This window comes from Rhinoraja longicauda, chromosome 38 (assembly GCF_053455715.1).
Source record: "Rhinoraja longicauda isolate Sanriku21f chromosome 38, sRhiLon1.1, whole genome shotgun sequence".
NCBI lineage: Eukaryota > Metazoa > Chordata > Chondrichthyes > Rajiformes > Arhynchobatidae > Rhinoraja > Rhinoraja longicauda.
The window spans coordinates 6,205,638-6,257,847 of record NC_135990.1 but is presented as its reverse complement, the minus strand read 5'-3'; the positions used below and the strand labels follow the sequence as shown (position 1 = coordinate 6,257,847).

Sequence of the window (52,210 nt, the reverse complement as noted above, 5' to 3'; positions counted from 1 at the left end):
AAGCTAAAGTTTACCAGAAATTGGAAAGTTCAATGTTCATTTCATTAGTTTGTAGACCACTCCAGGTGGAATATAAGGTGTTTGCATTAGGCCTCACCTTGGCAGTGAAGAAAGCTTAGGATGAACAGGTCATTGTGGGAAAGAGGAGTTGAAATGGCATGCAACCACGAGGTTGGGATGGCCATTACAGACAAAGGGCAGTTGCTCTGCAAATCAGTCTGCTCGTTTTGCCAACGTAGAGAGGCTATATTGGGAGAACCAAGTACCATAGACAGTGTTGGTGGAGGTGCAGATGAATCTTTGCCTTGCTTGGAAAAGGCTGTTCAGGCTCCTAGATGATGGTGATGGAGGAAACAAGTGTTGGGTTGCAGGGAAAAGTGCTAGGGGTCATGAGGGGAGGGATGAGTGCATCAGGGAATACTGGAGGGAGTGGTTTTGCATTTTGATTTTTATTATTATGTGTATTTTTGTGTTTACAAGCCTGTTAAGCTCCAGCAAGGAAGAAAGTCGTTGTACATTTGACAATTAAACTTGACCTGAGAAACTGGGAAAAAAGGATGGCATCTCCATTCCTACCATAGATTATTTTCTCAATGGGCAGAATTTTCTAAATGGGGATATGATTCAGAAATTGGTGGGGCAATGGGACTTGGGAGTGCTGGTGCAAGATCCTCAATAGGTTAATTTGCAGGTGAGTCGGTAGTAAGGAAGGCAAATGTAATGTTAGCATTCATTTTCAGAGAACTAGAATATAAAATCAAGAATATAATGCTGAAGCTTTATAGGATGTTGGTTAGACCACATTTGAAATTGTGTGAGCAGTTTTGGGCCCTCTATCTTGAGGAAGGATGTGCTGGCGTTGGAGAGGGTCCAAAGGAGGTTTATGAGAATGATCCCGGGGATGATTGGGTTAAAATATGAGGAGCTTTTGATGGTTCTGGGCCTGTGCTCTCTGGAGTGTAGAAGGATGATGGGGGATCTCATAGAAAAGATACTTTCCTATACCTTCCTTCCCCTACCACTTCTTTGTATGCATATCTGCTAAAAACCTAACATTTTCCAATTTTGATCAATAATCACAGACTAGAAATATTGTATTTCTAACTACCTTGATGTGCACGTGTTCAGCTTTTTCTGTAACTTTCAGACTTCCAGTGTCTATGGCATCTGGTCTTTTTTTTACTCATGTGCTATTAATCCCCTCAAACCATACTTTCTATGTTCTGGATTCCGAGATCCGCAGTTTCTTTTCTCCATTTTTCTTCATCAGGATTAATTACTTGATCTAATTTCTCTCTTTGATTCAACTTTTCATTTTTATTGTTAGTCTTAAAATGCTTTAGGGACTAGCATATTAAAAACCCAGTATAAATGCAACCTACTGTCACATAATTCTAAAGAAAATGAATGTATGAGAAGAAATCAACAAAGTTCCATTTTGCACAGCACTATCGTGGGAATGCAGACAAGATTATTTAAATCACTGTGTGGCTGTGTGGAATGAGCTGCCAGCGGAAGTATTTGAGGCAGGGACTATCGCAACGTTTAAGAAACAATTAGACAGGTACATGGATAGGACAGATTTAGAGGGATACTAGACCAAGTGGACCTGTTGGGCCCAAACCTCTCCTGCATTGGTGCAGCACCCTCTCCTACCCAACTCCCCCCCTCCCCAGTTCTCCATCCCCCTCAACCCCCCTTGTCCACCTTCCTCCCCAATCCCTCCCCCCCACCTCCCTCTCCCTCCCTCCCTAGGAGATAGATTTAAACTTTAAAATGTGAATAACTTTAAATATATAACACCGATTTCAATAAAACTACTTGCTTTACCATTAAAGCGATGACAGTGAGTAAGGTGGGCCTAAAATTGTCAAGATATCGTGTACCGTTTTGGCTGTAGTTCGATCACAAATAATCAAACAAACAGAGAGTTTTAGTATATAGATGGGCCAAACGCAGACAGGTAGGACAGGTATAGCGGGGACATGTCGGCCGGTCTGGGCAAATTGGGCCGATGGGCCTGTTTCCATGCTGTATGACTATAGGTTTTTAACAAATGTAACATAGACAAATGCTCTCATTCAGCGTGTTTATTACAGACTTGGGACAGTTGTTAAATTAGTGAAAACACAGTCTTTAAGGCCTGTGCTAAAGGTGTCACTGCATATGTGGACAAAACAAACTCATGAGCGGCCGGTTGAACACTGGTCTTTCATTTGTTGGCACTGCTGTTGACACTGCTGCAGCAGCTGCTGACATTGTTGTTGGCATTGCTCCAGTTTATTTCCTTCCTGTTGCCCCTGCTGCTGCTGATCCTCACACAACACAATCGCTTTGAGTGCCGTACCTTTCTTCACCAACTCAAATGCTTCTATTGCTTGTTCCAGAGGCATGCGATGTGTGATCAATGGTTTCACATCTATTTTCTTTGAGGCCAACATGTTAATTGCAGTTGGCCATCTAAAATACAAAATAAAAAGGCAGGTTTCATTTTGCACAGCACTATAGTGGGAATGCAGACAAGAACATTTAAATCTATACCCATTGTACAAGATAGACACAGAATGCTGGAGTAACTCAGCGAGACAGGCAGCACCTCTGGAGAGAAGGAATGGGTGATGTTTCTGGTCGAGACCCTTCTTCAGACTGATCGATATTGGTGAAGCCACATTTAAAGTATTGTATTCAGTTTTGGTCAACCATTTATATGAAATATGTTTCTTGACCCGAAACGTCACCCATTCCTTCTATCCAGAGATACTGCCCATCCCGCTGAGTTACTCCAGTATTTTGTGTCTATCTTCATAGGAAGGATGTTAAGCTCGAAAGGGTGCAGCAAAGATTTACGAGGATGTTGCCAGGATTCAAGGTCCTGAGCAAGAGGGAGAGGTTGAATAAGCTAGGACTTTATTCCATGGATCACAGTAAGATGAGGGGGTAATCTTATAGAGGTGTAAAAGATCATAAGAAGAATAGATGGGGTAAATGCACATACTTTTTTATTCAGTAGGGGAATGAGAAACTAGAGGACATAGGTTTAAGGTGAGGGGGGAAACATTCAATGGGAACCTGAGGGGCAACTTGGTTCACACAAACAAGGTATATGGAACGAGCTGCTGGAGGAGGTAGTTGAGGCACATAGTATCACAACACTTAAACATTTGGACATGCACATGGATAGGATAGGTTTCAAGGGATATGGGCCAAATGCAAGCAGGTGGGGACTAATATCGATGCATGTTGGTCGATGTGAGCAAGTTGGGGCGAAGGGCCTCTTTTCACACTCCATCTCTATGACTCTACACATCATTTAATTAGAATGAATGTTCCCAAGAACACAAGTTCATTTACCAGAACCCCAAAAAAACTACCATGAAAAGTTAAATATTTTATGTTTTCAGTATGTTATTCTTCCTTCTGCACAATTTGCAATGGGCCTGATAGTCACTGCCATTCAGGAATCCTCATCACAATCACAAGGAACCTGGATAAACATTTGGAGCTATAATTTGCAGGGCTATCAGGTAAGAGTTGACATGTCTTTTGCTGGAATGGACATAATGGGATGTAAATATTTTATTCTATGTCATCAGTCACGGAGCAATTTCGAATAAATGGAAAAATATATTTAGTATGAATGCTGACATTCAAGAAATGTACACATTTAAGAATTAAAGCTGAATGGATGGACAAATAGTAATAACTGATCACTTTTGGCTTCCTTTTGCACAGGTGACTGAAATGAAGCAGAACCGATAAACATTTTTCCATTTATTTCCAGGAAGTGGACTTTGCTGATAAGAACAATGTTATTTTCCATTCCTAAATGTCCCAAGAGATGATGGCGAGATGCTAAAAAATCATTGGAGACCATCTCATGAAAATATCGGGAGGGAAAATGGAGATATTGCACCATCAATAATGAAGGTACAGTGATATATTTCCAAGTCAGCATAATGTGCAAATTGAAGAATATTTTATTGTCACTGAGAGTTTGAGACTTTTGTGTGATAGTTTGTGAATTAGTGCAGTGCATTTTGTCGATGGTGTACTCTGCAGCCACCATGCAATGATGCTGATGGGAATTATTTTTTGAGGTGGTGGATGTGGTACAAATCAAATGGGCTGATTACTATCCTGTGGTCTTGAACTTCTTGAATACTGTTTGAGATACATTCATTCAAGCAAATGAAAATTATTCCATCATATACCTGATTTCAGACTTGGGCTATGATGGAATATTTTTCCTTTGCTTGGGTGTGAATCATTTGCCACTGGATACCTTGGGAACTCCTCTTGAACCCATTGTATTTATGTGGCTAGCACTGTTAGGTTTCTGATCTACTGTTGATGATAGGGACTTGGGAATGATAAAGCTGTATAATGTCAGGAATGGATGGGTGACACTTAGTCTAAGACAATTATGTCTGCAGTATTTTACATTCCCTTGCATCCACAATTTCTCTAAGTAGACTGTCACCAATCCCTGTGTTTCCTGAAAGAAAAGATGAGAGGTGTGTGTAAATTATTTTCTAAACACCTAGATATAGCAGACCAGCTGGCAAAGAAAAATATTGTCATGAGTTAGAATCATATGTTCATAATCAAATAGATTCCGATTCCTGATGATATCAATCAAATCAGGCAATTGAATCCTCCAAGCACACTAGAGCAGTGCTGAACTACTATCTACCTCGTTGGTAACCCTCGGACTACCTTTGATCGGACTTTACTGGGTTTACCTTGCACTAAACATTATTCCCTTATCATGTATTTATATACTGTAAATGGCTCGATTGTGATCACATATTGTCTTTCCACTGACTGGTTAACATGCAACGGACGCTTTTCACTGTACCTCGGTACACGTGACAATAAACTAAACTAAAAGCAAAAACAATCTGTTCGTCTTCATTCCGATGTGTCATTCTCTGCTTACTCTTCAGATATTTCCTTCTGCTTGTTGTCCATGTGGCTAGCAGTAATCACAAGAAATATAATGCCGCAATCATGTGGCCATGAATAGTGTGTATTAATGTGCTCATTTGCTTTTAATAGACATTTGATACCAAAACAAATAGTTTTCCTTCAAATGTAAATGTGTGAGGCAGTCCCTCAAAAAGAATATTTGTGCAATTGACTTGTTTGAAAATAAATGGATACATTTTTGTTCAATAAACAACAGTAGTACAAAGTCATCTTGCTCCTGCAGAGATATGGAAATGTCTTCAGTGAACATAATATGCAAGTTAAAATATTACAGTAAAAACTCCCATAATTATTTTGTTAGTCATTATCAACAGGAAGTAAAGAGACTCAAATACATAATTCCATGTGACTGGCATTTAGAAAATCCACATCGTTAACTCCTTTTGTTTTCAAAGGGACGTTTTGCAGTTGTGCCATGGGTTCTTGCTTAATTCCTATTGTTAGTATTGCATGCACTGTAAACCACACGGTCATGTGTAAGCTCCACGATTACAAAACACCAACTTTAATGTAAAGTAACTTCCTGTGTGAAATCTTGAGTTAAACTGGTTGGATCACGGCCCTGTTACATTAATTACAAGAACCCAAGAGGCTGCAGAGAGTAGTGGATTCATCCCAGTCCATCAAGGGTATAGCCGTTCCCCTCGTCAAGAGCATCTACACGGGACGCTGCCTGAAGAAGGCAACAATTATCATCAAGGATGCCCACCATCCTGAACTATGCCTTTTCCTTGCTACTACCGGGCAAGTGGTACAGAAGCCTTAAGACCTGGCACCACCAGTTTCAAGCAAAACTACTTTCCTACAGCCATCAAGTTTTCTTCAATAGACCTTCACAACTCTCATCCTACCTCAAACACTACAGACCACCACCTGCACTACCATGGGCATCCAGTATTTGTGTTTTGCACTGAGGTCTTTTTCTTTTCACTGTCTTGTAGAATTTGTATAATTTATGTAAAAATAAATGTTTTTGGTGTGGTGTGAGTCTTTGTCGATGATGCTGCTGCAATCAAGATTTTCATTGTACCTGAATCTCACCATACCTGTGCATATGGCACTAAGCTCAACTTGACTTGTGAAGTGACCAAAACCAGGAATCATAAACATGATGGTGATTAATTGATCCATTAAAGTATTGAGGAGAAATGTTTTTGCCCAGGAGTGCAGGAAACATGAAGCACCAGGAGAGTCTGAGGCAAATATCGTGGATGTTGTGAAAGGGAGGATGGAATAGAAACAAATGTTAGTAAAGCAAGATTAAATAAATAGAATGGGAGGAAACTTGGGTGATCAAGAGATATATTAGCAAACCAAATAATTCCAAATATTACAGCAAAAGTAATTGGTTGTAGAATTGGTGAAATGCGTAGGAGAGAATACTTGTGTAGGAAGGAACTGCAGATGCTGATTTAAATCTCGTTTCAAGTTGAGATCCTTCTTTACTCTGAAGAAGGGTCTCGACCCGAAAGATCACCCATTCCTTCTCTCCAGAGATGCTGCCTGTCCTGCTGAGTTACTCCAGCTTTTTGTGTCTATCTTTGGAGAGAATACTTGTTGCATATTGCCTGTGTTTACTTTGATACTTACGTGTTGCAGTATCTGAAAACCCCTCGGATGTCCAGCTCTCGGGTTATTGCAGTTAGTAAAGGGGCATTTGTCGAAGTTGAGCCCATGCCAATTAAAACCAGTGTTCCTCCTGGCTTGGTACCCTAAAAAAGAAAGAGGTGAGCCAGATAATAAACATTTCTTCATTCTAAAACAATAAATAAAAATTGGAGTTTACTGCTTCCCACTTGTTTTCCTTTATGAGGCCGATTATAATGCATAACCATAACATGAGTATTTGATCTGAAGCTCATTTCATAGTCAAACATGATATCAAAGTTGCAACTGTAATGTGGACGAGAGACAGAATCAGTGGTTGGCTGGAAATCAAACAAAATGGCTTTAGTCCTTCCCAAAAGAGGGGCAGTTTCTGCGCATCTACTCGAAATATCGAAAAAAGTTTTGACAATTTAGAAGCACTTAGTGAGAAGGTAGTGAGATAGACCTTGGTATCACCAGGGTATGTGATAAAACTGACATTAAGTTTTCAGGTGATATTGCCAAGGTGCCACCATGGAGATAAGATACAGAAGGGTGCCTTGTGTTACATTGTTGGGTAATACCTGATGGGCCTGTGTTGAATGAAAATATGTTGCAGGGTAGTCACCAGCTCACCACATATTCTTTCAAGATTGGGTTAATGACAGCATATTTGTGATATTAATAATAATAATAATAATAATAATAATGCATTACATTTATATAGCGCTTTTCATACTCAAAGACGCTTTACAGGGATTTAAAGAACATAGGGAAGTGAATAAATAGATAAATAAGTAAACGAACAGAGAAAGGAGACAGAAGGTGAGGTGACCTTCAGTGGTTGAAGGCAGTACTGAAGAGGTGAGACTTCAGTGATGTTTTGAATGTGGTGAGTGAGGAGGAGTCTCTGACGGTTTGGGGTAGTGAGTTCCATAGGGTGGGAGCAGCGATGGGAGAAAGCCCTGTCCCCCTAGGATCTGAGTTTGGTCTGGATGGGGGGGGGATAGGAGATTGGCAGCAGCAGAGCGGAGGGTGCAGGTGGGAGTGTGCCTGTGGAGGAGGTCAGTCAGGTAGGATGGGGCCAGGTTATGGAGGGCTTTGTAGGTCATGAGGAGGATTTTGTACTGGATTCTCTGGGGGATGGGGAGCCAGTGGAGTTTGTAAAGGACGGGGTGATATGGTCACGGATCGGGGTGTGGGTGAGTAGACGGGCAGCGGAGTTTTGAATGTATTGAAGTTTACTGATGATTTTTGAGGGTGCGCCATAGAGGAGGCTGTTGCAGTAGTCCAGACGGGAGGTGATGAAGGCGTGGATGAGGGTTTCTGCAGCTGTGGAGGAGAGGGATGGACGGAGACGGGCAATGTTTTTGAGGTGGAAGAAGGCTGTCTTTGTGATGTGTTTGTCGAAGGAGAGGGTTTGATCAAGTTTTATGAAATCATGAAATTAAGTTTTATCTTCAGAGAGTTTTAAATATTCATGCCCTGGAGCAAAGAAGATTGCAAAAAAGTTGTGAACACGGCCCAGTCCTTCACGGGTTCTGACCTCCCCACCATCGAAGAAATTTACCGGAGTTCACTGCCTCAAAAAGGCAGCCAGCATCAGCAGACCCACACCACCCTGGCCACACACTCACTTCACCCCTGCCATCGGGACGAAGCTACAGGAGCCTGAAAACTGTAACGTCCAGGTTCAGGAACAGCCTCTTCCCTACAGCCATTAGGCTATAAAACACTACAACCTCAAATAAGTTGTGAACTACATAGACTATTATTGTTATTATTACACTATTATTGTCTGTTTGTTTATGTGTATTTATGTGTGTGCGTGTGTGTATATACACACACTGAACCTTTTTTTTCTCATTTATTATATTGTTTACCGTGTACTATGTTTTCATAAGTACTATGTTGCTGCAAATAAGAATTTCATTATTTTATCTGGAACATATGACAATAAATCACTCTTGACTTGAATAAAGTTCAGTAAGTACTGTAAATGAAAACATCAGTTCAGATAAACACTGCAAGGCAGTCAATACATAAATGAACAGTGGTCATGGTGATGCAATAGATCGGCAAACCATGAATATCTAGCTCAATTCTCCTTCATCAAGTTATGAAACTAAAATTGTTAACTTGTAAGCTGCCACCAGGTAGAAAAATGACCAGGTAGACTTCAGCAACAAAACAATAATTGATCTATACATCGGGAGAAAGGAACACGCAGACCACAGAAAGACACGTGCTGGGGTATAAAAGGCATAGATAGGTTGGACAGTCAGAACCCTTTTCTCATGGTGGAAATGTCAGAGGGCATCGTTCTAATATGAAGGGAGCAATGTGTGGGGCAGTTTTTTCTTTACACACAGAGAATGATGGGTGCTTGAAATGCTCTGTCGCAGGTGGCAAAGGCATATACAATTGTGGTGGTTAAAAGGCTTTTAGTGAGGCATTTAAATATTCAGGGAATAAGGAGGGATATGAATCAAGTTCAGGCAGCTGAGATTAGTTTATCTTGGCATCGTGTTCAGCAGAGACATTGTGGGCCAAGGGGCTGTTCCTGTTCCTGTACTGTTGAATGTTCTATTTTCCCAGGGTGGAGATTTGTTATTAATTATGCAAAGCTTTGACCATACATCAGTTCTACAACTTTAATACTTACATAGATTCCAGTCTGGACACATTGTTCTGCTCCGGTGCAATCAACAGTTACATCTGGCATGCCACAAAGACTACTCTTCACCTTCTGTGCCAATTCTCGAGGGCAGGTACATTTTTCCACTTTAAAGATGGCAGCAGCACCTATGCATTTTGCCATATCCAGTCGCTCCTGCACCATATCTGGAACAGTTTAATGAGCTGATTAGACCTCAAATGATAAAATTGTGAATGACCAATTTGCCTTTTTCACAATTCCTTTTGCAGAATATCAAATAGTTCCGCTCACGATGAACTCTTTTGCACGCTTCAAAGAAAATACTGACAAGAGCAATAAAAATAAAATGAAACTTTTCTTAAATTATACAAGATGCTGGTAAGATGAACTCTGTATGAGGTTATGTAGTGTAGGAAAATAACTGCAGATGCTGGTGCAAATCGAAGGTATCACAAAATGCTGGAGTAACTCAGCAGGTCAGGCAGCATCTAGGAGAGAGGGAATGGGTGACGAGGTTATGCTCATTTTTTTTTTTAAAAGGCACTCAGACACCTCATTTAATGACCAATTAAAAGAGCCTAATGTAAGGTGCTGCCCGGGGAAGGTGTTGGAGGAAGACGCAATATTGGCATTTAAGTAGCATTTAATCAGGCACATAAACATGCAGGGGATGGAGAGAAATGGATCACGTACAGGCAGAGGCGGCTGCTTTCATTTGACATCATAATTTCCACAAATATGTAGTATTTTGTTCTATGTTCTTTAAGTGGCTTGTATGCGATTCCAAGTCTACGGCAATACTTTTGACTCTTATCTGGCCTTAAAGCAGTATTGTAATCCAATCAGTTCCATGGGCTTGGCTCTTGGGCCAAGCTTGGGCAGCTTACAACCCAGTGGTATGGCTTCTTGATTATTAATATTAATATCTCTAACTTCAAGTAACCTTTGCAACCCTCTCTCTCTCCGTCCATCCCCCACCAGCTTCAAAGTCATCTTGTTGAGTCTCATTTATTCACAAAATGCTGGAGTAACTCAGCGGGTCAGGCAGCATCTCAGGAGAGAAGGAATGGGTGACGTTTCGGGTCGAGACCCTTCAGTCTGAAGAAGGGTCTCGACCCGAAATGTCACCCATTCCTTCTCTCCCGAGATGCTGCCTGACCTGCTGAGTTACTCCAGCATTTTGTGAATAAATACCTTTGATTTGTATCAGCATCTGCAGTTTTCTTATACTACTTGTTGAGTCTCATTATCTGTACTCGGTCTCACCTAGCACACAGCTAGCATTGGCCTGTTTCCTTTATCATCGTTACTTTTTCGCATATATTTCATTCTTTTTTCTGTATTTCTCTACTTCACTGTCTACATCTCTCGTTTCCCTTTCCCCTGACTCTCAGTCTGAAGAAGCGTCTCGACCCGAAACGTCACCTATTCCTTTTCTCCAGGGGTGCTGTCTAACTGAGTACTGAGCTGAGTTACACCAGCTTTTTGTGTCAAAGTTCAATGGGTAATTCTGGACTGGGCAGTGAACTGCAACCCAAGTTCTATGAACAATGTTTTAAAACCTACAAATAACCTTACCGCAAACAGCAATGGGACCTGCCCCACTGCTCTTGGCAACCATCAGAAGCAGAAGTCCAACTGGACCTACATAAAAGACAGAATGCACAAATATTGGCTCCAAGGTACATTTTGTATTCATGTAGTTCATGATAATTTCTGCTTGCATGTGTGTATAGGGGGTGCGGTGGGATGTGTGGGTGAGCATGTTTTTGTTTTTGATATCAATTTGTCTCAAGGTCAAATTTTGTGAGTGCCCTTTTGGTTAATAATATCGGTGGAAAGAGATCCGCATGGGAAACTACATACCTGCTCCCATGATGAGAATCCTGTGACCCATCTGTACCCTACCTCTGCGACAGGCATGAATCGCGACAGACAGCGGCTCAATCAGTGCACCTTCCTCATAACTCACACACTCGGGAAGTCTAAAATTGAGAAATTATAAGCATTAAACTCTCCTTATTGGAAACATCAGCCAAAACATTATGACCACTGACAGGTGAAGTGAAGAACATTGATTATCTTGCTGGAATGGCACCTGTCAAGTGGTGGGATATATTAGGCAGCAAGTGAACAGTCAGTTCTTGAAGTTGATGTGTTGGATGCAGGAGAAATGGGCAGGAGTAAAGACCTGAGCGACCTTGACAAGGGCCAAATTGTTATTGCCAGACGACTGGGTCAAAGCATCTCTGAAACGACAAGGCTTGTGGGGTTGCTCCCGGTCAGCAGTGGTGAGTACCTACCGACAGTGGTCCGAGGAGGGACAAACCACAAACCGGGTGTTGGGCGCCCAAGGCTCATCGATGCACGAGGGCATGAAGGCTATCCCATCTGGTCCGAACCAACAGAAGGTCGACTGTGGCACAAGTCACAGAGAATGTTAATGGTGGTCACGGGAGGAATGTGTCACAATACACAGTGCATCGCACCCTGCTGCGTACGGGGCTGCACACGAGGACCAACGGAGGACGGCATATTAGGCAGGTGGTCATAATGTTTTGGCTCATCAGGTCATAATGTTTTGGCCTATCGGTGTATAATTCAATAGCATGAAGCTTTCCACGTCATTCCTCATGTTTAGCCTTGAGTGATGCACTTAAAAATGGAATATGAACAACATTCAGAAACCTGTCAACTAACCTCATTTGTAGCTATCATTAGCTAGTTGTAGCTGTCATTGTAGCTATGCTTACTATATTGAATTATTGCTATATATATATATACTAAATGCCATATCCATAAATGTTTCCAGACAATATTCATTTATTAAATGGAATATGATTGTGCTATCAAATGATGATAAAAATAGGTTCAAAAAATGCTTTAAATTAATACAATTCCATGGCATGTAACATATAACATATATTATCTATTGGTTTGAAAGTTTATTCAGAAGTCTGTTTAAGGATATTTAAAAACAGAATAAATTAGATCTCCTGAAACTCCATTGACTGATGTTAATAAATAGTTTAAACTGTGCTTTTGTGATTGATGCAGTGAAGTCATACAGTGGCTGTTTATTACCTTCCTGCTACTAATCCGAATGTTTTGCAGCACAGTGCTACTCAGTTGCAATTACTAAAAAATCTTTATTTGGCTACTCGTGCCATGAATTGAAAAAAAAGCACAATTCCATAGCAGCTTCAGGAACAAAGAGTCTTGGGTGTGCATGCACATAGATCTTTGAAGTGGTAGGTCAAAAAAACAATTTTGTAAAAGCATAAGTGATCTTGGACTTTCTGAAATAATGAGTGCAAACCCTGATATTATAAACACTGGATGTTGCTGATTTGATAGTGATCTTTAGACTCATTGAGGTTGAAATCATGGTGACCAAATAGAAAAGGTCACAACGTAGATTTAATGTGATTGGCAAAAGAACCCAGGTGACATTAAATAATCAATGGTATTTATTCACAAAATGCTGGAGTAACTCAGCAAGTCAGGCAGCATCTCGGGAGAGAAGGAATGGGTGACGTTTCGGGTCGAGACCCTTCTTCAGACTGACCCGAAACGTCACCCATTCCTTCTCTCCCGAGATGCTGCCTGACCTACTGAGTTACTCCAGCATTTTGTGAATAAATACCTTCGATTTGTACCAGCATCTGCAGTTATTTTCTTACACTTAAATAATCAATGAATTCATTGCCTGAAAGAGGAAGCAGATTCATTGCTTTTGGGAAGAAAAATTGTGCAGAGAAATATGGTAAGACGTAAGAAATGAAACAGACTGGATTAGAATTACAGGAAAACAGCATGGCCTTGATAAGGCCTCCTTCTATGATGTGACAGTTCTGTACTTTCAACACTAACATTGGAATAGTTCATTTGTATCTGTCTTTTACCCAGAGGACGTAGGTTTAAGATGAAGGGGAAAATATTTACTAGGAATCTGAGGGGTGACTTTTTTACACAAAGGGTGGTGGGGGTATGGAACAAGCTGCCAGAGGAGGTAGTTGAGGCAGGGACTATCCCAACGCTTAAGAAACAGACAGGTACATGGATAGGATAGGTTTGGATTGATATGGGCCAAACACGGGCAGGTGGGACTAGTGTAGCCGGGACATGCTGGCTGGTGTGGGCAAGTTGAGCTGTATCACTCTGACTATATGATCAGCCTTTAATTTCATTCCCAACCTAGTGACCTTGAAATGGCCACGGCCAAACAAGTAAAAAATGATGAGCAACTTACTTGAAACAGTAATTGGCATTGTGGACATAGTATCGACAAAGGGTCCCGTCGTCAGGAGGGGTGGCACAGAAAAAAATTGTCGATGAAAGATTGTAACGTCCAGTTTTGCAAAACTCGTCATTCTCTCTAGGAACACCAGGCTCGATGCTAACTCTGTCACCTGCAGTGGAGGAGATACTTGAGATAAATGCATGCATTTTTCTTTCCAGCAAACAATCACTGTTTCAGAAAACTGCCACCACGGAAGCTATTAGTGGCACAGAATGTAATATTTATATTCCCTAATCTGGGGCAAGGCTTATTAGTCTTTTCCCATTCCAACTATGCTTCTTATTAGTCAATCAAAAGAGAGCCATTAGGACAAGTTAATTTCCAAATTGGACAATTATGTTATTTCTTTACGGTGAAATCATCAGCTTAATATCAGACTGTCACCACAGTGCTGGAGGTTCAGATCTTATAAACTGTGTGAAAATGCTGCCTATTGCTCCTTTTTAAATGTCCCCTCACCTTAAACCTATGCCCACAGTCTCTGCATTTGTACCCAAACCTTCTAGCAATGGAGCATTTGCCACTTACTTTCCTAACTGTTGCTGAATCTCAGTGTCAGCATTCCAAATGCTATTTTGCACCTTGAAGTTTGTTAGGATCATGAAAGGCATTGCAAAAAATATTCTTCCTACTTTATTGTGAACTGACCTACTTTAAGATTTTGTACTCCGGACCCCAGTTTGAACACAGTCCCCGAGGCTTCATGACCCAAAACCATTGGTTTCTTCACAACAAATTCTCCAATTTTTCCATGTTGCCAGTAATGGATATCAGAGCCACAGATCCCAACTGAATGTATCTTCAATAGAACCTCTGAAAGGCAATACAGTGCAACAATTAAAAGAACGTTTCAAACTAGAAAACATCGCATGGCAGAAGTCTTAAAAATGTTGATGTAATTACTTTGAACACATGTTTTTTTTTAATAATGCTGTTATTAAATATTGAATATTCAATTTAATAGAAAGAGTGCATTTGAATTTAACTAGTTTTAGATTTATTTTTGTGCTTAGAGAATTTCAATGGTTTCTGTCGGTCACGTGGCCTGTGAATATCAGTTCAAAAAAAAGGCTTTCCAAACCAATAATATAAATGTGGCTGACTTGCTGGGAAGCCCAGAAAATGGTACACTTCTTCCCTGCTTAATTCCAAGCAACTGCCATGAGCATGTGACAGGAGTAGAGGGTCCGAGCTTTAGGGAGAGGTTGAGTAGGCTGGGACTATTCCTTGGAGCGCAGGAAGATGAGGGCTGATCTTATAGAGGCGTAAAAGATCATGAGAGGAATAGATCAGGTAGATGCAGAGTCTGTTGCCAAGAGTAGGGGAATCGAAGACTCGAGGACATAGGTTTAAGGTGTAAGGGAAAAGATTTAATAGGAATCTGAGGTGTAACTTTTTCACACAAAGGGTGGTGGGTGTATGGAACAAGCTGCCAGAGGAGGTAGTTGATGCAGGGACTCTCCCAACATTTAAGAAAGTTCGAACAGGTACATGGATAGGAAAGGTTTGGAGGGATATGGACCAAATGCAGGCAGGTGGGACTGGTGTAGCTGGGACACGTTGGCTGGTGTGGGCAAGTTGGGCCGAAGGGCCTGTTTCCACGCTGTATCACTCTCTTTCCACGCTGGCTCTAGGTCCCAAATGCCAGGGAGTGGACAATTAAACAAGCATGTCGAAGGAAGAGGTGAAAAAAAGTAATCAGATCCAAGAACGTCGGAGAGCCAGAACTTTACTCAGTCACTATAAATTATAATTTACTCATTTTACTTTACTCATTTTACACAGATTGTTAGTGTGGTGTAGTTGCTGATTGTGAGCTACAGGGTGATGCATGTGTCTGGTGCTCTGGTATAAATCCAGATGCCACTGGTTAACAAATCTTGCAAAAAGGAGGCCGTGTGCGTAAGCCAGTACATAACCACTGCGCCATCAAGACTTGCGGAGCGCCTCCTCGTGGCAACACATAGTAACTGGGACCACCTTTCATCCGGGGTGAAACGGTGGAGGAATATTGGCCCCAGACATGCAACGTGCAGATCCACCGGCGTGTGGACATGCCCTGGAGTCCATCAGCCAGGTCCTAAGCTCTGGATCAAACAGCACTGCACTACCTTTTGGTGGGGCTCAAGAGAGCCAAAGGCATTGGAGCTGGAGCTGATCCCTCTTGCGTTCACCTTCTGGCAACTCCTGCAACCAAGTAGCCTCCAGATGTAGCAGCCACTTCGTTCCTCTGGAATCGATCAGTTAAGTCAAGAGGGGAATGCAGATGCTGGTCAAGTCTGCCCTTCCAAATGGAAGGGTCTCCGAGCAGGACGAAGTCAAAGCCGAGCCATCATCTCTCGTAAATTGACGGATGACAACCAAACACACAGATTGCAGAATTGAAAACACATTTTGAAATGAACGTCACTATTTTTCCTGGGAAAGTTTGAAAACATATTTAGAAAAATGAATGGACAATTAGATTTTTAAAACTCAACGCAAGATGAAACTTGGCACTAATTGTGCTTTGAGCATCCTGATCAAGGTACAAGGAAAATTCACTTTAATATCTTTTTATAGATCTGTTAAAATTAGAAACCAGAATACTGAACTCTGTACTCTGTAGAAATATAGTGTGGCGGTGTCTGGGGATTAGGCCACTCCCTGGGTCGAACCCTTCGGCACTAGATGGACAGGTCCGGGGGGGTGGCCCGAGGCTACGGGGTTTCTTGGAGGGGCAGGGATTGTCCCTTTGTCTGCCTCGTGGCTTGGAGAAGAGCAGGCATTAATAAATAGCTTTCCTGGATCTAGCCTCATTTCGCACCTGACACCGCTACATGAGTGACCCGACATTCCATTGTTGTTTATAATGGATGCCAATGTGGACCTGATCGCTGACCAGGGCGACCTCAACTCTGTTAATAAACAGCTTTCCTGGATCTAACCGGTGTCTAGCCTCATTTCGCACCTGACACTGCTACAGTAGCTTCTATTGCACTCTTAATTTATATATGTACGTATATTTATTAATGTATTTAAGAGAGACTTAGGTATAGCTCTTAGGGCTAACGGAATCAGGGGATAAGGGGAGAAAACATGAACGGGGTACTAATTTTGGATGATCAGCCGTGATCATATTGAATGGCGGTGCAGGCTGGAAGGGCTGAATGGCCTACCACTGCACCTATTTTCCATGTTTCTGTTTTTCTATACATGACTTTCGCATCAAGTATCTTCCATTTTCGAGAAGGGACAATGGTGAAATTTTGAAGAGCTGCAGCCCGAACCTAAAGTTTGCATCCATTTATCACCTTGCAGCCCTGTGCAATATCATGACTTTTTTTGGTGAACATGTATTTCTAAGGCTTGCCATGGTACCAGAGACAAATTAATAAATGATTATGGGAGAACAACAGAGGAAGCCTTTCTTCAGGAAGTTTTTGTAGGACATGCTTACCCCCAGCGCCTGGTTCTGGAATTGGGCGCTTTTCCTAAGGAGAGAAAATAAGCACTTTTTTACATGAGTTAATACAAATAGATCTTGCAATAGAAACACACAAATGTTGGTATTGGATTATTATTGTCACATATACCGAGATAGAGTGGAAAACTTTGTTTGCATGCTATCCAGTCATATCATGCTAGGCACGCATACGATCAAACCATGCACAAGAACGGGAGATGAATACCAGAGTGCAGTATATTTTGTTGCAGCATTGCACTTAGAGAAAGTGCAGATTTTAAAAAAGTGCAAGGGCCACAATGATGTAGGTTGGGAGATTGGATCTACACTCTAAGCTTCTGAGAGGACCATTCAGTAGTCTGATGAATTGAGTTTAGTTTATTGTCACATGTACCGAGGTACAGTGAAAAGCTTTTGTAAAACATCAAAAAACATTGGAAGAGCTGCTCGTCTAATTGTATTACAATTAGATAGAGTGGATGTGGAAAGGATGGTTCCACTGGTGGGAGAGTCTAGGACCAGAGGTCATTGCCTCAGAATTAAAGTGCGCTCTTTTAAGAAAAGAGATGAGGAGGTACTTCTTTAGTCAGAGGGTAGTTAATCTATGGAACTCATTACCACAGAGGCCAAGTCAAGTGGATATTTTTAAGGCAGAGATAACCAAATTCTTGATTAGAGCGGGTGTCAAGGGTTATGGGTGGAAGATGGAGTGGAACCGATGGGCCAAATGGCCTAATTCTACTCCTATAACTTGTGAACTTGTGAACAATTGTAATTCAGTTGTATTCAACCACAATGTACCTCCCTTCAAAAAGTGCAGGTTGGCATTAATAGGTGGTGTCACGGCAATACTGGCTGCCTGTCGGTGTTGTGTTTAGCCAAACCGTGTCACAATTGGAAATCATTATTGCATGAAATATTCATGTGCATGATCTTTGGCTCTCTCTGGTTATACCAGCCTGTGTTTTTCTTTTAAAAAATAGGTAATTAGATTTTATCCTTCAGAGGTGCATATGTAGGATGGTCATGGTAATACAAGATATTCAAGATCACATTGCATACAAATCACAATATACTAAAATGACTACATATCACTTAACAAGGGGCCATTCAGTTCATCATTGCTGCCTTCCTCATTTTCAATTTAAGTATTATCCATTTCTATTATTAGTGACTGGTACTACAGTTTCTCCTTTTTGCCTTATTAGGCAAGACTTTCCAAATTCTAACAACTCATTGTGTACAAAGATCTTCTGTGTGACACATCCCGTTCCTTTGCTATTCATTTTAAATGCCACTATCACATCTTCCTCTACGGCTACCACCCCTGGCAGCACATTCCAGGCACCCACCACTCTGTGTAAAATAATTGCCCCACACACCTGTTTTAAACTGTGCCTGCTCACCCTTACAGCTATCATAAGATCATAAGTGATAGGAGCAGAATTAGGCCATTTGGCCCATCAAGTCTACTCTGCCATTCAATCATGGCTGATCTATCTCTCCCTCCTAACCCCATTCTCCTGCCTTCTCCCCATAACTCCTGACACCGGAACTAATGAAGAATCTATCTATCCCTGCCTTAAATATATCCACTGCCTTAAATATATCTACAGCCTTCTGTGGCAAAGAATTCCATAGATTCCACAGAGAGTGATGCCCTCTAGTCTTTGACATTTCCAAACATGATTAGATCACAATATCAATGACATATAAGACCATAATACCAGTGCTTGATACACAAGATTGCAATGTGAGTAAATGAGTTGCAAGATCACCCATTCCTTCTCTCCAGAGATGCTGCCTGACCCGCTGAGTTACTCAGGCATTTTGTGATACCTGCAAGATCAGACTGCACAAAATAATCACAGTAACCCGGAAGATTCACAATGTGACTGAGTATTCCAGATGTTGAAAACTCGAAATTAAAGCAGGAGATGCTGGAAATGTTCAGATCAGACAACTCTGGAAAGAGAAACAGTTAAATTTTCAGATCGATTGTCAATAGATTACCAATTTTATATCGCCTGGTCCGTGAACGACAAGTGCTAAATTCTCCGACATCTTCGAGTTCTTGTACTCGAAGCGATTCTGGATACGTTCAACGGTGGTTAGAGTAGAGGGCTGGTCTGCGGGCTTCCTTTACTACTTAAACAAAATTATCATTGGTCAACTTTCTCTGCTCAACTGTCTTTCTGTTAACTTTCCTTCGTCCAACCTGTCTGTACAAACACGCACACTGCACCGTTTAGACGGTATAACTTGCCGGGATGTTTTTTTTAACGCAATTTACGTCACAAAAAGTAACGGGGTAACCTTTCAAATATGGGATGTTTGCGACTGTGACATCCACACGTGTCACGGTTTACTAACCTGGGCTTGATTTGCCCACCACCCCCCCCCCCCCCCCCCCCCCCCAAAACTTATCAACCAATAGCCCAAAATATACTCTGTTGACCCGAATAAGGAAAATTAGTCATCTGAACAGAAAAAAAACCCTCGCCAAACTCACTACCCAAATATTCCCCAGAAACGTTTCAGATTCATATCACCAATCTCAACAGTTATACTAGTATCAGCGAGCAAGCTGCGAAATTTAAAGCTGTAGAATCTAAATCTAAAAAAAAAGAAAAAAATAACATGTTAATGATATTAGAAGAGGCTTCGCTCATACAAAACAAGGTGACAGTCTCACACGCTGCAAGTGTTTCACAAGAAATCTATATGAATGAAACGCAAAGTGCTGGAGGGTCTCAGTGGGTCAGGCAACATCAGGGGAGTGGAGGACAGACGAGGTTTCGGGTCGGGACCCTTCTTCAGACCCGACTAGAAATGTCGTTTGTCCATTAACCACCATAGATGCTGCCTGACCCACTGAGTTCCTCCAGCACTATCACCGTCTTGAGGCAAAATAGACGAAAACATGTCCTATTTGATTGTAACTGTGATAGAAAGATTCGCTGGGTGTATCCAGTGGATTGGACAGTATCTGCGGAGAAGGAAATGTCTTTGGTCAGTGTCTCCAGGCAGCACCTTGTAATGCACTCACTATAAATGAAAAAATTGCCGATGCTGGAAATCTGAAACAAAATAGAAAAAAGTACTAGAAGCTGAGACACAAGAGATAATGGGACCTTGAACAAAAAGCAAAGTACTGGGGGGAAACTCAGCATGCACTACCATACCATACCACTTTATTTATCCCAGAGTGAAATTGGTTTGCCACCATTCGAAAGATATGAAAGATGCAAGGCATTGAAAGTGTCATGTGCACTCTAATAATTGTTAAATAATAATGAAATTATGAATAATAACAAGATTTAGGTGACCAGCATCTGTGGTGGGAATGCACAGGCGATGTTTCGGGTCAGAATCTTTCAGCAAACTGGGCCAGATCAGTTTCAGTTCAGTTCAGTTTAGTTTAATGTCACGTGTACCGAGGTACAGTGAAATGCTTTTGTTGCGTGCCTCGGGGTTCAGAGCTGGGCCCATTTCTGTTTGTCGTCTATATCGATGATTTGGCTGACAACGTACACGGCATGATTAGCAAATTTGCAGATGACACTAAAGTGGGTGGGGTTGTAGACAGTGGAGATAGTTGTCAAAGATGACAACAAGATCTTGATCGGTTGGGCAGGTGGTCTGAATGGTTAATGGAATTTAACACAGAGAAATGTGAGGGGTTGCATTTTGGAAAGTCTAACATGGGCAGTGAATGGAAGGGCTCTGGAGAGCAGAAGGATTTAGGAGTACAGTGCATAGTTCTTTGAAAGTGGTGTCACAGAGATAGGGTGGTTATGAAGGCTTTCAAGACATTGGGCTTCATCAGTTTGAATATTGAGTACAGAAGTTGGGAGGTCATGTTGCAGTTATAACAAGACATTGGACAGGCCACTTTTAGAGTATTGGTCACCGTGTTATAGGAAAGATATTGTCATGTTTGAAAGGTCTCAGAGAAGATTTACCAGGATGTTGCCAGGCCTCAGGGTACTGAACTAGAGAGAGAGTGTAAGAAAATAACTGCAGATGCTGGTACAAATCGAAGGTATTTATTCACAAAATGCTGGAGTAACTCAGCAGGTCAGGCAGCATCTCAGGAGAGAAGGAATGGGTGACGTTTTCGGGTCGAGACCCTTCTTCAGACTGATGTCAGGGGGGGCGGAACAAAGGAAGGATATAGGTGGAGACAGGAAGACAGTGGGAGATCTGGGAAGGGGGAGGGGAAGAGAGGGACAGAGGAACTATCTAAAGTTGGAGAAGTCAGTGTTCATACCGCTGGGCTGCAAGCTGCCCAAGCGAAATATGAGGTGCTGTTCCTCCAATTTCCGGTGGGCCTCACTATGGCACTGGAGGAGGCCCATGACAGAAAGGTCAGACTGGGAGTGGGAGGGGGAGTTGAAGAACTCAGCCACCGGGAGATCAGGTTGGTTAAGGCGGACTGAGCGTAGGTGTTGAGCGAAGCGATCGCCGAGCCTGTGTTTGGTTTTGCCGATGTAAAGAAGTTGACATCTAGAGCAGCGGATGCAATAGATGAGGTTGGAGGAGGTGCAGGTGAACCTCTGTCTCACCTGGAAAGACTGTTTGGGTCCTTGGATGGAGTTGAGGGGGGAGGTAAAGGGACAGGTGTTGCATCTCCTGCGGTTGCAGGGGAAAGTGCCCGGGGATGGGGTGGTTTGGGTAGGAAGGGACGAGTGGACCAGGGAGTTACGGAGGGAACGGTCTCTGCGGAACGCAGAAAGGGGAGGGGATGGGAAGATATGGCCAGTGCTGGGGCTTTATTCCTTGGAGAGCAGGGGGATGAGGGGTGATCTTAGAGGTGTACAAAATCATGAGAGGAATAGATCAGGTAAACGCACAGAATCTTTTGCTCAGAGTAGAAGAATTGAGAACCTGATGACATAGGTTTAAGGTGAGGGGAGAAAGATTTAATGGGAATCTGAGGGGTAGCTTTTTTACACAAAGGGTGTATGGAACAAGCTGCCGGAGGAGGTAGTTGAGGCAGGTACTATTGCAACGCTTAAGATTCATTTAGACAGGTACATGGGCAGGGTAGGTTCAAGCCAAGTAAAGTTGTCAATTTTATTTGTGTATTTGTACATTTAAACACAACCCACATTGACCAAAGTGGTTCAAAGGGATATGGGTCAAAAGCAGGCAAGTGGGACTAGTGTAGATAGGGCATATTGGTCGGTGTGGGCAAATTGGGCCGAAGCACCTGTTTCCACACCGTATCACTCTATGACACGTTCAAATTCTCAACATCAACAAATGTATTGCATCACAATGCAAGCTTTGGTGACAGGGATTCAAATGTTTACACTTCTGTGGGGCAGTGAAGGAAACCATTGGGGCAGCCTATAAGCTTCAATTTAATTCATAAATAAAGGAGCTATGAAGGGTGGCAATACATCGCTTTAATAATGACCACAATTACTCATAGCCCGGATGCCCATTCTCCCTGAGTTCAATTGTATTTTATTGTCACATCAACTATTTAAAATAAATAAATAAATAGATTTGAGAGATTTTTTTATTTTAAATATACAGTCCAGTGACAATCCTACTAGATACAATCATACTAAGTGCAAGAGTGTAAGACAGTAGACCACAAGCTATCCTTCCCACAGGTTTGCTGGAGGAATTTAGTATAGTTTTGTTTAGTATTGTGGCACAGTGACATTTTTTTTGTTTGCGTGCGATCCAGTCAAAACAAAAGATTAAACATGAATACAATCAAGTTGTTCACAGTGCACAGATAAAAAGGATTAAGGGTACCACATTTAGTGCAAGAAGTCCAATAACATTGAAGTCCAATAAAGTCTGATTAAAGATAGATCAAAGGTCTCCAATGAGGTAGATGGGAGGTCAGGACTGCACTCTAGCTGATGAGAGGACGGTTCAGTTGCCTGACAACAGCTGGGAGGAAACTGTTCCTGAACCTGGGGGGTATGTGTTTTCAAACTTCTGTACCTCTGGCCTGAAAATTGTAAATTGTCCCTAGTGTGTAGGATAGTGATAGTGCACAGGGTGATCGCTGGTCAGTGCAGACTTGGTGGGCCGAAGGGCCCATTTCTCTAGAGTCTAGAGCACTTTGGGAGTGCTTTTACCAAACATACGGTAGTAATTCAAGAAGAATGCCAACCTTTTCCAAGGGTGGGTTTGGGTGGACAATAAATGCAAATGTTAACCATTCTGGTTAACATCTCAGGTGTAAGAGCCTTCTTCAGAACTGGGATAGAGAGAAATCATTATTTTTCAGTGGTGCAGAAGATGGCGGGTGTGGGGGAGGGGATAGAGATGGGTAGAACGAAGGGAATATCTGCAATAGAATGAGTCCGAATGGGCAATCTTACGCTTAGTATCAGTTTATGTTGTCTTGATATTGTGCAGGTGCAGAGAAGATTTACGAAGATGTTGCCAGGACTCTCTAAAGCCTGAGTTATAGGGAGAGGTTGAGCAGGCTGGGCCTTTATTCCTTGGAGCGCAGGAGAATGACAGGTGATCTTATAGAGGTGTACAAAATCTTGAGAGAAATAGATCGGGTAAATTGCACAGTCTTTTGCCCAGAGTAGGGGAATCAGAACCAGAGAACATACCAGTCTGAAGAAGGGTCTCAACCCGAAACGTCACCCATTCCTTCTCTCCAGACATGCTGCCTGTCCCACTGTTACTCCAGATCTTTGTGTCTATCTTCGGTTTAAACCAGCATCTGCAGTTCCTTCTTACACAGAGAACATATTGATATGTATATATATATATTGAACAGAGGTTTTAAGATAGACAATAGACAATAGACAATAGGTGCAGGAGTAGGCCATTCAGCCCTTCGAGCCAGCACCGCCATTCAATGCGATCATGGCTGATCACTCTCAATCAGTACCCCGTTCCTGCCTTCTCCCCATACCCCCTCACTCCGCTATCCTTAAGAGCTCTATCCAGCTCTCTCTTGAAAGCATCCAACGAACTGGCCTCCACTGCCTTCTGAGGCAGAGAATTCCACACCTTCACCACTCTCTGACTGAAAAAGTTCTTCCTCATCTCCGTTCTAAATGGCCTACCCCTTATTCTTAAACTGTGGCCCCTTGTTCTGGACTCCCCCAACATTGGGAACATGTTTCCTGCCTCTAATGTGTCCAATCCCCTAATTATCTTATATGTTTCAATAAGATCCCCCCTCATCCTTCTAAATTCCAGTGTATACAAGCCCAATCGCTCCAGCCTTTCAACATACGACAGTCCCGCCATTCCGGGAATTAACCTAGTGAACCTACGCTGCACGCCCTCCATAGCAAGAATATCCTTCCTCAAATTTGGAGACCAAAACTGCACACAGTACTCCAGGTGCGGTCTCACCAGGGCCCGGTACAACTGTAGAAGGACCTCTTTGCTCCTATACTCAACTCCTCTTGTTATGGCCAACATTCCATTGGCTTTCTTCACTGCCTGCTGTACCTGCATGCTTCCTTTCATTGACTGATGCACTAGGACACCCAGATCTCGTTGAACTCCCCCTCCTCCTAACTTGACACCATTCAGATAATAATCTGCCTTTCTATTCTTACTTCCAAAGTGAATAACCTCACACTTATCTACATTAAACTGCATCTGCCATGTATCCGCCCACTCACACAACCTGTCCAAGTCACCCTGCAGCCTTATTGCATCTTCCTCACAATTCACACTACCCCCCAGCTTAGTATCATCTGCAAATTTGCTAATGGTACTTTTAATCCCTTCGTCTAAGTCATTAATGTATATCGTAAATAGCTGGGGTCCCAGCACCGAACCTTGCGGTACCCCACTGGTCACTGCCTGCCATTCCGAAAGGGACCCATTTATCCCCATTCTTTGCTTTCTGTCTGTCAACCAATTTTCTATCCATGTCAGTACCCTACCCCCAATACCATGTGCCCTAATTTTGCCCACTAATCTCCTATGTGGGACCTTGTCGAAGGCTTTCTGAAAGTCGAGGTACACCACATCCACTGACTCTCCCCTGTCAATTTTCCTAGTTACATCCTCAAAAAATTCCAGTAGATTTGTCAAGCATGATTTCCCCTTCGTAAATCCATGCTGACTCGGAATGATCCCGTTACTGCTATCCAAATGCTCAGCAATTTCGTCTTTTATAATTGACTCCAGCATCTTTCCCATCACTGATGTCAGACTAACTGGTCTATAATTACCCGTTTTCTCTCTCCCTCCTTTCTTAAAAAGTGGAACAACATTTGCTATCCTCCAATCCACAGGAACTGATCCTGAATCTATAGAACATTGAAAAATTATCTCCAATGCTTCCACTATTTCTAGAGCCACCTCCTTAAGTACCCTGGGATGCAGACCATCAGGCCCTGGGGATTTATCAGCCTTCAGTCCCATCAGTCTACCCAAAACCATTTCCTGCCTAATGTGGATTTCCTTCAGTTCCTCCATCACCCTAGGTTCTCCGGCCCCTAGAACATTTGGGAGATTGGAAGATGGGGGGGTGGGGGATTTAAAAGGAATCTAGAGGGTAACTTTCTTTACACAAAGGGTGGTGGGTGTATGGAACAAGATGCCAGAGGAGGTAGTTGAGGCCGCTACTATCACAACATGTAAGGTACATGTATAGGGTAGATTTAGAGGGATATGGGCCAAATGCAGGCAGGTGGGACTATTGTAGATGGGGCATGTTGGTTGGCATAGACAAGTTGGGCTGAAGGGCCTGTTTCCACATTGTATGGCACTATGACTATTTCTGGATAGACATTAAACATCAGCCTTGAGAGCAATTCAATATTGTAAGTTGAATTAAAAATATATTGCATTTTGACTCCATCTACATTTCACACTGTCTTGGGAAAGCAGCCAACATAATCAAGGACCACTTTTCCATCACTGTCAGGCAGAAGATTCAAAAGCTTGAAACCACACAATAGCAGATTCGAGAACAGACTCTTCCCCACTGTCATCGGACTACTGAATGGTCCTCCAATAAGCTAGGGTGTAGTCCAGATTTTCCAGCCTACATCATTGCTGATCTTGGACTCTCTCTGTAACTGTAACACTATATGATGCTGTAACACTATCACCAGAAATCAGATCAAACCCTGAAAGTTCCAAAAATACCAATTTTTGCACAAATTAAAGAACTTGCTATTTTAATTTTTTTTTTTTGGAAACAGTCTTTGCTTTAGTGTTAACCACTTGACCATTGTTGTTTTGTCCTACTTGTTGCTGTGACATGTTATTTGATTTGACATTCTAATGCAGCAGATGTTTAAAGAGAACAAAGATTACACTTGGTTCCAAAATCTTCTCCACACCCCCCAAATCCACATTAGAACATCGTGCAGCTATACTGATAATTGACTTGGTGTTGGCATATCACACTGTACAATCATTTCTGTTGCAACATTTCTTTGTAACCTGTGGTAGAAAGATTAATTGCAGGCCAGTTCAAGGATGAAGGCTGGCACGGTGGCGCAGCGGTAGAGTTGCTGCCTTACAGCGAATGCAGCGCCAGGGACTCAGGTTCGATCCTGTACTGTACGGAGTTTGTACGTTCTCCCCGTGACCTGCGTGGGTTTTCTCCGAGATCTTCGGTTTCCTCCCACACTCGAAAGACGTACAGGTTTGTAGGTTAATTGGCTGGGCAAATGTAAAAATTGTCCCTAGTGGGTGTAGGATAGTGTTAATGTGCGGGGATCGATGGGCGGCGCGAACCTGGTGGGCCAAAGGGCCTGTTTCTGCGCTGTATCTCTAAATCTAAATATAAAAATGATAATATTTTTCACTGTTATCAATCCTCCAGCATACTATTTATTCCAACTTCCCTATTCTTAAAGAACGGCTGCAGAGATGTTACTGGATGAAGGAGGAGACATAGATTCAGCAACTAATAATAGCATATGGATCACTTGTGGTTAGTTCACCCTGAGAACATTAACTTTAACTTTAAAAGTGAAGTATTCATTGGGCAGCGAAGTGGCGCGGTGGATAGAGCTGCTGCCTCACAGCGCCAGACACCAGGGTTCGATCCTGACCTCAGGTGCTGTCTGTGTGGAGTTTGCAGGTTCTCACTGTGACAGCGTGAGTTTCCTCTGGGTGCTCCAGTTTCCTCCCATATCCCAAAGACGGGTGGGTTTGTAGGTTAATTGGCCTCTGTAAATTGCTTCTTTTTTTTAATCAAAAAATTTATTCAATTATTAAAAATAATATTTACAATACCTTAAAACAAAACAGAACCTGCCACCATAATACAAGGCAAACAAATATACTAAATAAACCACTATACAACTATGTTACAATCCTTGTCAAGGATGTATTCAACCCCCCGCGGTGCCCAGCGGTCCCGGAAATCCTCCAGGGTGCCCGTGGACAGCGCGTAGTCCCTCTCCAATACTGTAAATTGCCCCTAGTGTGTAGGGAGTGGATGCAAAAGTGGGATAACATAGGGATGATCAATGATCAGCATGGACTGGGTGGGCTGAAGGGCCTCTTACCATGCCGTATCTTTCAATCAATCAGTCAATTAGAAAGAAAGGACGAGAGTGTCGATACAAAGAACTGCAGATGCTGGAGTAACTCAGCGGGTCAGCAGGCATCTCGGTGTGGACTTGGTGGGCCAAAGGGCCCGTTTCTATGCTGTATCCCTAAACTAAACTAAAGGAAACAAAGGTATGTGGGTTGAACTGGCTGTGGTTGATTGAAAACCTACATTAAAAGGTAAGATGTCAGACAAGCATTGTCTAGCACTTAAATAAATATTTGATTTGCAAACAAAAAACTACTCCTTTAAGGCCTCGTTAAGGCCTCAACGAGGTCAGTATTCTGTCCATGTCTAACAGAAGAAGTTAAAGGCAGTACTAAATCAGATTGTCCAAAGAAGGCTCTCGACCCAAAACATCACCTATTCCTTTTCTCCAGAAATGCTGCCTGACCCGCTGAGTTACTCCAGAACTTTGTATTTTTTCTTGTAGTACTGTTGAGTAGGAAGCCCTAAAATTTAGACTTGGCAAAATTGATAGAACAACATTTATTTTTAAATCACAACGGTGTGTGCCTTGAGAGGCAACTTACAGATAGTGGCATTTAAAGGAAATTGATATATTTTGCAAGTTTTCTTTCTCTTCCCCATATTTACATTACAAAATACCTTTTTTTGACTAATCAAGGAAAATGTACATTGTACATCAATTCTGAGATTTTGCAAGTTGTGCTTTTGAGCTGCGCTTGAGAAATTGGGTTAGTTTAAGACTCACAGTAATTACTTATTCGCCCCAGTAGATGGCATAACCTACCCAATTTTGACCTAGACTTGTTTTACTGGAACGCAGTGTTCCTGTCTTGTGTGGAGAAACTTCGCAGATTTTTTACATTGTACCTACTTGGTCCTTGAGTAGCCCTCTGGTGGGCTCCATTTGCAGGTGCAGATGCGATTCGTGACAGTGTAATTCAGATCGATGATATGATTGAATTGAATTGAATAAATGTTATTAACCAAGTATGTATACATACAAGGAATTTGCCTTGGTGCTTTGCTCGGAAGTAACAACACGATATACAGTAGAAAACTAAAAATAAAACATTATAATTTAAACATGTGAAGAATGAAATAAAATACCAGAGCAAAAGGAGGCTACAGACTTTTAGCTGTTGAGTACAGCTACTGCTCGTGAAAAAAAGCTGTTTTTATGTCTGGCTGTGGCTGCTTTGACAGTCCAGAGTCACCTTCCAGAGGGAAGTGCTTCAAAGAGTTTGTGGCCAGGGTGAGAGGGGTCAGAGATGATCTTACAGAGATGATAGGGTATGATATTGATTTCTCTAACTTCAAGTAACCCTTGCATCCCCTCTCTCCGTCCCTCCCCCACCCAAGTCATTGTACGAGTTTCAAAGTCCTCTTGTTTAGTCTCATTGTCTCTAACTCGTTTACACCTATTCCACAGTTATAGGTGTATAGAACTAATTGTAGACTTTCGAAGAACAACACCATAGTCACATCTGCGGAGTCATTTAAGTTCCTTGGAACCATCATCTCCAGGGACCTTAAATGGGGGCCACCATCGACTCCACAGTCAAAAAGGCCCAACAGAGGATGTACTTCCTGCGGCAACTGAGGAAACACAATCTGCCGCAGGCAATGATGGTCCAATTCAATACTGCTATCATTGATGCTATCATCCGGAGGCTGCAATGGGTCATTCGCACAGCTGAGAAGGTTGTTGGCTGCAATCTTCCCCCCATTGATGAACTGTACACTGCAAGGGCCAGGAAACGAGCGGGCAAGATCATCTCTGGCCCCTCTCACCCTGGCCACAAATTCCGAAGCACTTCCCTCTGGAAGGCGACTCCGGACTGTCAAAGCAGCCACAGCCAGACATAAAAACAGCTTTTTTTGCACGGGTAGTAGTTCTACTCAATAACCAAAGTCTGTCGTCTCTTTTTTGCTGTGGTTTATTTTCACCCACATGTTTAGACCGTAATGGTGTATCCTTATTGTTTTGATGTGTTTATGCTTTATTCTTAATTGTTAACTGTATGTTTGTGTTGTCATTTGTGAGCGGAGCACCAAGGCACATTCCTTGTATATGCACATACTTGGCCAATAAACGTATTCATTCATTCAGTTAACAATGGCCTGTTTCCTTTATCATTGTTCCTTTTTTCCATATCATTCATTCATTTGTTCTATATCTCTCTATATCACCGTCGAAATCTCTCGAATCCCTTTCCCCTGACTCTCAGCCTAAAGAAGGGTCTCGTCCCGAAACATCACCCATTCCTTTTCTCCAGAAATGCTGTCTGACCCGCTGAGTTATTCCAGCTTTTGGGTCTATCTTTTGTTTGGAAAACCTATACAAGTTTAATAAAGCATGTTTTAAAGCTTGTCTGTGCTTATTGAGAGCCGTTAAGTTAATAATTTATTGCCTTATTTTGTGCTTATTTGATGTCATAATTAACCTCGAATCTGTGTTGAGTGGGGTTTTCAGAGGTGCTGTTTTAATGTTACAACCTGAAACGTCACCCATTCCTTCTATCCTGAGATGCTGCCTGTCCCGCTGTGTTTTTCCAGCATTTTGTGTCTATCTCAAAATGGTCATTTAGTATCGCAAAAAAACAAGATGCTGGAGGAACTCAGCAGGTCAGGCAGCAACTGTGGAGGGAATGGACAGGTGACATTTTGGTCAGGTCCCATCTGCAGACTGATTTCCTCCATTCCTTCCACAGAACTCAAACCATAATCTGCTGAGTTCCTCCAGAACTTTGATCTTTTTCTCAATGTTCTGGCATCTGCAGTTTCTTGCGTCTCTGCTTGTTTACTCTATCTGAATGCCAAACAATAATATTTGCTGCACGCAGAACAGGTAGACTGTTGTTATTGTATGGGGAAATTGGAAAGAAGGAACTTGCTTGGCAAGAGTAATTCAATCACTTGACATAACTCCTTGGTTCATATCGAGCCATTTCATTGACTTGGCAATCTTTTATAATTAACTATCATGTAACCTTAATTTGATCATTTAAAACTTTAAATTTGAGTCAGGTTTCTCGGATCATGTAACCAAATTAATAACTGGGTATTAAGATTCATTACAAGGAATAGTGTTATTTAGTTTAGTTTAGTTTAGAGATACAGCGCGGAAACAGGCCCTTCGGCCCACCGAGTCCGCACCGACCTGCGATCCCCGCACATTAACACAAGCCTACCCACACTAGGGACAAGTTACACTTATACTAAGTATACAAACCCAAGCCAATTAACCTACAAACCTGTACGTCTTTGGAGTGTGTGAGGAAACCGAAGATCTCAGAGAAAACCCACGCGGTCACAGGGAGAACGCACAAACTCCATACAGACAGCACTCAAAGTCGGGATGTGCAAAGATGGGGGGGTGGAGGGGAAAGGGGTCAGAAGTGGATATAGCCACAGGGAAAATGGATGTCCTCTGGTGTTCTGTGCTGCAGCTTGGTGGGACCAGTCTGTTGCTGAAGGGGCTCCTCAGATTGACCAGTGTGTCAAGAAGGGGGGTGAGGTGCATTGTCCAAGATGCCCCGCAGTTTGAGGAGCATCCTCCTTTCCGAGACCACCTCCAGTGAATCCAACCCCACTCCCAGGACAGAGCTGGCCTTCCTGATGAGCTTGTTGATTCTGTTGTCGTCCACGACCTTCGCCTTGCTACACCAGTACACGACAGCATGGAAAATGGCACTGGCTACCACTGATTGATAAAACATCTGCAGCATCTTACTGCAGACGTTGAAAGATCAGAGGCTCCTCAGAGAGTACAGTCGGCTCTGCCCCTTCATGTACAGTGCTTCAGCACTCCTGGACCAGTCCAGTTTACTGTCCAGGTAAACCTCAAAGTACTTGTAGTCTTGGATAACCTGCATATCCACACCCTTGATGGAGACAGGGGGCATGGTCCTCTCCTACTAAAATACACCTACTAACGCCTTAGTCTTGTCGGTGTTGAGCTGCAAGTGACTACATCTCTGTATTCAGCAAGGGTTATTTGTCTGGAAGATAGGGCCTGTGTTATGCTCCTTATATATGGCTAATTCTCTACCGCAGTTTTGATATTCAAGTCATATGTCAGCATTTGTGACATCTCCAGTCAGCATAGTCTTACATCATCGACCTTTGTATATCCTTCAAAGGCAAAAAATAATAATAATATGACAAATCGCAGAAAAAAATGCATGTTGCATGTGTCAGATTGCACCAATGAGTCTTCTGAATAACCACAGCTTCGAGATTGCAATTAAGATTTTTCTTAATGACTCTTAATGAGTTCAAATTAAGGTTATTTATGAAAGAGAGACTCGTATGAATATAGACACAAAAAGCTGGAGTAACTCAGCGGGATAGGCGGCATCTCTGGAGAGAAGGAATGGGTGACGTTTCGGGTTGAGACCCTTCTTCAGATGAGTTAGGGATAAGGAAAACGAGAGATAAAAATGATAATGTAGAGAGATAAATAGGCCTGAAACAGTAAAGTCGTTCTCATTAGGTTCTGGAAACAGATAACTTCCTTAAAAGTATTAAAAAGCAAAGAATCTGACATAAAATATTCCAGTTACATAAACAATTCCCCATTTGTTGATCGATGGGACGGTGGTGCAGTGGTAGAGATGCTGTCTGACAGCACTTGCATCGCCAGAGACCCGGGTTCGATTCCAATTACCGGTTCTGTCTGTACAGAGTTTGTAAATTCTCCCCATGACCGCATGGGTTTCCTCCGAGATCTTCGGTTTCCTCCCACACTCCAAAGACTTCCATGTTTGTAGGTTGATTGGTTTTATATCAGTGTAAATGATCCATGTCGTGTCTAGGATAGTGTTAGTGTGCGGGGCATCACTGTTTTATGTGGACTCGGTGGGACAAAGGGCCTGTTTATACTCTGTACCTAAAACTGAAATAAAATTTCATAGTTCTTGATTTAATTCCAGATGTGGATAAAGACAGATGTGAAATTACAGATGTGAGATGCAAGATTCGTTGTATATACCTACATGTTCTTGCAGAAGTAGCATCAAACATTGAAATCTGGTTATAGACAGTTCTGCTAAGGGAATCTTTTCTCACTATCTGTTCTATCTGGTTATTCACTTTGGAATAAGTGTGAGGTTATTCACTTTGGAAGTAAGAATAGAAAGGCAGATTATTATCTGAATGGTGTCAAGTTAGGAAGAGGGGATGTTCAACGAGATCTGGGTGTCCTAGTGCATCAGTCACTGAAAGGAAGCATGCAGGTACAGCAGGCAGTGAAGAAAGCCAATGGAATGTTGGCCTTCATAACAAGAGGAGTTGAGTATAGGAGCAAAGAGGTCCTTCTACAGTTGTACCGGGCCCTGGTGAGACCGCACCTGGAGTACTGTGTGCAGTTTTGGTCTCCAAATTTGAGGAAGGATATTCTTGCTATTGAGGGCGTGCAGCGTAGGTTCACTAGGTTCATTCCCGGAATGGCGGGACTGTCGTATGTTGAAAGGCTGGAGCAATTAGGCTTGTATACACTGGAATTTAGAAGGATGAGGGGGGATCTTATTGAAACATATAAGATAATCATGGGATTGGACACATTAGAGGCAGGAAACATGTTCCTAATGTTGGGGGAGTCCAGAACAAGGGGCCACAGTTTAAGAATAAGGGGTAGGCCATTTAGAACGGAGATGAGGAAGAACTTTTTCAGTCAGAGAGTGGTGAAGGTGTGGAATTCTCTGCCTCAGAAGGCAGTGGAGGCCAGTTTGTTGGATGCTTTCAAGAGAGAGCTGGATAGAGCTCTTAAGGATAGCGGAGTGAGGGGGTATGGGGAGAAGGCAGGAACGGGGTACTGATTGAGAGTGATCAGCCATGATCGCATTGAATGGCGGTGCTGGCTCGAAGGGCTGAATGGCCTACTCCTGCACCTATTGTCTATTGTCTATTGTCTATTGTCTATTGACCCTCTCTATTTTGTAAACTCCAATTAAATTTCCCCTGCCATCTCCCCATCAAAACAAAAATTAACCTGGCCTATCCAGTCTCTTCTGGTTGCTACTGAAGAACATCAGCACTGTGGACACGGACCCACGTTCCAGACCATCCAACCCCACCTCTGTAATATGGCCTGGATCTGTCCCTCTCTGTTAGATCATCGCAATGGCAAAAACCCTCTTACAAGCCTTTGCCCTCTCCATTGGAATGCACACCTGGATGCCTTACCTCATTCCACTCTTTGTAAGCTTGTCATCCAAATCTGATGCCAGCATCCTACTTTAGCTTAGTCTGAAGAAGGGTCTCGACCCAAAACGTCACCCATTCATTCTCTCCTCTCCCGCTGAGTTACTCTAGCATTTTGTGTCTTTCTTTGGTTTAAACCAGCACCTGCAGTTCCTTTCCATACATTTAGTTTAGTGTAGTTTATTGTCAGGTGTACCGAGGTACAGTGAAAAGCTTTTGTTGCGTGCTAACCAGTCAACAGAAAGACTGGTCCCCACTCCCTCATTTTCACCATGGATGTCCAGTCACTCTACACCTCCATCCCCCACAAGGATGGTCTCGAAGCCCTCCGTTTCTTCCTCGACCGTAGAACCAGCCAATCCCCATCGACCAACACTCTCCTCCGCCTAGCAGAGCTGGTTCTTACCCTCAACAACTTCTCCTTTGACTCCTCCCACTTCCTCCAAACCAGAGGCGTAGCTATGGGCACTCGCATGGGCCCTAGCTACGCCTGCCTCTTTGTCGGGTACGTCGAACAATCCCTGTTCCAGACGTACACTGGCCCCATCCCCGAACTCTACCTCCGCTACATCGACGACTGCATTGGTGCTACCTCTTGCACCCATGCAGAACTCACTGACTTCATACACTTCACCTCCAATTTCCATCCTGCCCTTAAATATACCTGGACTATTTCTGACATCTCCCTCCCGTTTCTGGACCTCACCATCTCCATCACAGGAGACAGACTAGTGACGGACATTCACTACAAGCCCACCGACTCACACAGCTATCTGGACTACACTTCTTCCCACCCGGTCCCCTGCAAAAAGTCTATCCCCTACGCCCAATTCCTCCGTCTACGCCGCATCTGCGCCCGGGATGAGGTGTTTCAGACTAGGGCTTCCGAGATGTCCTCGTTCTTCAGAAAACGGGGCTTCCCCTCCTCCATTATAGATGAGGCTCTCACTAGGGTCTCTTCTACATCCCGCAGCTCCGCTCTTGCTCCCCCTCCCCCCACTCGCAACAAGGACAGGATCCCCCTCGTTCTCACCTTCCACCCCACCAACCAGCGGATCCAACATATCATCCACCAACATTTCCGTCACCTACAACGGGACCCCACCACTGGCCATATCTTCCCATCCCCTCCCCTCTCTGCGTTCCGCAGAGACCGCTCCCTCCGTAACTCCCTGGTCCACTCGTCCCTTCCTACCCAAACCACCCCAACCCCGGGCACTTTCCCTTGCAACCGCACGAGATGCAACACCTGTCCCTTTACCTCCCCCCTCAACTCCATCAAAGGACCCAAACAGTCTTTCCAGGTGAGACAGAGGTTCACCTGCACCTCCTCCAACCTCATCTATTGCATCCGCTGCTCTAGATGTCAACTTATTTATATCGGCGAAACCAAGCGCAGGCTCGGCGATCGCTTCGCTGAACACCTACGCTCGGTCCGCATTAACGCAACTGATCTCCCGGTGGCCCAGCACTTTAACTCCCCCTCCCATTCCCAGTCTGACCTCTCTGTCATGGGCCTCCTCCAGTGCCATAGTGAGGCCCGCCGGAAATTGGAGGAGCAGCACCTCATATTTCGCCTGGGCAGTTTGCAGCCCGGTGGTATGAACGTCGACTTCTCCAACTTCAGATAGCTCCTCTGTCCCTCCCTTCCCCTCCTCCTTCCCAGATCTCCCTCTATCTTCCTGTCTCCACCTATATCCTTCCTTTGTCCCACCCCCGACATCAGTCTGAAGAAGGGTCTCGACCCGAAACGTCACCCATTCCTTCTCTCCCGAGATGCTGCCTGACCTGCTGAGTTACTCCAGCATTTTGTGAATAAACAGAAAGACAATGCATGATTACAATTGAGCTATTTACAGTGTACTGCGCACTCACATTCTACTTGTCCATATAACTGGCATGGTTTTAAGAATTTAATTTTTGCTTTTACATCCTTTCACCATAGCCTCTTCACCGCAACCAGTTTCTGCAATCTCTGCACCCTTCTAGTACTTAAGCTTTCAATTGTCCCTCCTTGTAGTCTTTTTTTCATTGGCGATGGCTGCCTCGCCAACAGTCTGTCTGTCCCTTCCTTCTTTGTGTCTGTTTTGTATGTGTTAAATGTATGTTTTTTCGTGTTAGCTTGTTTTGTGTGTAGGGTGGGGGGGGGGGGGGGTGGGGGTGGGAGTTGGGGAAAACTTTTTTTAATCTCTTACCTCGATGGAGATGTGATTTTTTCCGTATCGTATCTCCATCAGCAGTGCGGCCTAGCATCGAGGAGTTGGCGGCCTTTGCTGGAGATCGACCGGGAGCTCCATCGCGGGAGCCTGCCAGTAAGATGCTGGCATCAGCCTCCCATCACGGAACTCACGATCCTTGTCGGGGGGTGGTCTTTGGGGCTCCAGCCATGGGAGCCTGCGAGACTTTCGATCGCCCCGACGCTGGAGTTTCGATCGCCCCGACGTGGGAGTTTTGATCGCACCGACGGGGGCTTTGACCGCCGGCTGCGGATGGTTTGACTGCCCTGACTGTGGGAGAATAAAGAGGAAGGAGATTGGGCTTTATTGCCTTCCATCACAGTGAGGAACATGGGGGATCCGCTGAGGTGGATGTTTATGTTAACTTTGATGTAGTTGTGAGTCTTGTTGCTTTTTTTAGTGTGGCTGTATGGTAATTTAAATTTCACTGTACCTTACACGTGACAAAAACTGACCTCGAAACCTTGAAGGTTGCTCCAGCTGCCTGCCAAGGCTCGAAACACTTGCATTCCCTCCCTAACCCTCTCACTACACACCCTCATCTCCTCATTTATATAATTCCATTCACATTACTCAGCTTTCCACGATTGCTCAATATAGCTGAACGCCAAAATCTGTTTGGAGTTCCTCCAAGAATTGTTTTACAGATATTTTCTTCTTTGCTCCAGCTGTTCACATCTGGCTTGATTGTGCTCTTGTATTGCATGAGTTGACTGGACAACATGTGTATGTTTCCGTACACATGACAAGAATAAAAAAATACCATTGCTTTGATCCTAAAGGCGCTAGATGTGCAAGTTATTACTATCACCATATACTAACTATAAGATAATTAGGGGATTGGACACATTAGAGGCAGGAAACATGTTCCCAATGTTGGGGGAGTCCAGAACAAGGAGACACAGTTTAAGAATAAGGGGTAGGCCATTTAGAACGGAGATGAGGAAGAACTTTTTCAGTCAGAGAGTGGTGAAGGTGTGGAATTCTCTGCCTCAGAAGGCAGTGGAGGCCAGTTCGTTGGATGCTTTCAAGAGAGAGCTGGATAGAGCTCTTAAGGATAGCGGAGTGAGGGGGTATGGGGAGAAGGCAGGAACGGGGTACTGATTGAGAGTGATCAGCCATGATCGCATTGAATGGCGGTGCTGGCTCGAAGGGCTGAATGGCCTACTCCTGCACCTATTGTCTATTGTCTATTGTCTAACGTGGTAAAATAGTTTTGCTTTGGCTGCAGTCCAAGTACATTTCCTTCTATATGTCAGAGAGGCAATGCTGAAACGTGTCTCCAAACTCAAACCATAAAACCATTTTAACTAAACCATTAATTTATAAAATGAAATAATTACACGGCTTTTGGATTTAATATCTTAAATCATGATTGTAATTATAATTTTGGTACAACAGCTGGTGTAGTGTTGCAAGCTGATGTGTTACAATAATCTGTCAATTTGTGCTGACATTTGATGCTATGTAAAGCATGCACGTCACTTGAGTGCTAATGCGGTCTGCACGTGTCCTTGCTGCTGAGAAGACACAACACCAAAACAGGCTATTCAACACATTTGGCCTTTGCTGTTTGTATGCCCAAGATGTCTTTGTCAAGCCCCATCATAATCTATTCCTTGTGTAGGAAGGAAATGCAGATGCTGGTTTACACCGAAGATGGACACAAAATGCTGGAGTAACTCAGCGGGACTGTCAGCATCCCTGGAGAGAAGGAATGGGTTATGTTTCGGGTCAAGAGTCTGAAGAAGGATCTCGACCCGAAACGTCATCGGGGCGTGCCTGCGCCCTGCAGCTGCGGCTCATCGGCAGTCTCTCTGTCTTTTTTTGTCTTTGTTATCGTTTAAATGTATGTTTTGATTTATTTTTAGCTCTGTATATGTGGGGGGTGGGGGAAACCTTTTTTTTCTAATCTCCTCCTCAACGGAGATGCGACCTTTTTCCGTGTCGTATCTCCGTGCACGCTACGGCCTAACACTGTGGATTTGGCGGCCTCCAGCTGGGATCGACCTTGAAGACTCCGGTCGCAAGGCCTGGACTTACCATCTCGGAGGCTTCGGCCGCGGGCCCTGCAGACCGCAACATCGGGAGCTCGCAGGTCCCTGGCTGGCGACCAGCTTTCGGGAGCTCCAGCCGTAGCAGCTTCGGCCGCCCCGAATCGCGAGGCTCAATCGACCTGTCTGCAGGACCTTCATCGCCCTGCGTGGCTCGGCCGCGGCACTTTCCATCGCCCGGTGGGGGCTTAGGACCTGCTCGGCTCGGCTTGGGACTTTCCATCGCCCCGCGGGGGCTTCAAAAGTCGGGAGCCTCGATCGCCTCGAGGCAGCAGTTTGACTGCCTGACCACGGGAGAGGAGGAGATAAGACTTTTCTTTGCCTTCCATCACAGTGAGGGTGTGCCTGGAGCCATCACTGTGATGGTTGTTTGTGTTAAATTGTAATTGTGTGTCTTGTGTTCTTTATTGTTTACTGCCGGACCCTGACGTGAGAGGACGCTGGCGCTGTTTGTTCGCCGCTTCTCCGTCAGGACAAATCTTTTGTTTGTTTGTTTGTTTTTATGTCTTGTTTGCTTTGTAAAGCATCTTTGAGTATCTTGAAAAGCGCTATATAAAATAAATGTATTATTATTATTATTATTATTCCTTCTCTCCAGAGATGCCGCCTGTCCCCCTGACATACTCCAGCATTTTGTGTCTATCTTCTTTAATCTATTCCTTTCTGCTTTACCTGTTTATTCGGCTATATTGTAAATGCACCTTTGCATGTCGTGTAAACTGGTTTGCCCAGAACTTTGTAAACATAATTCTGGACATAGGGAAACAGAAAACATACAACAGAGAAGTGATCCATTCAGCCCATCATGTTCACGCTGATCTAAAACATAGAGCATACATAAAACAGCACAGCACAGGAACTGGCCTTCCAGTCACAATATACGCGCCAAACTTGCTGCCAAGGTAAACTAACCTCCTCTGCCTGCTCATGGATCTATATCCCCCCATTTCCCTCTGCATAACTACCTAAACGTCTCTTAAAATCCATTATCATATCTGCCTCCACCACTGTCCCTGGCAGTGTTTCCAGTCACCCACCACCCTCTGCATAAAAAGCCTGCCCCATACATCTCCTTTAAACTGTTCCTCTCACCTTAAAACTATACCTTCAGTCTTTGACATTTCCAAAAGGGTGGAGTAGACTTGATGTGCCGAATGACCTTATTCTGCTCCTATCACGGAGGATGGCTTGCTCTGACATACTGGCAAATGGTGCACTTTGCAGGTATAAACATTATAGGTTTGGTTGTCTGGGGCAGTTTTTTTCCACTCAATCCAGTGAGATGTTTAGAAGGACTTTACTTTCCATCAATAGACAATAGACAATAGGTGCAGGAGGAGGCCATTCGGCCCTTCGAGCCAGCACCACCATTCAATGTGATCATGGCTGATCATTCTCAATCAGTACCCCGTTTCTGCCTTCACCCCATACCACCTGACTCCGCTATCATTAAGAACTCTATCCAGCTCTCTCTTGAAGCTGTCCATTATCCAAGAGGAGTTCATTTACCGTACCATTGAACAAGCATGTTACAAAGAATGGACTGACCTTTGTTTAATGTGCAGAAGAAGTTTTGTTTTCTTTTCCAAGCTCTTTGATCTGTAAGATATAATGATAATAGTTATGAGGGACAAGTACAGCAGTCTTTCCTCCATTTAACTTTGAAATTAAACATTTTACTTGATGAGTACTGAAAATGTGATAAATTTCTTCAACTGATGTAGTCATTCTGATACAGGTGATCTCCTCTACTGATAAGGAGTCAAGCATCTGAATAGTGATGACGAACGAATGTCAATGTATTTCCAAATTAAATTGGCTTGAAAGTTTGGTGGAAACCCTCAGGTGTTGGTGCTCCAGTCCTCTTGCCGCCATTATCGCTTTGTGTAGGAAGGAACTGCAGATGCTGGTTTAAACCGAAGAAGCTCAGCGGGACAGGCAGCAACTCTGGAGAGAAGGAATGGGTGATATTACGGGTCGAGACCCTTCTTCAGACGAGAACAAACGAGGAAAGATATGCAAATAAGTAACAATGATAAAGGAAACAAGCCATTGTTAACTGTTTGCTAGGTGAGAACGAAAAGCTGGTGTGACTTGGGTGGGGGAGGGATGGAGGAGAGGGTATATAGGGGTTACTTGAAGTTAGAGAAATCAAATTCATACCCTAGGGTTGTAAGCTGCCCAAGCGAATTATGTGATGCTGTTTATCATGCCATTATCACTTTGCTGGTAGATCTTTGAGAGACCCTACCCTGACATCTCCTTATTCGGCCTGGAGATCTGGGTTTGGTCTTTGGGACATGCCCCCTCCTGACATCAGTCTGAAGAAGGGTCTCGACCCGAAACGTCACCCATTGCTTCTCTCCAAAGATGCTGCCTGCCCCGCTGAGTTACTCCAGCATTTTGTGATACCTTCGATTTGTACCAGCATCTGCAGTTATTTTCCTACTATATTAATGCAAGTTCTTCATGCGATCAGGAGGAATGTCAAGTCAAGTCAATTTTATTTGTATAGCACATTTAAAAACAACCCACGTTGACCAAAATGCTGTACATCAGTTCAGGTACTAAGAACGAACATACAATGGCACACAAACATATCAGCACATACATAAACAGTTCACAGTGCCCCCTCAGAGGGCCTCAAACGCTAGGGAGTAGAAATAGGTTTTAAGCCGGGACTTAAAGAAGTCGATGGGGGGGGGGCAGTTCTGATGGGGAGAGGGATGCTGTTCCACAGTCTCAGAGCTGCAACCGCAAAAGCGCGGTCACCCCTGAGCTTAAGCCTAGACCGCGGGATAGTGAGTAGCCCCAAGTCGGCCGACCTGAGGGACCTGGAGATAGAGTGGTGGGTTAGAAGATTTTTGATATAGGGGGGCAAGCCCGTTTAGGGCTTTGTATGTGAATAGGAGGAGCTTGAAGTTGATTCTGTACTGTACTGGGAGCCAGTGGAGAGAGGCCAGAATCGGGGTGATGTGGTCCCTTTTACGGGTCCCCGTCAGGAGTCTCGCTGCGGCGTTTTGGACCAATTGCAGGCGGGACAGGGATGATTGGCTGATCCCAGTGTATAGGGTATTGCAGTAGTCTAGGCGGGAGGAAATGAATGCGTGGATGATTTTTTCAATGTCGTCAAATTGGAGGAATGGTTTGATTTTAGCTATTGTACGAAGCTGGAAGAAGCTGGCTTTTACCACCGCGTTGACTTGCTTGTCAAACTTTAATGCAGAGTCAAATATCACACCAAGGTTTTTGACATGCGGTTTGACATGGCTGCCTGTTACCGTTTTGATGGAGTCAGGGGGGCCGAATAGGATGACCTCAGACTTGCTCTCGTTTAGTTGAAGGAAGTTCTGTGCCATCCACCATTTTATGTCCTCAAGGCAGTGCATGAGGCTGATTAAATTTGACCGGTTGTTGGGTTTCAGGGGTAGATAGAGCTGTGTGTCATCCGCATAGCAGTGGAAAGAAATGCCGTGCCGTTGAATGATTTGGCCGAGGGGAAGCATTTATTTTTTCAAACTGTGGTTATCAAGCATGTGTTAGCTGAAAGGTGGAACAGTGTGGAGGAAAGGCAAGAACATTTACATTGATCCCGATGTCACTTCAATGAACAATTCCATAACACCATGTGAGTTATTGTTTTTATTGCATCCATATATACTCAAAGTACTACAAACAAAAATCTGATTCTCCTGTAAGGATTTATTTATTTTGCTACTTCCTTGAACATGATATTCTTAAGCTGATACATTCCTTTCCTGATTCCTTAATCAATACTCAAAAGCTTTGTCAGGTGTATTTTACGTTCCACTGGTATGTATGCCTTGAGCATTTTTATTTCACTGTTGATTAACCAGTCCAGTAAGGTGTTTGAAAAAAACATACTTCTCCGACAAACCATCTCTCATTCTACAGTAAATACCCAACACGAAGTGCAGTTCTCACCAGTAAGCAATTTGCATCCGATTTCCAGGAATGAACTAAATTGACCAGAGAGGTATTCATATACCTCACCTATGCAGGGGCACTGTATAGAGAATAGGCTGACTTGTGCGTACGAGATGAAGATGGGTCTCGACCCGAAACGTCACCCATTCCTTCTCTCCAGAGACGCTGCCTGATCCGCTGAGTTACTCAGGCATTTTGTGTCTATCTTCTGACTTGTACGTTGTTTGCAAAAGAGAAGCATCTTTTAATTCCAGATGACAAACTGCAGATGTTGGAAAACCAGAAACATTCAATGGATCTGGCTGCAAGCAAGAGAGAGAAACAGAGTTAACATCTCAGGTCGAATATCCTTCATCAGAACCCAGACCTGAAAATACTGATTCTGTTACTGTTCCGCTGGACGCTACCCAACTGCTGAGTGTTTCTCAAATTACTTGGTTGTCTTTTAATTACCTATTTAACAAAAGGTGCATGTTACAATAAATCACCAACAATAGCCCCTCCCTCATAACGGTGACATTAAGTGATTTACTGGATGAGTGTTGACCAGGGCACGTGTGTGAAAGTGATTTAAAGAAGTGATGGTCAGTGAGAGTTTGCTATGTAGTATTTTGAAATACATGTTTAAAGATACAGACTAAAATAAATTTCACAATATTGGCACAATAGACAGTAGATGCTGGATTCTGGAACAAAAAAACAAACTGCTGGAGGAAATCAGTGGGTCAGGCAGCATTTGTGGAGGAAGATAGACACAAAATGCTGGAGTAACTCAGCGGGACAGGCAGCATCTCTGGAAGGAAGGAATGGGTGATGTTTCAGGTCGAAACCCTTCTTCAGACGAAGTGTGTCGACCCGAAACTTCACCATATCTTTCTCGAAGGTAGACACAAAATGCTGGAGTAACTCAGCGGGTCAGACAGTATCTCTGGAGAGAAGGAATGGGTGACGTTTCGGGTCGAGAGCATTTTGTGTCGACCTTCGATTTAAACCAGCATCTGCAGTTTCTTTCCCTAACATATCTTCCTCCCCAGGATGCTGCCAGTCCTACTCCAGCATTTTGTGTCCATCTTCGGTGTAAACCAGCATCTGCAATTCCTTCCTACACAAGGAATAGATTATGATGGGGCTTGACAAAGACATCTAGGGCATACAAACAGCAAAGACCAAATGTGTTGAATAGCCTGTTTTGGTGTTGTGTCTTCTCAGCAGCAAGAACACGTGCAGACTGCATTAGCACTCAAGTGACGTGCATGCTTTACATAACATCAGATGTCAGCACAAATTGACAGATTATTGAAACACATCAGCTTGTATCACTACACCAGCAAAATTATAATTACAATCATGATTTAAGATATGTGTAAGAAGGAAAGCAGATGCTGGTTTAAACCGAAGATGGACTCAAAAATCTGGAGTAACTCAGGTCTGAAGAAGGGTCTCGACCCGAAACGTCACCCATTCCTTCTCTCCAGAGGTGTTGCCTGTGTCGCTGAGTTACTCCAGCTTTTTGTGTCTATGATTTAAGATATTTTGCGTAGTGGTCAGATACAGCATGTTGTTATCATGAGGTCACGTTGATGTGTTATATCACGTTAAGACCACGGATAGGCAACCCCTTTGGGAGCACACACAACCCATTCAAAATCAGACCTTCACTGCAGACAACAGCATCAGAACAACAAATCCACAATGTAGATGGGACTTGTTATTTCTATGTCTTTCTCAAAATTCATATCGTGAATTAGCCAGTTTAATTGCTTCTGCATATTCATTAATCACAATTTTTGTTGGCCTCCATTGCCAAACGTAGCCATAAAGCAAACATTCACAAGTTCACAAGTTATAGTAGAATTAGGCCATTCGGACCATTGAGTCAACGCCGCCGTTCAATCATGGCTGATCTCTGCCTCCTAATCCCATTTTCCTTCCTTCTCCCCATAACCCTTGACACCCGTTCTAACCAAGAATTGGTTTATCTCTGCCTTAAAAATATCCACTGACCTGGCCTCCACAGCCCTCTGTGGCAATGAGCTCCACAGATTCACCACCCTCTGACGAAAGAAGTTCCTCCTCACCTCCTTTCTAAAAGAGCGCCCTTTAATTCTGAGGCTATGACCTCTGGTCCCAGACTCTTCCCCCCTACCAGTGGAAACATCCTCTCCATAGCATGGCATTCAGCTCATTGCCCGAGTGATGTCCACGTGACAACGGTGGCATGTCGCCACAATGAAGGGGAAAAAACATCCGACAAAAACTGAAAATGTTGGAAACACTCAGCAGGTCAGGCAGCAGCTGCTGCATGGCCTCCAGCGGCCCTCTCCCCGTGTACTCCCTCCCGCGGTCGGTCTGCTCACCAGCCTTCCAGGTGAGTTCTCAAAGTTGAAGACCTTTTCTGTTTTTCAATTGGAATTTCATCGTCCACAGTTTAAAAAAAAAAAAAAAACAAGTCCCATCGACAACAGTGCATAATCTGCCTATTTTAATTCCCTTTAATCTTGCCTAGTGACCTTCTGCAACTGTGAGGGCCAATCATGCCTTGGTCTATGGACAGCATCTTTAAGAGTGCTGTGGCCCTCTTAGGGATGCGGCAACAATACATGGGAATGCCAGGCAAACATACATGTGCTGGCTCAATCATTCTTCAGTAGGATTCCACCTAGATGGCATTCCATCACCACACTTACTCATTCATGTAAACACATACTTTTGGTCAAATGCAGGTATCAATTATTTAAATTCCAAAAATTATTTTGTGACGTAAAGTTACTCAGGGTTTATCTTTCTGGAAGAACAAGTCTAAAGCAGGTTTGCAACGTATTGATTATTGCTCAATTATTTCCTCTGAATCTGTCTAGGGTGTGTATGTACAACATCCTTGAGACGTGCAGTTTCCTGCATCTACCTACTTCTGCTCTTATTAACACTACCATTCCTTGTTGAAGATTCTTTGAATGATCAGTAATCATTTATTGGAATCTAGGAATAAATATCACGGAGGACACCAAGTCAGAAAGGAAAGAGATTGCTAACCTCAGGGGTCCAGAATCAACTCGATCTGTGATCCTATTTTAAACATGGACAATAGGAAAATTAGGATACTGAGTTAAATCATCTCTGGATTTGAAACTGATCCTTGGAGATTGCAGTCTGAAGAAGGGTCCTGACCTGAAATGTTAGCTATCCACGTTCTCCAAAGTCTATAAGCCTGTACGTCTTTGGAGTTTGGGGGGAAACCAGAGATCCTGGAGAAAACCCACGCAGGTCACGGGGAGAACGTACAAACTCTGTGCAGACAAGTCAAGTTCGAACCCAGGTCTCTGGCGCTGTAAGGCAGCAACTCTACCGCTGCACCATCGAACATTGTACAATGTTCACTTTCATTTACAACCACACTCCAAAGACGTACAGGTTTGTAGGTTAATTGGCTTGGTATAAATGTAAATTGTCCCTGGTGTATTAGGATAGTGTTACTGTGCGGGTCGGTGCGGACTCAGTGGGCTGAAGGGCCTGTTTCCACGCTCTTTCTCTAAACTGAACTAAACCAGCCCCTCCTTATCCCACGAGTAGGCAGTCATAACATCGACCTATGCAAGATTACAGAGCTATACTTTTGACTGGAGAACATAAGTGAAGTTAAAGAAGTTTATATCAACATACAAATTGGGAGAAAGAGTGTGCCACTTGGCTCCTCAATCATGTTCTGCCTTTCAACAAGATCATCGCTAATCTGATTGTAACATCCATCTCCACAACCGTACCTTCCTCTGGTGGTCATTACCCGCTTACTTATCAGGAATCTATCTACACCCACTTGAAAAACATTTGAAGGAAGACTCACAATGTCAGAGGTTATGGGCAGAAGGCAGGAGAATGGGGTTAGGAGGGAGAGATAGATCAGCCACGATTGCATGGCGGAGTAGATTTGATGGGCCGAATGGCCTAATTCTGCTCCTATCACTTGTGGTCTTATGATCTTACGATTTGCAGATAAAATCTTCGCATCCTCCTTTTAACTTGCTAATACCTTACTTTTAAACAGTAAACTCTGTGTTCCCTACAAGAGATAAGATCCTCTCCACATTCACGCAGTTGGGATGTATGCTGATGATTGCACAAAGTTCACTTTCATTTGCAACTCCTGAGCAAATAAACCTGCATGCAGCAAGACAATCTTTCAGCACAGACTGACAGGATTCTGTATACTTCACTCCTCCATTGCGAAACTACAGTGCATACATGTCTTTCAACCTTAGCTCACAAGCCAACCCACGCATCCCATTTATTAGTCTAGTAAATTTTCTCTTGGCTGCTTCCGATATATACACATCCTTCCTTAAATAAGGACACCGAGACACGCAGATACAAAGAACTGCAGATGTTGCTTTACAACAAAAAAAAGACTAGTACAGGAGTCAAAGGTTATGGGGAGAAGGCAGGAGAATGGGGTTAGGAGGGAGAAATAGATCAGCCATGATTGAATGGTGGGGTATAGCAGACTTGAATGGCAGGGTAGACTTGATGGGCCAAATGGGCTAATTCTACTCCTATTCCTTATGACCTTAAAGTGTTGGAGTAACTCAGCGGGTCTGGCAGCATCTCTGGAGAACATGGATAGGTGATGTTTCCAATCAGGACACTTCCTCAGAGTGATTGGGGGGGGGGGGGGGGGAGGGGGGAGAAAGTTGGAAAAGAGGTGAGGGAAGCCTGGCAAGTGATAGGTGGAATCCCCCCTTATCTTTATCTGCCCATCACTTGCCTGGTTTTGTCCTTCCCCCCTCTGAAGAAGTGACCCGACCCAAAATGTCACCTATCAATGTTCTCTAGAGATTCTTTCTGACCCACTGAGTTACTTTACCACTTTCTGTCTTTCTTGATTTACTGGATGAGTGGTCACCAGGGCACATATGTGAAAGTAATTTAAGAAAGTTATGATCAGTGAGAGTTTGCTATGTAATATTTGGAAATACATGTATAAAGAAACAGACTAAAATTAATTTCGCAATGTTGACACAATAGACAATAGATGCTGGGATCTGGAACAACGCAACAAACTTCAGTGGGTCAGGCAGCATTTCTGGAGAATGATAGACACAAACTGCTGGAGTAACTCAGCAGGACAGGCAGCATCTCTGGAGAGAAGGAATGGATGACATTACCAGCATCTCCAGAGACGCTGTCTGACCCGCTGAGTTACTCCAGCTTTTGTGTCTACCTTCTGCTTAAACCAACATCTGCAGTTCCTTCCTACAAGTATCTCTTTCATCTCTGTGCTCCCGAGAAAACCTGAGCTGGAAGGAAAGATGCACTATCTGGATAAATATATCGAACCACAGAAAAGGCAAGGCAGAAGAAGAATGCAGCGGGAACAGGAGATCAGAATTCTTCTTCCTTCCAGACTCATCAGTGTGGCTTAACTGCTTCTCCAGTTCGTTCTGAAGAAGGGTCTCGACCGGAAACGTCCCCTATTCCTTTTCTCCAGAGATGCTACCTCTCCAACTTTTGAGTTACCTCAGCTTTTTGTGTCCATCTCAGGGATCTTAGAAGATAGACACAAAATGCTGGAGTAACTCAGCGGGACAGGCAGCATCTCAGGAGAAAAGGAATGGGTGACGTTTCGGGCCGAGACCCTTCTTCAGTCTGAGAGTCAGGGGAAGAGGAAGACGCACAGATAGGAAATTATCTAAGAGACGAGGGTCTTCGAGATGGACAATACACATTGGCCTGCCCAGTCATGTCTGCATCTCCTGAACAAAACCCTCAATGAGGTTTTTCCCTTATCCCTAACCAGTCTGAAGAAGGGTCTCGACCCGAAACATCACCCATTCCTTCTCTCCAGAGATGCTGCCTGTCCCACTGAGTTACTCCAGCATTTTGTGTCTACCTTCGATTTTAACCGGCATCTGCAGTTTTTATTTTCCTACACCTGCTGCCTGTCTCGCTAAGTGACTCCAGCTTCTTGTGTCTATCTGAGGATTAACTCTTGCCTCTTGTGAGAACTCACAGAGGCTACAGATTGTATTCCACATTCACCCTTCGCGAACAGAGCCAGGGTGAGCGAGTGTTAACTGTGGGACATCCAGGAAGAGCGACTGGAATTATAAATAGGCCCTTTGTCCGGGGCATGAAAGAGCATGAGTCAGCTGGCCCTGAAAATGAACAACTCAAAGGATTTCTGCAGGCGGAAATAATTTAGTTTTGACAACGTCTTCAATAACCCGCATTCCTTCCGTTCTATTGCCTTCGAGGGAGGAACTATATTTGCATAATTGGAAGACAGCTACCGAGTGACTGTACAGATAGTGCCAAACCTTCCGGGAAAGCTCACAAAAGGAGCTAGCTCTCGCTCAGACTAGACGTGCCGTGCCTTCTCTGAACAGGTGAGTTTAAATTGAAATGTTTGCTCTTTTGGAACATGCATAAATACGGTGCCAAGACTAAAACGTATGGCTTTATTGCACTCTATAGATGTTCACCAGAATCACAGATTCGGAACTGGGGGGGAAAAAAGGGGGAATATTTATATTAAATGGTGTAATTATGTTTATTTTTAAGAAGCAAATGCCCTGGAGAAGTTCTGCAAAGACGAATGAGATGGGAGGAGTTAGACTTTCTGCGTTTTGTTGAATATACTAGAGACTGGAGACACTGAAATCTTGATCAAAACCACAAGGGTCTGGAAGATTTCAGTGGTTCAGGCAGCGTCTGTGGAGATTGACACAAAATTCTGGAGTAACTCAGCGGGTCAGACGATAATCGATGATTCAAGATCGTAAATTGGGATGGAGTGTCGGAAAAATGGCTCAACATTTTTTCCTACACATCTTTTCTCCCGTTCCCCTTTGGCAAACAAATCCGCCCCTTCACTGATTATTACAAATCTGCTGAAAGGATGCAAAGGAACAAAGTCCTTTGATCTAGATTCACAGACTACACAGCTTTGAAATAGCTGGGGTCAGGGTCAGCCTGAATCTGGGGATGAGGTATCTAAAATAATTGAATAACAGAACACTGTGGAGTAGAAAATAAACGTTTTAGATCAGATGGTTAGAAGTCTAAAGTCTTTGCAAAGAAATCTCTATCTAATTTAATAAAACCAAAAAATGCTGGAAATACTCAGTAGGTCAGACTGGAGAGAGAAATGGAATTAATGTTTTATGAAATCTTTCATCAGTAACTCTCTTCTCTCTATCCATGTATTTACCTACAACATAGAACAATACCCACAGCATCTCTGCTGACCATGATGCTAATGTAAACAAAAATCCAATCAACCTGCTCATAATGCATATCCTTCCAATCCCTGTACTCCCCTTAAATGTTGCTGTCGTATCTGTTTCCATCATCCCCCTTGGCAGGCTGTTCCACACACCTACCATTCTCTGTGTAAAACTGCCTCGTAAATCTCCTTAAACTTTCTCTCACCACAAAGCTACACCCACTAGTATTTAATATCTCTACCTTGAGCACAAAAAGACTGACTCTCTACCCTGCCTATGCTTCTCATTATTTTATGTACTTCTACCAGATCCCTTAGTCTCTGAAGTTCCAGAGAAAATAAACCCAAGTTTATCTCATATCTCCTTTTAGCTCATATGCTCTAATCCAGCATTCTTAGACTTTATGTAAGGGAGCTGAAAGATTATTCTGTGGAGTGCCTTAGCAGGATAGTGATCCTGGCTAAATCATCAGTGCCAGTTGTCAAAGAGAGGGAGATCTGCACCATATTAGGGTAGTCTGAAGAACGGTCTTGACCCGAAACGTCACCTATTCCTATTCTCCAGAGATGCTGTCTGACCTGCTGAGTTACTCCAGCTTTTGTGTCTATCTTAGCATTCTGGTAAGCCTCTTCTGCACCCTCTCCAAAACATCCACATCCTTCCTGTAATATGGTGATCAAGAACTGCTCCATGTGTGACTTAACCAAACGTTTATGCTGCTATAACTTTTATTGTATACTCTATGCCTGATTGATAAAGGCAGGTATACCACATCTGAAGTCTGAAGAAGGGTCTCGACCCGAAACGCCACCCATTCCTTCTCTTCAGAGATGCTGTCCTGCTGAGTTACTCCAGCATTTTGTGTCTACCTTCGAAGTATACCATATTATTTATTTACCCACTTTATCTACTTGAGTTGCCACTTTCAGAGAACCATGGACTTGCATCCTCTGATCCATAAGGACCCTGCCTTACCTTCACCTTACTTTTGATCTCACCTCACACTTGCCTGCATTAAACTCCATCTGCCATTTCTCCACTCATATTTCCCACTGATCTATATCCCGCCATATCCTTTGACAACTTTCCACATTATCCACAACTCAGCCTATCTACAAATCAGCCCATCTACATTTTAACTTTACACTTACCTAGAACCCACTTATCTTCATAATGGTTCAACCATAAATTAAAGGATTATTGGGCTGGACAAGTGATCTGTACATTAAAGTTCAGTTCAGTTCAGTGTATTGTCACGTGTACTGAGGTACAGTGAAAAGCTTTTGTTGCGTGCTATCCAGTCAGCAGAAAGACAATATGTGATTACAATCGAGCCATTTACAGTGCATAGATACCTGATAAGGGAATAACGTTTAGTGCAAAGTAAAGCCAGGATAGTCCGATCAAGGATAGTCCGAGGGTCACCAAAGAGGTAGATAGTAGTTCAGCACTGCTCTCTGGTTGTGGTAAAGCACCACTTTCTCACAGCAAAACACAAAGTGCTGGAGAAACTCAGCAGGTCACACAGTATCTGTGGAGAAAATGGACAGATGATGTTTCGGGTCAAAGAAGGGTCGATGTTTCAGACCGTAGAAGGTCCTGATCCAAAACATCACCTGTCCATTCCCTCCACATACGCTGCCTGACCCGCTGAGTTCCTCCAGCACTTTGTGTTTTGCTCAAGATTCCTGTATCTGCTGTTCCTTGTGTCACCACATCCTTAAAAACTTTATAATGTGAACGTTTCTTTGGTGTTCTGAGTTTTGAAAATACTGTGAAAACAGTGGTAACTTGCTTCAGAATGTCACAGAACAAGCGCAAAAGGTATTAGAGTGGGGAGGATCATTAGCTCAGGCTTCTATCCCTTGCGGCAATGTACTACCCAGAAATTAGTAATTTGAGGTTCATGTGAATATTTATCACGGAGTTGCAGATTCTGTGCCTTGTAAGGCAGTAATTTTAGGAGTACACCCAGTACAAAAACTATTTAGTGGAGGCAAAGGCATAATCAGTCTTTTGGGTTGATACACTGCATCAGGACTGAGAGTGCAAAGGGAAGGTAGCCAGCAGTGTGAAGGGGCGAACGAGGGAGAGAGGGGAGTTGGTAAGGGGGAGTTGGAGGCTGGGGACGGTGGTTGTGTCAGATGATGCATGGATTAAGCTGAGGAGAGGATGATGGTCAGTTAGAGCCGGGTGAGAGAGGGGGTGAAGGTAGCGACAGAGGTTGGGAGGCGATTAGTGGAGTCCACAAAAGGGCTGCAGATTATACAATCTGATTTTTTTTAAGTGCCAAGGAGGTAGACTGGGTGGATGGGAAGAGTGAGGGAGGGGAGAGGGTCAGGACCAAGTGGATTGAGTGTGTGGGTGAGACCAGTTGGAGCTAGACTGGGAAGGTGAAGAAATACTGGGTAACAGGAGATGGGGGACGAGGCTTGGAAAGCGGATCGGGGAGGATCAAAAGGAGAGAAAAGATTACGATACGATAGAACTTTATTTATCCCAGGAGGGAAATTGATCTGCCAATAGTCATAAAACAAGACATATTGAAACATGTAATTAAAGTGACGAGTGGAAAGGATTGGGTTCGATCCCGACCACAGGTGCTGTCTGTACGGAGTTTGTACGTTCTCCCCGTGACCTGCTTGGGTTTTCTCCGAGATCTTCAGTTTCCTCCCATATTCCAAAGACGTACAGGTTATAGGTCAATCGGCTTGGTATACATGCAAAATAGTCCCTCGAGTGTGTAGGATAGTGTTAATGTGCGGGAATCGCTGGTCGGTGCGGACTCGGTGGGTTGAAGGGCCTGTTTCCGATAATGTATCTCTAAATCTAAAATTAAAATAAACTAGAGGAACAGCACCTCATATTTCACATGGGTAATCTGCAACCCTAGGGCATGAACATTGAATCCTACAATTTTGGGGAACCTACAACATTCCTTTCTCTCTTCCTCTCATCCACCCAGGTCTTACACACACCTTTCTTTCCAACCCCTCCCCTGCACCTAGTGGCGCAGTTTTCTGTTCCTTCCTTCACCTGGTTCCGCCTGCCTACAACCCAAACACT

At 43.5% G+C, this 52,210-nt stretch overlaps 2 protein-coding genes across 2 annotated transcripts in view; one reads left to right on the top strand and one right to left on the bottom strand.

Moving 5' to 3' along the window:
- Positions 1-2,183: 2,183 nt before the first annotated feature.
- Positions 2,184-19,107, bottom strand: LOC144610863 (sorbitol dehydrogenase-like). Its single transcript, XM_078429831.1, has 9 exons — positions 18,997-19,107; positions 16,978-17,011; positions 14,187-14,351; positions 13,488-13,647; positions 11,102-11,220; positions 10,814-10,879; positions 9,242-9,420; positions 6,580-6,701; positions 2,184-2,460 (listed from the first exon to the last, which is right to left on the bottom strand). Exons 1-9 carry the CDS (start codon positions 19,045-19,047, stop codon positions 2,184-2,186), a joined length of 1,173 nt encoding a protein of 390 aa, XP_078285957.1. The 5' UTR covers positions 19,048-19,107.
- Positions 19,108-48,087: 28,980 nt separating this feature from the next.
- The window catches only part of LOC144610912 (dual oxidase maturation factor 1-like), a 21,210-nt gene continuing 17,087 nt past the window's right edge, over positions 48,088-52,210 (top strand). Inside the window, exon 1 of the mRNA XM_078429905.1 lies at positions 48,088-48,304. The gene's annotated coding sequence lies outside the window, so the exon portion shown is untranslated. The remainder of the gene's footprint in view (positions 48,305-52,210) is intronic.

Coding starts and splice junctions, on each gene's coding strand:
- LOC144610863 (XM_078429831.1), bottom strand. CDS start 19,047: ATGTCGGAGAATTTAGCACTTGTCGTTCACGGACCAGGCGATATAAAA. Junction 13,648..14,186: donor AGTACAAAATCTTAAAGTAG/GTCAGTTCACAA, acceptor CCTCCACTGCAG/GTGACAGAGTTAGCATCGAG. Junction 9,421..10,813: donor AGGTCCCATTGCTGTTTGCG/GTAAGGTTATTT, acceptor AAACTGTTCCAG/ATATGGTGCAGGAGCGACTG.